Genomic DNA, 72,089 nt, shown 5'->3' with positions numbered 1-72,089 from the left:
ATGGGGAACCAGGAAGCTGAAGAGTATCGACAAGGCTAGTTGTTCGCAACATAAGCTGTTAGAGTAAATAATCTACCGGCATCTCTGACTATGTATATTTAAGGTGCAGAGTTTTGCTGTTAGTCAAGTGTTTCTAAAGTATTCATGTTGGAGACGTACAAGAGAGTTAAGTTCTTCAAAGGTCAATCGATCTACTTGTAGAACACGCACATAAATGCAACACTTCGGCAATGTGAGAGGGATGCATTTTGGCAGACACTTCGACATCTATTAAATAAGAATACTTTATGAATTGTGTCAAAGAGGAAGTACAGTAATTAGTTCATGAATAAATAAAACATTATGCATGCAAATACTTAAATATTACAATTTACTGGCGAACATACTTTTCTGGGTAAATATTGAATAGTTTCTACAGAAAAAAATTATTTATTATAAACTTAAAGTATTTTTGATTAATAATTGTTTATTAATACCGTTTTACAAATAAATATATATTAATTTAATGAGAATCAAGCATACTTAATATTGTCCAAATAATCACATCTGATTGTTACTAAGTCCGATTAAGTATTTGGAACCTGGTGTTGTCGAAAAAAGCTATTAGTGTGTCGTAATATTTAGATGAGGATTGGTACTTGATATTATCTGGATTATTCGGACAACTAATCTCATCTTAGATGACGTACACAAACTACTATTTGATATTTAAACTACTATTTAATATATTAGCACAATATTTCGGCCGATGTACCCTCGTGCCTTCTTCTGATATGTTTACTCGAACTCAGAAATTAGTACGGAATTTCGGAAGCAACGCTATATTTAAACTAGGGGAAAGCTTGCTAATTCAGAACGTAAGCGAGATGATGCAAATCCGTCCCATTTGAAATCTCTTGATGAGGTACATAAACCAATTGTTTTTATTTGAAATGGCTCCGTCCTTTCTGCTTTTCTGCAATCTTTTTTCTAATGGACGAACTGCTGCTTGCCTCCTTCTTTCTATAAATGCTATAAATGGACATGTGTTTCTTAGAATTGTTTGTGCCATATACTATGTTTATTTTTCCGCGTTTGACTTGTTGGTCTAGTGCTCTTTCTCAATTCGCTGTTTTAGTATCTCATTGTAATATTGTTTTCTATCCAGCCATGTATCTTCAACAAACGCAGCCTCGTGGAAGACTGTTGATTGAGCTGCTCTTATCTATAACTTAAGCCTCTCTTAGCCTAATGCAACTTGATATTTCCTCTTTACGATAAGCATATTTTGTTCTTGCTAGATTTTTACAGCAGGTAGTTTCATGATTTGTATGGATCGATGTTTATAATATTATGCTTACTTAAATTTAGTTTAAAGTGTAGATTCTAGTATGGATGAAATATAGATGATGACCGCATGCTTATAAATGTAGCAAGACAAGACACCAAACAATAGTGTTATAAGTGGCAAAGAATAAAAATGGATAAACACGTGAGTAATTATTTCACTATTCATCAATAAGAACCTGTGCCAAGATACAGTTGAAGAAGGTCGTAGATTGCATCAGGCGAAACTGTTTCCAGAATCACATCAAAGATGAAAACAGTAGTCCGAATAATTTAAATAAAACAAAAAAAACGTGAATGTTATGAGTGACTGAGAATCATGTGAATCAAATGTTAACTATTTAACAAGCATTCAATTGGCATAGTATTGTGAATGCCAAAGTGTAAACATAGTTAAAAAAAGAGCATATGTACAGTTATACAATAGATGCGAGAATATTTTCGGTGATTGTGCATTTGGAAAATTCTTAGAAATATGCATGTCTATCCATTCGTATGCTGTCTTCTAAATATCAGTCTATGTGCGAAGGAGGTCTGCTGCGTATCGGACCTTATTTCAATATGTGATCATGCGAATACTTCTGCTATTTTAGTTGAAACTTGAACCGAAGGAAATAAACTTAACACTTAACGCGTTAATGTTATTTTATCTGTCTTCATCGCTTTTGCCCGTTCGTTTGTCGTGTTGCTGATTTTATGCAAAATTGGTATTTCTCGTAGGAACTTTTACGTTTTAAACGAGAAGGAATCATATTAATTGGTTAAAATGAAATGATTACCACGTTTATGTGAATCATGTTTGTTTATTTACGGTCTTCTTAAGAGAAAGGGTAAAGAAACGAACAAAGGAAAGGAAATATCGTATGCAAACCCGTAAGCGGTTTTGTTGGTTCACCTCTACCTCTTTACATCCTTACAATTTTAAGGTATCTCGTTCAGGACATATTAACTATTTTCCGATTACTTAACACAAAAACATTATACATATAAGACGTTATAAATCAAAAAAATATCAGAAGTTCCATACATTATTTATGACATACGATTACATTTAGATAGTCATTATATCATTTGACATTTACAATAGAAATAAGCATGATGCAATTTATTTGTAAATGAGCCCGCATTCAATTGCCGTGAAACCAAATTACTCGCAGATGCTTTTATGCATTGCATTGACAAATTTTCCATTAAGACTTGTTAACAAGCATCCCCCCCTCTCTGGCTTTCTTACTCTTTCTATTTTCTCTCTCTGTGTCTCTATAAGAGAATAGAGAGGGAGAGAGGGAGAGAGAGAGGGGGAGAGAGAGAGAGGTGAGTAAACGTGGAGGTAGACACGTTTACCAGAACCAAAGGTCAGCTGACCAAATTACGTATGTGTGACGTGGTTGGCTAGATCTGTGAGATTTGATTTGAGCTTTGAAGAAGACGGACGTTTTCCGTGGTCTCCCCCTCTTAACTGGGAAGGGGGAGACGAACGCTGACGTGTGTGAAGAAGAACCACACAGGCAGATTTCACTTTACACCTGCTGCAGGACCTCTGGGAAAAGTGAAATAAAAAACTATAAAATACATTCATCGTCTTGGAGTGATAAATCTTCGTTAAACAGGTATCAAGTCTCCCTCCAGGATGAGAAATTTCCAGATGATCCGTTTTGCAGAAGCAGAGGTAGGTTCAGAAATTACATGTCACACACACGATTCCCTTTATGATAATCAAACACACAACCATTTATATTACAGACAATCACACGGAATCTTTCTTATGTTATATAGAAAACGTAAAATGTGCCCCTAAATGAAGAACTCTATATAACATATTCAAATGTAACGAAAGCTCAATTTGGTACCCCTCAAGGATAACCTCGATGATTGAATATATAACAGACTTCTAAATATCTAGGTTAAACAATCGTGCACGCTATAATGTTTGATCAATGGCTTCACTTTCTGTGTTTTATTTGCATATGCCTCTGCTGTCAAATTATCTGTTTCTGTAATACTTTTGAATCTACTTCGTAATTAATAGCTATACCTTGAGCGTATATTTAGACTACAGGATAGCGAAGTAAAAAAGATTTCGAACAATTTATTTCTACGTATATATACAATTGTTAGCATTACCAGGATTAAAATAAATTTCACTTCTTCATACGTGAGCCTAGCGCAAGGCGAAGTCCCTTCAATTTAGTTACTTTCCCAAATTTCCCACTCTATCCGCAAAACTGGATTCGGTATGATTACGTTGAATCACCGTTTCCTATTAGCTCACCGAAGTTTACCGACTTTAAGTCTGGGTAGTAATAAAATGCGTCAACCTTTGGGAATATCAGTGTTGTAAGTTTTCTGTTTATCCTGGAATTGTTTCCAATACACCTTGACATCAGAAGAAAACATATCAATTCAGCAGTGGGATTGCGCGATCTTTGCTTCACGGCATGCAGGCTTTCTTATCAAAGGCTCATATGTCCCAATCGAGATGGGATAGGGGATGAGGCCGGGTCGTTTTCAAATTCAATGTCACCAACCAACATGAACCATATCCGTAAGTAAACAAACCTTATCAATTCAATTAGTCAGTTTTAATCTTCACGTAAATAACATTTATCCTCGAGTAGTTATGACCTTGATAAACGGTGATATATTATTTGAGAAATTAAAGAGAGAGTTGTTGATAACAGCAACATTGTTAAAACAAGAAAACAAGAGAAAGGCAAGGCGTTTGCTTTGCTGTAAGCGATCAGCTGCAAAATGACGTAAACTGTCTAGCCAAGTCTTAGCTGAATGAAACTATAAACAACTTCGATTTCTGCAGGAACTACAACTACACACTAATGCCCCTTGCTATATTCACACATACAAAGCAAATCAATTGAAGCATTTAAAAAATATATGTGAGTTGTGTTGTATTGAATAAAATCAGACCATATCCTGCTCGCACTGAATTAACAGCGAAAAATATTACAAACAAAATCAGCATTTGCTACACATCTACACATCACACACGTGAACTATTTCTCAAATTGATGTTGCCTCGTATAAAAACAGTGTATACTCCACCAGACTGGGTTAATTCTTGTCTTGGAATCCATCAAGACACAACGACCGCAAGAAAAATATACTAAAACAGTTAACTAGTCACTTAGTGAAGAAAGAATTAATATCCAGATTTCAGAAGTAAAAAAAAGAACTTCATTGGAACATTAAGATATCTATGTATCTCATTGCCAGAAAAATGAGATCCTTGATTTTTGTGATTGAAGTAAAATAAATCAAAAGAAGACACAAACGTATGAACATATATATATATATATATATATATATATATATATATATATATATATAACGAGAAAGAAGTAAACCGTACCCGAATCTTTAAAAAAAATACATAAGTCGATTAAAGAAAATCACGAAGTGTAATACAACCCAAGAAATACAGTGAGCACTATTCCGGGTGTTATAAAATAAATGAGTCAATTAAGACAAAAACAAAAGAAAGAAAAATCACTAACTGTCAAAAGAAGGAAAACCCAAACGCTTTTCGTACAGACGGACTTTATCAAGGATATACGTCTGTAAAGAGGAATACATTTTTTTCTTGTAGAATTGTTTGTTGTTATTTTTTTTGTAGAATTGTTGGAAAAAAACATTAGTTGGAGTGTGTCCCGCGAATAGTTCCAATTGCCAGCGAAGGTTTCTCTGCTTACACAATGTAGGGGGGGGGCTGAAACTTATGGCAAGCGCCTCGAGGACAGACAGGTGGAACTTAGAGCGTCCTCTATGTAAAACACAAAAAAAAACAATTTTTGTTTTTCTGTTTAACACTCCGAATAGTGCTCACCTTTTGGGGGGTTGGATTTGTGTTAAAAAAAATTTTAATCGACTTATGTATTATTTTTAAACATTCGATTATGGTTCGGTTCTTTCCCGTTTCCCGTTATTTTAAAATTTTGCTATTCGAATAAAGCTATATATATATATATATATATATATATATATATATATATATATATATATATATATATTTTCACTCAAACATACATTAGCATCGTTATTTCCTGAGAATTTGGGAGAAATGTGGTTACTTAATATTATTAATATCCTATAACCTTTAAAATCGTAACAAGTCTTTACTGTGTTTCCATGCATGAGTTAATTCGTTTGATGTCACACGGAAGATCAACAACTCTGAGGGGATCACCTCCTTCGCATAGACCGGCTCATGTTCTACTGGTGTGAGGCAATAAAATAATATTTTTACGGAATGAAATGTAAATGGTACATATCAGTTGCTTAATAGCAGAACCGGTTCATGTGGTAGAAAAAAGGGAACAGAACCCTTTTAACAATGTCTTAATATTCAGTCAGATAAATGTCTGTTCACAATATTTTATTTACTGCTAAGTATTAAAGATATAAATGATTATCAGCTGTGAGTTTAAGAATATTGGATGTGCAAATATTATCAACGATATGAACTGCATTTAACCTATATATATATATATAATTATATATATATATATCTATATATATATATATATATATATATATATATATATATAAGCGAAAATATATGTGTTGTGTGTTTTTATATCCGCCAACACTTTCGACAGACAAAACCAAACTTGATAAATTTGAAATCATATTAAAGATCCAACATTCAGACGACAAATATCGAAAGTTTGACCCCAACGCTAAACTTTAAGTTGGTCATCTGGCCGGTTTTCTGCATATGTGGGGGTAAAAAAAGCGACATTTTCGTTTTTCCTATGTATGTTAATAGAATTCTAATATTATTCTATACGTATTTGAAAAAATGCTTAGTCATGTCACGCTTAGACATGTCACGCCTGGTCATGTCACCTGATGTGATGTCAGCAGGCTTTGATCGCGATGTTTGTATACTTTAAATAAGAGACTCTTTATGGGTAAGATGTCAGTATCGTACAGATTAAAATATTAACTTTCATGACAATGTGGGTTAAAACATGTAAAATGGTTATCGAATTAGTAACATATCCAAGAATTATGAAAAATGATAAAATGTGAGTTATTTGATTGGTGTGTTTGTAATGAAATAACCAGGCCAGACAATGCATCAAAGGTATTTTTCAGTAAGTGGTGGCCGATACACTGGGTTGAATCATAAAAAAACATATTGTCTAAATTAGTAACATATCCAAGAATTATGATAAATGATGAAATGTGACTTATTTACTTGGTGTTTGTAATGAAATAAACGACCCAGACAATGTGTCAAAGGTATTATTTTAATAAGAGGGGGGCGATAATGTATGTTAAATCATGAAAAATGATTGTACAAAATTAGTAACATATACAAGAATTATGAGATTCAACGAGATAGGTCCAAATATATACGTACAGATTACCCGGTATTGAATGAGATACATGCAAATATATGCAAGCAGAATTACCAGGCTCCTGGGATCGAATGAGATAGATGCAAATATATACTAGCAGAATACCTGGCGTTGCCTTGTATTGAATGAAATTGATTGACATATATACTAGCACAATACCTTTCGTCGGCCAGGATTTAATGAGACTGATGGAGATATATACCAGCAGTATACCCGGCGTTTCCCGGGATTGAATGAAATGAGAATGTATACTAGCAAAATACCTGGCGTCACTTAGGATTGAATTAGATAGGTGAAAATATATGTTAACAGAATACCCTGCATTGCCCCAGATTGAATGATATAGGGGAAATATATAGAAGGAGAACCCCACTTGTCGCCCGGAATTTAATAATGCAGGTGCAAATAAATAGTAACAGAATACCTAGCCGGGGATTGAATGAGATCGGTACAAATACAGAATAGACGAAACTGGATTGTATTAGATAGCTGCATATATACACTAGTAAAATACCCGGTGTGAGAAAATGTACAAGCATTAAATAAATAAAGGAGATCGATGGAAATATATATTAGCAGAGTTCCGGGCGTTGCCCGGGATTGAATAGGACAGGGGCAAATATATACAAGCCGAATAACCAGCGTCGCTCTGGATTAAATTAGAGTGGTAGAATATAAAGTTTGTACCGGAAATGGCTCAAACAATTTCCTATCTCAAAATTACTTTATTTTTTGAAGTCGATTCCGGATATGGTTTAAACAGTTTGCGATCTCAAAATTAGATTAATGCATTTATATTGTTGGTGTTCCATGAAAGTTTACTAGGCCAGTTTCTATAGGGGTGATCTATATTTTTAAATTTTTTATCTTATCAGCCGGGAATGATGTGATGGTTGTAGTGCTGGGTAGAAAGAAGTATGATTATGTTAATTTTAAACTTACTTTTGAGTTTTCTATTGGCAGTTGGGTTCGAGAGAGCAATGTCCATTTTGGGGTAAAAGAAGTATGTGAAATTGTTTCTTATTTATATTTGAATTACCCGTCTTAGTGTAGGTAAAATTTTCTTAAATATATGTTGTATATTACCTGTCCTTGCAAAGGTAAAATTACTTTATATATATGCTGTGAATTACCTACACTAGGTAAGATGCAATTATTTCATACGTGCAATAACCGTCCTAGTTAGATAAAATATTCTTTGGCTCCAAATAGCAAATGATACATAGACATTAAAAAATTATTCTCTCCTAAGAATAACAAATATATTCAAAATCAAATCCAATCTTCTCATTGTTTATACGATCTCGAGCAATGCCGGGTAGCCCCCTAAGTTTCTTATAAAGCGGTTTATGAAACACATTTGTTAGCATAAAACTGGAAATGGGTTTGTTGTAATCACTAATGAAGTAGTACGGCGGTAATATGTTTCGCAAACGGGAAACCTGTGCGTACAACTTTGTCCATAAAAATCTACCCGATGCTAAACACAGTAAGAAATGAATGTATTTTTTAAGTAAAGAGACCGGTTTTTCTTTGAATATTCAACAAAATATTATTATTTACTACGACCTTATTACGTGTAATAAAAAGTCAATAATATATTACATTACAATATATTAAGTAACAATGACAAAAATATAAAAGTGTGTTAAAGACATGTATATGGAAATGGCATGTAAATTGTTTCTATTACACTTATCAGATCTATTAGATTCGGTCAGACATAACGCCCTGTCTGGTCATATTCGGATGGTATAAAAACTATCGGGAACTGGTTTTGAATCAGAACCACTCGACAGGGATACAAGAATAACATTACCTGAACCACATAGAACAAAATAATACCAAAAGAAATAACTTTGGGTCATAAGAATGCATTTACACATATTATTACTGTGTAAATAAGCAGCATTGATGAGATTTAACTCTCCGGTATTTACTTTGCTAGTGACGCAAACCTTAGTGTACACGAGAAAGATAAGTGATAAAATATTTGAAGGCTATTTTCTACAAATCATTTTAAATGTGCAGCGGTTAAAAAGATAGAGTCGGTTTTTTCACTCTCATTCTCGCGAGGGCGGAGTTAGACATGGGGTCGATATTTAATGTTAAAATATTCAACTCCTTAAAGGCGGCACATTGAGTTACGACAGAAAATAAATATTGACTCATAATACACACACACACACACACATAAATATTGACTACTTCAGATTATGTCTTCATTAAGCAGGAGCAGAGAAGTTGAAGTGTAGTATTATAAATAGTACTAGCAACAATGTCACTGAGTGATAGACAGAATAATTTGAAGGTGAGGAACAATGCTGAAAATTGTACAAATAAGCGAGAAATATTCTTGTGAGAAATACGGCCTTGAAATAAAAAAGAATACACTTATAAAAGAATCCTGTATTTTGTCATATTGTATTATCTCTATAATAATTATTAGGGTTTTTAGTCATTCTGGAAGGAGGAAACTGCCTCTAGTTTCCTGCCTTTGTACTTTTTTTATGCATACCTAGTCGGATCAACATAGGACGCAGATAACTATCGGGGTCGTCTTTCTAACAGTGATTGACCTATATCTAAGATTTTTTTCTATTACTTGGGTGTTCATTCGGCTATTCTATATGTTTACCTGTTACCTGTATATTTTGATAGACGACCTGCCAATTAAGTCATTTTTTCCGTCCGTACAGTTGGAGGTCTTATTCGAGTTTTGTTTTTCTTTCTCGTATGATACCGACTATAATGCGCTTCATGTCGAATCGTGTCGATATTAGTTCTTCTACTATGGACTTTTGTAGCGCTTATTTGTCACAACTACAATTATGAATGAGCACGTGGTCTCCTGTGTAGCTTACTTGTTATAAATTTATGTTATGCTACTATTACTACTAAGCTGCATTTTCATATTGAGAATTGTAGACAGTAGTTATTGATGTTTTATCTTGTAAACACATGACACAAACCACGTAATACATTGTGTATTCTTTTAATATATATAAATATATATATGTATATATATAGATATATAGATAGATAGATTGGTAGATAGATATATAGATATATATACATGGGTCTTTCTCCCTCTCTCTCTCTCTATATATATATATATATACTTATATATATAGGTTTCTCTCTCGTTATATATATATATATATAAAAAGAGAGAGAAACCTATATATAAGTATATATATATAAAGAATATATATATATATATATATATATATATAGGATAGACATGTTAATTATTTTAACAATATTTACATTTAAATATTTGTATTAAATTTTTAATTTATTATTGCTATGAAGTTTTGTCTTACTGGTTCCTTATACTTACTGTATGCAGGGTATGTCTTTCTAATTTTGCTGTGTTGTGATGATTAATATATACATACTAGCTGTACCCGGCCACGCGTTGCTGTGGTTTAGTTTGTTAAAATGGAACACATTCCTCAAGAAAAATTACATTTTGTTCGTTTATTTACTTTTATTATTTTTTTCAATTTTTTAATCAATCAAAGTTATTATTCCCCCCCCCCCAAAAAAAGATTATTTTTTTACCATAAATTGTTAGGTGAAAGTTGTATTTTCAGGAAAACTTGCACTTTTTTTAAAAGAAATTTGTCAGTAAACGTTTCTCTTTGAAAACGGGATTTTTATTATAAAAAGAACAGATGAATGCTTTACATGAACACTGTAAATAGGTATGTGAAAGTAGAGAAAAATTGTATTCTTTTTTTCAAGAGAATGTACAAATTATGTTTTTTAACAGATGTTCAGAAAATAAACAGAAAAATACTTCCATCATTAATTATGCAAAAAAATAAATAAAATGTTGATTTAGTGTTTCAACATAATGCTTATAAATTACGATAAAACTTGCTGAGTATGCGCTGTTTTACGGTTGTTGTAAAAATGGAACGGAAACTTAAATTTCGCTTCGTTTTAATCTTTCTTAATTTTTTAATTGTGCCCCCCTCAAACGAATATAATCAAAACAGTAACATTCAACAAATGTACTTTCTGTATATAAAACACAAAATATTTATAAAAAAAAGTTAATAACGAAAGGGAAATAATTCAATTTTTAAACGAAAAAGTCAGTTGGTATACCTTTTTGTCATTTTTTACATAAGTCCAGCTTACCATTCACATTGTAAATGTCGACATTTATAGGTTGTAGGGTACGTTTACAACGAATAAACACTCCAATGTAGTAGATGTATCAGAATTTTTGACACCCTTATCACGAAACTGCGAATAAAATATAAAATCTCCTAATTTCTCTTTTAAAAGTGGGTTGTTTATTTTCATTATGGATTATACTTCCAAAATATACTAATAAAGTTATTTTAAAAGTAATAGAAATTTTTTTTTTTTTTTTTGAAAAAACTAATGAATTTTACGAACTCAATATTTTTCAATTTTTAAACTTTAAAAATCTATCAAAATTTTTTTATTGATTCTATGTTTACGATATTTTCAGGGTCAATGTGAAATTTTATGCCCTTTCCAATAAACCGAATATATTATTTTAGACAAACGTTTTTTTAATTCACGCCCCCCATTTTCAAGTGTCTATTAAAAGGTAAATAATTAATTTACTCACCAAAATTTTATATATCACAAATTGAAGAGAAAAGGTCAATAAGTAATATATTCAAATTTAAAACAAAAAAGTAGTGTTTTTTAGAAATTTACCTGTAAAGTTCGAAGTTTAAAACCTGTTTTTTAACCACTTTGTTTGTTTTTTCTTTTGTTTTTGTTTTTATTTTTTTATGAAACCTTGGTCCTTGCTCCTTTAATTGAAAAAGAATTAGGGCTTGAATTACATTTTTCGAGGAGTTATAAGCTTGGAAAGACAGGAGGTCGAATAATTTACGCCCCCCATTTTGAAATGTCTATTAAAAAGTAAATAATTTACTCACCAAAGTGTTATATATCACAAATTGAAGAGAAAAGGTCAATATATAATATATTCAAATTTAAAACAAAAAAGTAGTGTTTTTTTAGAAATTTACCTGTAAAGTCCGAAGTTTAAAACCTTTTTTTTTTTTTTAAAAACACGTTGTTTGTTTGTTTTTTTTGTTTTTTTTTTTAATGAAACCTTGGTCCTTGCTCCCTTAATTGAAAAAATTGGGGCTTGAGTTACATTTTCGAGGAGTTATAAGCTTGGAAAGACGGGGTGGAATTATTCACTTCTTTTCATTAAATTTCTGACACACCTACCAATCTACGCATGTTAAGAACGGCTTTCGGAATAGACACCCCTAACCTTGCCAAAAGCTATAAAAGTTGATGTGTCGAATGTGAATCATGAGTTGGACGTAATGTAAAAAAGTACCGAATTTAAATCGGAACGAAATTCAAATTTCCGTCCCATTTTTACAACAACCGTAAAGCAGAACATTCTATGGAAATTTTACATAACTTACTGTATTAATGCTATTTCTTAAGCAACAAAAATAGTTAGGTTTGGCTATAAATGCCTAAACTCATTTCACCCTTAATAATTTAGGTGACTGAAATAGGAATATAATTGAATCTTTAATTTCCTGAATAGTATGCGAAAATTCATTTTTCTTCGAGTTATATCGAATTCATTAACACGGACTTTAGGGGCTTTTTTCGTAATGTTACTGTAAAAATTATGTTTTATTGTTACAAATTACGATGCTTTATTTATATAAAAAAAAGCAAAAAAAAATTCTTCGTTTTTATTTACTACTGAAAACCATAACTTTAGTAAAGGTATTTTTTGTTTAAACAAAATAAAACATTTTCACTAAGAGTTAAGTAAAAATAATTAGTTCATTATACTCTGCGATCATTATTTGATAAATACTGCAATTTCCATTAAAGTTGGTTAATTTCCTGATTTTGGGTGAATTTTTAAGTAAAGGGAAGGGTCAAAATGTTTATACACTTTTAGCGTCGGCATTCATTTTGTCTGTACCTAACATTTTTCGATGAATATTTAATAGGAAAGCGACCACGTGTAGTTAATTCATCAATAATCATGTGATTAAACTCATTGAAAATTTACCGATATTGTAAGCACATTCTGTTTACATTAAGCCTGTAGTGTTTTTTTTTAGTGATGCAGTGTTGCCACCTGAGATTTAAAAAAAAACACGAGATCAGGAGAAAGTAATTCCAGAAAATCGCTAGATTTTTTACTTTTATCATCTGAAATTTTCAAAAATCGCTAATCCCTCCCACCACCACAAAAACTCCCTATTTTAACTTCCTATCATAAAAATTTTTGAAATATAGTATATTCAATATATAAAATATTCCGTGTTTTCTCACTATATGTTTCTGGAATTATATTGAAGCGGTTAGCTCCCGTATTTTATCAGCTAGTTTTACCTGTTGTTTCAGAGAGAGTATTTTTTTCAGGAAACAAATCATAAACTCAAACTTTTTATAATAAAAGTTAAATTGAAATCTACTGCAAATTAAACATCACAATAACGGTGCAACATTTTTTGAAATTAGAAAAATAAAAAACAAAAAAACTTTGTTTTAGCATGTTAAAAGTATTTAGGTCGGTACATAATTAAATCCTACTGTATTGATCTAATTTTTTTTCTGTTGTTTCTTGCTTTTTACAATTTTCGACTAAATACTTTTAAATTTCGTATTTTAAACTAAACTTCGAAGGTTGGAATGCCCACCCCCCACCTAAAATGTACTTGGAAAAATCGATTTTATAGCGAGATTTAAGAATGGTTAGCCGGAAAAAGGTGAAAAACAAAACAAATAATCAATAAATAATTGTTACCAAAGGCAATAAATGCTACTTTTTTTTACTTACATGAATGAATTTATTTAATGTTTTAAAGTATTTTCAAGTGCTTGCGGGTGTGTGGGTGCGAAATATCTCCAGATTTTCTAGAATTTCCCGCTAGATTGCAAACTAAATCTCCAGATCTAGCAGGAAAACCGCTAAATTAGAAACACTGGTCACGTGACAAGAAGCGGTAATAAATAATTGTCCCTAAATAAAAAAATGGCCTATCGGTACAAAGAAACCCACCTATTTATCATAGAAAAATTAAGTATAATGTTATAATTAAAAATATATATATAAAAACACACATGGATATAGTAAACATATTATACCAAAACGTGGAAGCCATCCGTCCAGTGGTTTTTTAGACTATTAATTTCGAACGAACCAAGAGTTACATTTATATATATATATATATATATATATATATATATATATATATATTAGCAGTTCAGCCCGACTTTGCTCGATCCCTATGTACTGTTAATAACCTTATGTGCATATGTATGTATTTATTAAAAGTGTGATACATACTCAGGTAACCTACATATACAATTTCATGTGCTTAGACCAAAAATTGGCGAAGGAATCAACTTAAACCTCTTGGCAGCAATATTCTTGCCCAAAATCTGATTTTAAAGCTTGCTGCCCGTCTGAATATCAAAGGTTTAGACCCAAAATTGTGGAATAGTTTGTTAGAGACCGCGTAGATAAGATCTTTTGAAGTTTGACCCCTTAGTAGTATAATTTCAGCCAAAAACATATTAAACACGTTGCACTATTTTTGAAGACACTTTATATAAAATTTCAAGTGTTTAGACCAAAAATTGGCTGAGTAATTTTATAGAGACCGAAGAGGTCTAATTTTTTCTAACTTGAACCCCAATTTTGATCTCTTAACTTTTATTGTTTTAAGCTCAAATCACATAAAATGGTTTTATCCATGTCTAAGGAACCTACATCTAAAATTTTAACTGTTTATACCCAAAATTAGTTGAGGACTTTGGTAGAGTTTTCAAAGGTCAGATCGCCGAACTCTGACCTCTTGATAGCAAAATTTCTGTTTGAAAACCGATTTAAATGAGTTTCCCAAATCTCAATACCTATTTTGAAAATATTTCGTCTGTTGATTTAAAACTTACAGAGTAATTTGGTAGGAAAATTTTCACGCATAGACAGACACACAGAGACTATTTCATATATATATATATATATATATATATATATATATATATATATATATATATATATATATATATATATATATATATATACGAGTGGCCTTCAATAAGTTTCTTATAGGTTCTTTTAATGATAGTACACACATGATACTCAAATGCCCTTCGAACTAATCTCATCCGGTTGCAATGGACTTGCTGTAGTGGTCCAAAAACTTCTGGTAGTCTCATAGAAATCCTTCTGTGTGCGTGTGTCAATGATCTTCCTCACAACCTATTTCATCTGCTCAATTCTCTTATAAAGACTGCTTCTAAGGTTTTTTTTCTTTAAGCTTACGGCATAATCAAAAATCAGAGAGATCAAGGGTGTGCACTATAGTGAAGAACTATCTTGATGCACATTTTGGTCAAATAGTGGGTGACAAGCATGGAATTGTTGGAATATTACTCCGTCTTCACTTTCTCGAGAAGAAGTAGGTTCACATTTCCCACAATGACATAAAACGGTGCACTTATTGTCTCTATAGACACATGATCGTTCGTATCCATAGAATTCTATCCCTCATAGACCCTGCTTTCCTTGGCTCTCTTATGCCATTCAAAGACTGAAACTGGATTTATGCAGTATGGCTTAGAAGCAGTCCAACTCATTCTATACGTTTCTCTGGCATTTATTCCAAGTTTAATATAGAAGGGTATTGCATATCCTTCTTCTGATATGTCATGACGTCCAGATTGAAGTTTTGAAATTAATCATATGTGATAATAGGGCTTTAGTAGAGTGTACTCCAATTTATGTTGTAGCTGTTCGTTTAAACCTGAAATAATGACAAATAGTAATCTCAAAAGATGTATAGCAATAACATAGTGAATTTTCAAGAGTCCCCGACAATTTTGAATGGCTGGAAAAAATGTCTGAACACTTTTGTAAGGAACCTCGTATATAACAATATTAGTAAAGATTTATTTGCACAACCGTAATGGTATTTAGCATTTTTACTTATTCCGTGTTTTCTCACTATACACGCATAGACGCAACCTCGAATTCACTACAAACTCACAAATTTTAACTTCTTTCATTTATATATATATATATATATATATATATATATAAAGGGTGACAGTTGTACGTACGTAAATACACGTAAACACCAGTACATTAGTTTTTAAATTGTATAAAACTGCAGAAACATCGTTCCCTGCAGACCTCATTATTAAAAGTAATTTAGACTCCAATGATGTTTTGCAACGAAACCACTCGAGGCAAACACGTTTCAATTGTTTTGAATTACTGTGTTTATGTCTGCAAATTGGCACAATTCCCTCTTCAACAACTTATAGACTCCGCATAACAGTTAATATATTAATGGCATTTTTAGTCACCTACAACATATGAAATTTCATGAATTAGAAGAATTACACACATGGTAAGTAATTCGAACATTACAAAATGCGACATCCTGAACTACTCTTATCATCCTGTTACACCTACACACATTCAATATATATATGCATATATATATATATATATATATATATATATATGTATATATGTATGTATGCATGTATGTATGTATGTATGTATGTGTGTGTGCATGCGTGTGTGTATAATTCAGAATAATCAGATAAACAGTTTAGAAACCAGTTAAATATGTAAATATGTTATTTAAAAAAAAATCATTCGATTCTTTTTATATACTTATAAAATAGATATTGTCTGACTTCTTAAGTAATTTACAACGCTAAACCAAATTTTAAGGTTATAACAAGAATAAAATAAAAATTGTCCCTGCCGAAGTTAAGATGAGAAGAAATCCAAGCCTCAGATAAATGGATTGCTTATCCTCACCCATACCAACCCCCACCCAAATTCTATAAGATTCTAATTTTTGTAGGCAATAAGAAAATGTTTTTGTATCTTGAGTTTCAGTTTTTGAGAGAAATTCTTGGCCTGAAGCCGAAATCTCCCCAAGAACGGGTGATTACAGAAACAGGTATGCACATATGTAGCCATCAATGTTTGTATAAATAAATTTAATATACCTGCTCACTGAACACTTTTTTGGTAGACACATGTTGTTTCAATGGATGTTCTTCTAGGAAACTAAACTCTACTGCGATATTATATATATATATATATATATATATATATATATGTATGTATGTATGTGTGTGTGCTCTCTCTCTCTCTCTCTCTCTCTCTCTCTCTTTCTGGGAAAGAAATTCACCAAAGTGCTAGATTACAAAGAAAAAAATTCAATATAAGGGCTTAACATGTATTTATAACTGTACAGAAAGTCATAAAAATATTAGTACCGTCGGTTTCATGCTTAACATAGGAAGGACCAGTTACTGGTAAATAATGTTAGGCCCTCGTCAGCCATATTGTTGTCTGGTTATCTTTCTGGGGAAAAATTAGGAACGCACATATTATCTCTTATAATGTTCATTTTTTATATAATTATAGCTTGGCTGTCCCTATTTCTATAAATATTTTTTATTAATATCAATTTTACAATTATTTATTTCATATATTGTAGTAAGTATATGTTTAACATATTTATTTTGCGCTATTCTGTTCTTAATTGACATAGCTTTCGGTCTTTATCGGTTATTTCTGACAGGCCTAAGGGAAGGAATTAATGTATCTTATTAATTATTTCAACGTTTTATCTTTTTTAAATCTTTATTAAAGAGGAGTAATTCATGAATCTTAGCTTTTTTATAATTTATTATATTTTTATATATTCCTTTATATATTTTTGTATTTTTTATACTTTTTTTTATTTTTATTAATTAAAATTAAATAGAAAAGTATTCCATATGCTATTATTTTATATATTTTTTTATGTTTGGTTACTATACATATAAATGGTATCAGGTTCTAAGTTACCTTATAGTCAGTGTATTCCTATATAAAATATTTTTATTTAATTTACTGAATTGTAATGCCTAGACTTTTTTATTTTTATTTTAAATAATTACACATCTATATAAATTCAATTACTCTAAAAATCCGTTTATATTTGAGTTCTTTCTATTTTGAGTTCATATATCTGAGTTTATATATTTGAGTTTATATGTAATATATTATACTTTCTTATATTGTTGTTAAATTTGGAAGATGCTATTCGTTTATCTTGCTCTTTGGTTAGAGCACGAACAATAAAGAATAAAGACAGCATTAGCGACCCGAGTATGACAATTAAACGACAACAGAACACCATTCAGCATTAAATCGAAGATTATAGAGAGAAGACCGGCAAACTCACCAGCCTCCAAACGCTGTCCTCTTTGTCATGCGGAGAAATACCACATTATAAACACTATAAATGATTCCCAAAAGATCTGTTTGGTTTCCGCAGCGAATGCCATAGGTGCTGTATACAGTTTTAAATAAATGAATGAGGGCTAAATCAAAGTATAATAACGAGTAAAAAAATAATTTGAAATAGAAATATGGCGGGGACACAAAAGAATGGCGAGAGAAAATGTAAACGGGTAAATAATAAAATAGAAATCATATTAAGTCGTAAAAGATTTTATTTTTGCTTACATAAAGAAGATCTAAAGAAGTTGATACGAATGTTCACAGTCCATATAAAGTCAATACTTAACAGGGAAGCACAAACACGGGTATTTATTAGCTGTTCACAGATTGCCGAACCGTATGTAATATTCAAAACTTTTGATGGTGAAAATATTGTTTGACGAAAAATAGCTTGATAGTGTTGTTTCACGCAGGCATCCAATCTCTGCGACGTGTGCCTAACGAATTGCGAACCGTAAATGCATTTAAAAACAAAATAGCGTTATTATTGTAGGGAGAATATACATATATGTATGTATGTATGTATGTATGTATGTATGAGAGAGAGAGGTATTGTCGATGAGTTTTATTCAATATAAACGCTATCAGCGTGTATAGTAGCTTCAATCAGGAGGAAATTTTACAGTTCCCTCTAGAAAACCGTCAAAATTAACTTGAATTCTCTCGATTAACTGGTCCTATGAATAATTGGCACGGTAATTGGTATCTTTTTGCAAAGAGCCTTTTACATAATTATCCATTGAGTTGATTTCACGGGAATTTGAAGGCTAAACATTGGGATTTGTATACTCGTAAAAATTGGCTCACAAAAGTGTGGCAAGGGGCCGAATCTTGCTGGCATATATACGGTCTATTATTTACTACCCTTGTAATACAGGGCTTAACTACAGTGGTTAGCAACCCCATGTAGGCATCTGAATTATACCTGATATCTTGTATGAAGGACGCCTGGGCATTAGAAATCTTTGTGTAGAGACGCATTCGGAAAACCATGACAGTTTGGGGAAATTTAGTTTGCATGACTCTAGGGGTGACATTACAGTTGTATGCAAGCAAACTGTTATTCTGTGATATGTTTTTAATCTTAGCATTTTTTTTTTCGTTTTTATTGGAAAAGAATGAAATGTTTATGGTTCCGCAGGATGTTTCACTTAGAAGTTTCTTACCCTTTATTAGATGATTTTCACGGGTATTTGCTCTGGTAATTTTACTTACATTTGTGTATGACTAATAACAAATGCCCTGATTGAATGCAAGCTTTATATTAGAGGGCGAAGCGTTTATTTCACAAAAGCTCAAATTCCTATGCAAGATTCCTCCGACTTTTCTCTCTGCAAATCCTCAGAGACTTTTTTCCAAACTAGAACAATCAGATCTCCTATTATGTTGCTTTCTTTTAACCACAGTTTTGTAGACTCCATGGAAATTGTCTAGTTTATGCCGGATTGTTTTACAATGTTCATGGAGCAGTGAGAAGTAACCATAGTTTCCTTACTAGGATGGCCGGCGAAAACAATCATGATGCAAGTTATGTTTTCTGTTGTGTTTGTATGAGAAGCTTTAAATTATAAATATTCAACATGCTAAAAACATTCTACACTTTAGACGCGAAATAGCAACCAACTTCAATTATAGATTAAACTTCATTTTAGCACAATAATTGAACATTACACGATAAATTACCGGTCTGATAAGCATATAATAGTTTTAAAAGCATAGGTGTAAGTAATATTTAATGGGTAAATGAGCATACTTACATATTAAACAAATTAATATGTTAAATCTGGAATATTATATTTGCTTCTAGACAAGACCTTTTATATATACAAACATTATTGGCTAAATATGTTCAGACAAATTTCAGCTGCAATTTTTTCAACATATAACTTCTCCAGGCCGTAAGTCTGAACTTTTCGACTACGGAATTTGAATTTTGTAAGAAATTGCAACTGAAACATGAATGCTCATACGTAGATAATTATGTGTGTATGTGTGTACATATATGAAATCTCAATAGAAGGTGTTATATAAAAACGACTGACAACCAGAAAATTCACGCATACGCCTGAAGAATCATAGAGTGGATTAAACGCGGAATATTCAGTGTAGCTTAATCGCCATATATATTTTTTTAACTTACCAACTAGATCTACCTACGTATTGAGCACTTTTGAAGTAAATACTTATTTACGTATATTAATTTTATGTGAGTAAATAAAGTAGTTATATATATATATATATATATATATATATATATATATACATACATACATATATATATATACTACACTACACTACCCGTGACCCGATGGGTCAGTATGTTATATTAGATATGGAATTAATGTATGAGCATGACACTTCTGGCGTAAAGAAAGTAGTTTTTGTGACATAACAGGCACATTTCTATGAAAGTATCTTAAAATGAAAAATAGAATATAGATAGACTTCTATGAGTCGTTCTGTTTATAATTGTTTATTTAAAAAAAAATTACAGCCATTAAATTATAAATGGTTTGCCTTACTTATAGGTGAATCTGCACTATTCAAATTTTGATATATCGCTTAATTTAAACGCGAAAAAAAACAATTGGGACGCTGAAAACGTACACAGTAAAACAATACTTTGTAAAATGCTCTTATGGTTGTCAAAGGTTAAAGTAGATTTATTTATAAGAAAATTGCGTTCAAATAACTTAAAAGGAATACGGAAATGAACGATGTAAAAATGCAGAAAGCATTAACAATTATTTAGATAATTAAAACGAGAAAAAAAAACAATTGGGACGCTGAAAACGTACACAGTAAAACAATACGTTTTCAACGGGTAAAAGTTGATTTATTTGTAAGAAAATTTCGACAGTATACTTGAAATACAGAATAGTTGCAAAAAATTCTCATCCTTCTCATATGAAATAATAATTTCGAAATAATAATGTTAATATTTCAGTGCGCAGGTCAAACTCTGCAAAAGAAGCGATTTGTGTTTATTTGTTTACGTTGTTATGGGTTAATGTCTATGCGCGAATGCGCAACGTGATGTCGTAAAACGGAAAGTGGGTTACATCACTCGTTACAAGGTAATTTGAGTTTTATAAATATATATATATATATACATATATATATATGCATACATAAATAGATAGGTTAAATCACAGATAAGATGATTAAATGAGTTATTGTCTCACTAAATATTACAGTGAGATAATAATTTCATGACAATGCTTATAAGATCATTGATTTGATCTTCAACTTAATATATCTATTTAATAAACTCCAGCATATATCTATCAATGAAATAATATATGTCTCTTTAATCTTGATTTCAAGCTTCTAATAACGCTCTCTTCATAGCTATGAAAATATGTATTGTTATATAGGTATGAATATATATATATATATATATATATATATATTGTTTTAAAATATAATATTCAATGACACGTGGTTCGTCGCCTACAACTCATCAGAGTGGCTGGATCTAGCGAGTTTCGAAATTTAGCGAGAATCATCAGTGGATAATTATATTTTAAAAACAATATATATGCCGCTCCCCATATGAGGGCACCGAATTGATTAAAGGGAAAATTATTCCCAACTCGCATTTTGGTAAAAAATGCACTTTCGTAAATAATTGAATTCATTCAAAACGTATCGGAAAACACACACACACACACAAACACACACACACACACACACACTCACACACATATATATATATATATGTGTGTGTGTGTGTATTATGCAGTCCGTAATATATATATATATATATATACATATGTGTGCATATATATATACATATGTGTGCATATATATATATATGTGTGTGTGTGTGTGTATACATTGATAGATGGGCATGTGAGTAATTCCCGTAAATATGCTTAATAGCTCCTAATTTCTATATTATCTCTGTAAACCTACTAGTGGAAATATTTTAATATAAGCCTTTATATCTCTATTACTTTATAATAATAATCCTCTAATGAAGTAAACTTGAACTTATGTTTAACACATACTTTCTGAGTCGATTAAGCTTACATTTTTATGTATTTTTTTTTAATTTTATCTCTCATTGACTAGCTTTAAATATAAGTTTGTCAACCATTCCACGCACCCATCTGTATTAAAAAGAACACAGAGTTTATATTATCCTCTTAAGTTTGACACGCAAAAAGGTTTTCTTAGGATACGTGTTTACTAGGAATAAACTCTGCCCTATTCTAACAATCACCCCTCTTAAAAAACTTGGCTTACACAATCGGCTTTGCGAGACTAGCCCTCTTCGATTCTTTCATTCTTTTTCTTTTCATGCTTTCTCTCTTTCTTCTCTTTTAATTAGTTTTCTTTCTATCCTCCTCATTACATAAGACTATCTTCTAAAAGCTAAAAGATTCCGTCATAATAAACCGATACTGTGAATAGAGAAGATTTTGTCTAAATGTTTACCAAATAAAGGCTTCATGAATTCGGAGATTTTCGTACTCTCAATATATATATATATATATATATATATATATATATATATATATATATATATATAAAGGTTTAATGACAGGGATAAATTATTAAATATTAAACAAGAAACTGCTATATCCTGCAAACATTTCAGAATACACGCACTTAAAGAACTCATAATTAGTAGACCAGAACAACTATGAGTACAACTAACCCCCATCAAATAACCCCCCAAATGAGGATAAGTGAGGTCGCAACTATGATCCTACCCGTATGGATTACATAAGTCGCTTAATATTCTACTTCATCAAGCAGTTATAATATTACTAACCTAAATAAATACTTGTATGAAGGTATATTTGAACCAAACGAGTAATAGATTGTTTTGGGTGAACCTCGTAATAATGTATGCATATGGGTATTTTTGGGTGTATGCATGCATGTATATATGGTCTTTATATACCTGGGTAGAAAAATTAATTAAAAATAAGAAAAGGATAAATGAATAAATAGATGAAAGAGAGTAAGGAATGAAGGGCGAATGAAAGAAAGGGGAATAAAGAAATTAGGGTGAATAAATAAAGATGAAGGTAAGTACTACAATATATAAACTTGTATACTCAGTTTGTATAACCTAAATACTCTGATTTCTGTCATATGTTATTATATACTATTATTGTATCGAAAGAGTGCTTGCTTAATATGAAGATAGGCCTATGAACTTCATGCTGAATTCACTATAAATTTTTACGTAGTATAAATATTTACGTAGTAAAAACACCTACAACTTAGGAAAATGTAACAAGCGGGTGGGGTCATGAAATATAACTATACGTGTGGAGTTTGATAGAAAAAGGGAACTTATGTAGTAAATGAATTCATGTCGGTTTCTACTTTAGATTTGGTGGCAGGGTACATATGTGTGTGTATATATATATATATATATATGTGTGTCTGTATTTTGTGTGAGTATGTATGTATGAGTATATTTATGTATGCATGTATGTTTGTATATATATAATATGTGTGTATCTATATACCTGTATGTATGTTTGTATATGGATGTATTTGTATATGTGCATGTATGTATGTATGTATGTATGTATGTATGTGCATATATATTTCTGAACTATTAAAATAGGCTGTCTCGTATATGATTATTGTAGCAATGTAGATTACAAGAATGTATGGGTGTCCGAATGTTGTTTGTCTGTATGTTATATATATATATATGTATATATATATATAGGTGTATATATATATATATATATATATATATACCCGTCTGGAGTGTAGTGGCATGCTATTTCATATATGAAGGGGTTACCACGCTACTGAAGTAAAAAAAAAATGCCATTATATGTTTATGTATGTCTGTATATCTGTGTTTATATATGCGCGGGTGTAGCAAACTGTAGGCGTTTATAAGTATATTAGTATATAAATATATATATGTACATGTGGGGTTTAGATAACTTTTGTGTTTTATGTTTATTCTTATTTTGTTTGTTTATTTGTTTTTTTTATTTTTATTTTTATTTATTTTTATATATTTTTTGATTTTGTTTTATTCACCTTATTTTAATTTATACTTATTGCCTAGTTTCAGTACGTGTGTGTGAGTAAAATACAACGAACAGCGTATATTCGCTTTTGAATATATGTATTAACGTGCGTGTGTGTGTGTGTGTGTGGGTGTGTGTGTGTTGTGTGTGTGTTGCACGTATGTGTGTGGATGGGTGCAGATTGAAAGACACCGGTCAGTACTTAGTGACCATAGCAAGTGTTCTTAATTTACAGACTCCAAGACAAAACAACTAAATTCTCAAGTACCTTATGCCATAACAACCAAAAGATGGGCTGGATAAGGGGAAAGGGAAATGAAAAAGATGTTTATTATCTTCAAATACCTCACTTGTCCTCTCATCGTTTTATGACTCCCACCCAGGTTACATTCTAACTTGACAAACGAAATAGGAAAATGTATTTGGTTGAAATATCAGTTTCGACGGTAATTCTTGGCCTGAAGACGTAATCCCCCAACGCGCGTTATTACAGAAACATGTATGCACATATGTAGCCATTAATGTTTGTATAAATAAATTTAATATACCTGCTCTGTTCACTCATTGAGCACTCTTTTGGTAGACACATGTTGTTTCATTGGATGTACTTCTAGGAAACTAAACTCTACTGGTTGTCATAGAAAAACAAAATGCAGCAACACTTTGATCTCGAATTTGCTGCAATATCTCCGCACCACCAAAGATTTAATCTAAACTTCAGCACCAGCGGATCTTTACATCGCCGACGAGATTTACCATTCCTTATATCACTGGAAATTACATCACGATATCTTCACGCATCCTGGATATTACATCCAATTTGGAGTTTATTTCAATTGTTACGAATTACTTTATTACATACAAAATTCACTTTGGATTACTATTCATCCGACCTGATATCTTGGAAATATTTGAACTTCTTTTAAACGTTGAGTTTCCTATGCTATATTATATCCTTTATCACTACAGAAACTTGAATAAACTTTTCAATATTGGCGCTTACAAGGAAAATGTGTGTTTAATAACTGATACTTTTGCTAATTAAATTTCATTTCCTTTGATGATATAGGCCATTGTTGAATATGCATGGATTAAGGAAATAAATATAATTCATTTCCAGATATTACTTGTCTGAAACTATAAATCCTCAATGTGAATATATTTCTATATATATATTAATCATCAGAATTTAATCTCACTTCTTAAATATAAATATATATATATATATGTGTATACATAACGCATAAGCTATATATATATATACATATAAGCATATATATATATATATATATATATATATATATACATAACGCATAAGCCTGAAGAGTCCTAGAGTGGATATATTGTGTGGAGCTTTATCGCCATATATATTTTATAACTTAGTAACACGCTCTACTTACGTATTAAGCACTTTTGAAGTAAATACTTAAAGTTTACGCATAAATTTATACTTTCGTATATTAATTTTATGTGGGTAAATGAAGTAGTTATATATATACATGTATATATATATATATATATATATATATATATATATATATATATATAAGAGCAAATAGTTAATAAAAGATGTTTAAAAACACTTTGAAAAAGAGTTTAAAAAATATTGAATCTGAAAAGGAAGCACTAAATAAGTGGATAGTCCTTAATCCGTGGAGTTTCGAAGAAATACTTTCCTTCTCAAAAGTGCGTAAGATTTAACAGAATGCGGGATCGGTTTTTGCTTGCAACCGTATTTGATAAAACTACAATAAGTCAAAGAGCTTACTTGATAACAAAAAGTGAAGCAGGGGCAATATGGTGATGAAAAAAGTGATTTCACGTGAATGGCTAGTCTGGTGAAATATAAAGTATCAAATGACAGTAAAATCCAAAAATGCAAATCCAAGAAAGTTAATTAAATTTCCATTCGCACAAGTAAAATCCAAGGGAATCGCGTAATTGGAAGATGGTCCAAAATAATCCAAAAGGCCGAAATCCGTGGAATAATTTACAAATAGGTACAAGGAAAAGGGGAAAAAATTCCAATAATATTATTAAAAGAAAAATAAGATATGCGTTAGAATCGGCTGCCAGGGCAAAGCGTGATTAAGAAAAATGAGTGAAAGTGAGAAAAAATTGAATGGTGATTGAATTAAATATAAAATATAAAAACCAATGTCAAAAGGACCCAGACAAGATGAGGTTAAAAGGCGCCAAAAATATAGGGCACAAAAGAAGTTTACTGGAATGTACAAGTTATAAATTAAGAAAATATCAGCAGGAGTTCTTAAGACAGCAAATGAAATGAAAAATTGGGGGGGAATGTATTATATATATATATATATATATATATATATATATATATATATGTGTGTGTGTTATTTATTTGTTTTTGTTTTTGCGATACGTTTTGAATGAATTCAATTATTTATACGAAAGTGCGTTTTTATCTAAATGCGAGTTGTTTTTTTTTACAAAGGCATCACCACATTATCAAGGCCCAGAGGCCACTCAAGGATAAGGGTTAAAGAGTGTACAGTAGAAATTGGTCAATATAGTAATCATTAGTAATGAAAATTTGGTAAATTTAATAACTTATATGGAACGGCTCATAAAGAACCTATTTACTTTAGGCTTGAACACAACCATATTGTAGTCAGCCGGAAAGCAGGAAAACGGAAGACAATTCCACAGGCGTGCAGTTCTAAGAAAGAAGCTTTGTTCATGGAATCTACGTTTAGGTTTAGGCACAGATAAAGAGTGGGGGAAATTATTGATAGTGTTTACAGCTAGACGAGTGTTTCTTGTTAAAGTTTGGCGAGGGGGGACCATAGATTGAAGCTCAGTTGAACACTTTCCATAAAAATAACGATACATCAGAGACAAACTCGCAACATCTCTTCTGTGAGATAGAGGTTGCAAGGAGGAGAAAAGGACATCTCCTACGAGGCTACGAAGTCTATTTTGAACTCTATCAAGGCAGGGCAAGTCCTTTCTAGCAGCTCCTGCCCAGATGTGGCAACAGTATTCCATCCTTGGACGTACCTGGCTCTTATATAGATAGAGAATAGCATCAGCAGTTGGGAATAATTTTTCATTTCATCAATGTGGTGCACCCAAATTGGGGAGCGGTATGTATATTGTTTTTAAAATATAATTATGCACTGTATTCATACATACACATATATATATATATATATATATATATATATATATATATATATATATATATATATATATAAAAATACTGATCCTCTTGTTATTGCACAATATTTGTAAACCACGGGTATTTAAGGAAACTGTGCCAATACAATTATTACGCCCTTACACACACACACACACACACACACACACACACACATATATATATATATATATATATATATATATATATATATATTAGTTTATTTTATTGAATTCCTGGACAGAAATATAGTGATGATATATAGGCTGAGGTAATGCAGATATAGTATATTTTATGCAAGTTATATGCCTGTTACTGTTGTCACGGAAAGTAAAACAAATTCCATATAAGATTGATACGTGAACAGCGCTCTGCGAACCAACTGCGAACTGAAGCAATTTCCGAAAGATGCTGAATGTAGGATGTATTTTGAAACGCTGTATATGCCATAACTTAACTTTCAAACGTGAATAATATTTCTAGTTATCTCACTTATCGTTAAAAGTCAAAGTGCATCGGATTTTATTTCCAGAGAATAACTGACACTAAACATGCAAGAATGTCAAGAACGGAAAAGTACATCCGGGGATTCTTGTAAGCCTATTGCAAGCGATTTGTTGAAATATAGCCGACGCCATTTTGTCCACCGTCATAATTCAAACTTATCATAGAAAATATGCACCGTGACAGAATCCTTACTTTAGAACTTCGGATTTAGTTTCGTTAAGTACGTTTCCTTTCTGTTCGAAAGCATTACAAGTATTTGCTAGCTGTTGCTTATGTAAATAATATACTACTTAAATGCTAATATGTCCAACTCACAAAATAAAAGTACGTTTAGTTATTATGTAAAATATTCTGCTATATATCGTGTTAGCTTGATTGTCATAATTGTTTTCTTTGAATCCCACATACATAAACCGTGTCAACAACTTGGAATTCATTTTCTTCATTGCTGTTTGCCTTCTGGTAGAAATTATGACTCCGAATTACGTAGTATATTTGTTATATTAATATTTTGAACACAGTTAAAAGAAATATGCAGTATATTATTCTTAAAACTGTTGATTTTACGTTGTTTTCCAGGTGACCTTAATGAATGGAACTCATCTGACTAGGCCTTACTTTAAACTATCTTTGTCATAACTAGTCTCTAATCTACGGAATATGCTGACCACTCGCAGTTTGGTACTCTCCCTTATTCTCTGACTGGTTGTCTCCGAGCAATTGAGGTTGTAATTTTTTTTTAAAGAATTGAAATTCAAATTTTATTTTTAAATTCCCCCAACTGAAATTAACAAAAAAAGAATACTTTTGTAATCCTTTGATAATCGAATTCAATTTGTAAAATCAGAGAATGAGATACATATATATCATTTTCAGAGAAATCTGTAGAAACAGACGAGTTAAATATAAAGTATGTCTATTGTTTGGGTAATTACAACAAAACCGAAATAGGGGGTCCGTTATTGTTCTGCATATAATTTATGGTTGCGGAATATAAAATAGTAAATTAGCAACCTGAATTTAATTAATATTACAAAACAAATCGTTTACAATAGGCAGTGTACGTTATCTTTTTTTTGTTAAAAATCGCCCCAGAAAAAGTATTAAGCTACTTGATGTAAAGAGTAAAAAATAATACTTGAATGGTCTTGTGGTGGCAACCACTTATTTACATATGCGAATAACATAACACTATAAATGGCAAGCCTAGGTTGGCCTTGGAGTGTCTTACTCAAATGCCACTGGAAGTGACGCCGAAGAGCGTATATGTCCTCCCACCAGGACTCTCTGACTCGACACCGTCATTTGTACATATTGTAAATATACCTTTTTCTTTAATACACTTATTATTGCGTTATCTTGTTGTTTGCGTCTTCATTGTATTTCCTTACTAATTATTGTTCAACCTTGCAACCACAACAGTTGGCGACGAGATATGAAGCGTCAAATATAACAGTTTGACGAAGAACTATTTTAAAAAAAAAGAAAAGTACAACGCAAAGGTTGACCATTTTTTTAAGGAATGCAAACTGTTGACGAGCAAACGGATTTTACGCTAAAGAGAAGTTTCAACTCAAGTGAAAAAAAAAACTCTAACGTGGCAAAAGCGACAATTTACGCCGTTTTCTGGGAATCCGACTTGCAAACGAATGTAAAAGTGAATTTTTGTTTGTCGCTTCACGACAAATCTTACTAAAGGACCAACTTGCAAACGAAAAGCGAACTTGTTCTGTCGCAAAAAAACGACGAGTCAGACCCGTATTACGAAAAGCAAGGAAGTAACCTACGAAAAAAGTTCACCAGTGGATTCTAATTACTGTTCTCCGTAAACAAAACAACAACTAAAGGACTTTTTAATTAATGTTTTGGTTGACGTCGGTACTAAAAGGAAATACCACAGCTAAAACTAAAATTCAAGGAAAGGATTTTTTTCTTGAAGTTGCCACTGAATAACGGATAATACAGTAAAACGTCACGGAAAAAAAGGTAATCTCAATTTAAGAGGTATTTTACTTACTAAAATACTAGAGAAAAAAAACTCAAAGAACGAAATATACTGCATACATTTATTCAATTGTGACTCGATTAAAAAAAAACCCAAACTTTTATTTTGTGGAAAGAGTTACTTATTAGTAAGTGCCTAAAAACGGAAAGTCAATTCCATTTCGTGATTCCAGATAAACCTGTTTTATTTTTTTTTTTTGCAGCGTGACTCGCAAAAAGAATATATTATTGCAAGCAGCGATATTATTATGGAAAACAGGAGCTTACAGCAATTTGCTTTTTTGTTGTAACCCAAACCGGTGTATATTGTACATGGTACAATATTTTTTTTAACTACACACTAAAAAAAACATAAAAATAAAAAAAATAAAAAACATGGAAGACTTATCAAAAATGTTCATGCAATTTTTACAAGCACAGGCTGAGCGGGATGAACGCAGACAAGCTACACAAAACGAGTTTTTGCAAACACAAATACAGGCACAGGCTGATCGCGAGGAAAAGAGAGAGGACAGATTATTGAAATGGCAGCAGGAACAAGAAGAAAAGCAGAAAATGGCACAATTAAAGCAGAAAAAACTGCAATTGGAACAGGAAGAAAGGCATAAGAAACTAGAATTGGAATATGAAGAAAGACAAGATGAACGTTTTGCTAAAACACTGGAACTACTAAAGAGTAATCGAGAAAATGTCGATAGTGTTAATTTCTCCCATACAACTATTTTTAATAGCATGGACACATTTCATTATGTGCCTGAGGAAGAGAAGAATTTTGAAGCATACTACACAAGATACGAGGATGTTTTTCAACTGGACTGTAAAAATTGGCCAAATAGTCAGAAAGTGAGCCTCTTACTCAGAAAATTGGGTACATCAGAACACAGCAAATTCGTAGATTACATATTACCTAAAAAAACTGCGGAATTAGAGTTCATGGAAGCTGTAAAATTACTAAAAGAATTATTTAATCCAAATATATCTCTTTTTCATAAAAGATAGCTGTGCATGAATCTAAGAAAGGTGGACAACCAAGATTATTTGACATACGCATCAGTTGTCAATAAAAACTGCGATAATTTTAAGCTTGCAGAACTAACGGTAGAAGATTTTAAATGTCTAATCTTCGCTCAAGGGTTAGTTTCCACGAAAAATGCAGAAATACGCAGACGAGTGTTGTCTAAGCTGGAATCTGAGCAAGATTTAACCCTCCAGAAACTAGCAGAGGACTGTGAAAAGGCCATTACACTAAAAAAGGATTAAAAAAATATAGAAGAATCCGGAGTGGCATATGTAAGAAAAGTTAGAAAACCATACGCACCAACCAAGAACTTTACAAAGAAAAGCAATGGAACGGGATATTTCAAAGATAATAACCATAAATATAGTACACAATATAACAAGCCTCTTCCTAGATATAACTGTAAGAGATGTGCAGAAAAGCATTGGGAATCAGATTGTCCTTATAAGAAGAAAAAATGCTACATTTGTAAGAAGGTGGGACACAAAAGCGATTGCTGCAGATATAAAGATTACACCAGAAAGAGAGTGCAGCAAACAAAATCAAATACAAAATTAGACAAAGATCGGCGAAAATACGTAAAAGTGGAAATATTTAAAACATCAATAAAGTTACAACTCGACTCCGGCTCCGATTATAGAAATAATAAACCTGAATAGGTGGAAAAAGTTGGGAAAACCGGCCATGATGAAAACTAGTAAAGCAGACCGGACGGTAACTGGTGGTGGTATAAAATTTGAAGGAAAAGTTGTCCTCCCGATAAAATTGAAAGGGATTTCGAAGAAATTAAAAATATTCGTACTAAAAAATAGTGAAAATCTGTTTGGAATAGATTTAATTGAGAAATTCGGGCTATGGGATAAGCCAATCAATACATTCTGTAAAAAATTAGAATGTTCTTCTCCAACAACAGTAAATATAAAAGACGATTTAAAAGAATTATTTCCTGAGGCATTCACGACTAACTTAGGTTGCTGCAATAAATTCAAGGCCTCGTTTGAACTTAAAGAAAACGCCAGCCCAATTTTTAGAAAAAAGCGAAATGTTCCGTTCGCTGGGTTGGAAAAGATTGATAAAGAATTAAATAGATTGGAACAGACGGGAATTCTATCAAAAATAGAACACAGCGAGTGGGCAGCCCCCACCGTATACGTAAAGAAAAAGAATGACGAAGTTAGAGTGTGCGCAGACTTTTCGACCGGGATCAACTCCCTATTAAAAGATCACCATTACCCCCTACCAAGCCCAGAGGAAATATTCACGAAGTTGAATGGGGGTAATATCTTCTCCAAGATAGACTTGAGCGACGCGTATTTGCAAATACCGGTCGAGGAGAATTGCTCAAAAATACTATGCATCAATACGCATAAGGGATTATACAAATACAACCGATTGCCTTTTGGCATCAAAATAGCGCCTGCCATCTTTCATCATGCTAAGTGGTATTGAGTGCGCATGTGCATACCTGGACGAGATTGTTGTCAGGAGCAAATCCCTAGAAGAACATAAGGAACATTTGAAACAAGTATTTACTTGAATACAAGAATTCGGTTTTAAAGTAAAAGAAAGTAAATGTGACTTTTGTCTGAGCGAGATTAAGTATCTTGGACACATAATAAACAAACATGGACGACGTCCAGACCCAGACAGATCTGCGGCAATAAAAAATATGCCAGTACCCGATAATGTAACAACCTTGCAGAGTTTCTTAGGACTCGCAAATTATTACCAATCTTTTATTGAAGGAATGCATAACTTGCGAGCCCCCTTAAATAATCTGCTTAAAAAGGATACACCGTGGAACTGGACGCAAGAATGTCAAACCGCTTTTGACAAAAAAAATGCGCACTAACATCCGAATTATTCTTAACGCACTTTGACACAAACTTAAAAATAGTCGTCGCTAGTGACGCTAGCTCCTACGGCTTAGGAGCATGCATTCAACATATTATGCCGGATGGGTCTAGAAAACCAATAGCGCACGCTTCGAGAACGCTGATACCAGCCGAAAGGGCATATTCACAAATCGAAAAAGAAGCGCTGAGCATAATCTTTGCCGTGACTAAATTTCATCGATATTTATATGGTAGACAATTCATACTTGAAACCGACCATAAACCGTTAGGCACGATCTATGGATCAAAAAAAGGATTGCCGGTATACACCGCAAATAGATTGCTGCGCTGGGGTACAATACTACTTAATTACGATTTCCAGCTACAACATATAGCATCAAAAAAGATTGGCCATGCGGATGGACTGTCAAGACTGATACCACAGAAACACAATCTCGAAGAATCAGTCATTGCAGCAATTCGGACAAATGTTGAAGTAAAAAATATGGTAGCAAACATAATTAAGGAACTACCCGTAACTTTGTCGGACATTAAAAGGGAAGCCGAGAAAGACGAATATATAAAGGACATAAAAGATAAAATTATAACGGACACAAAGGTGCAGGAAGTTTTCTCCATATGTGACGATATGTTACTGTACAGCGAGAGAGTGGTAATACCCAAAACATTGCAGAATAGGATGTTAAGAGATTTCCACACAGGACATCCGGGGATAAATCGAAGGAAGTCGTTAATGAGAAGCTACGTGTTTTAGCGTAACATGGACACTGACATAGCGACAACAATTGATAAATGTAAAGGATGCCAGTTAGCGGCAAAATCTCCACCTATAGTACACAAACCTTGCCCGAAAACCGACCAACCATGGTCGAGAATCCACATGGACTTCGCTGGTCCAGTAGGTGAAAACTATTATTTAATTGTAGTGGATAGTTTCACAAAATGGCCGGAGGTAATGCGTTGCAGGAATCCAACAACAAACAACTCAATAGGGTTCCTACACGAGTTGTTTGCAAGATTCGGTGTACCAGACACACTGGTCACTGACAACGGAACGCAGTTCACATCCGCAGAGTTTAAGGAATTTTGCGACACGTTCCGAGTGAAGCACATCACGCCTCCGCCGTATCATCCAAGGTAGAACGGCCTCGCGGAAAGGTTCGTGGACACGCTAAAACGAGCGTTAAAGAAATCCATTGGAACACCAACAGAAAAAGCTTTGCAACAATTCTTGCAAGTATATAGGATTACACCACATCCTAGTACACCATCAAACATATCACCAGCTGATCTAATGTTTGCCAGAAAGGTAAAATCAGCGTTTGACAAACTATTGCCAAGGCAGGCAATTATCTGAAACACTACACACACGAGAAGAAAGAAATATAACTCGGGAGATCGAGTATATTTTAAGTGCTACAGAAATAACACATCTTACTGGGAATGTGGAGTAGTGGATAAACGCATTGGTGATTGTACATACATGATTAAAGGTCCACAGAATATACATAAAAGGCACCTAAATCAGGTAAAAAAAACGTCATATCCAAGATGATGATGATACGACAACAGTCGAAGAGGAGGACACCATAGATATCATATACGAATCTTTTAATTTGGAACCGCCTCAAAATGCACCTGAACCCCGAAGATCAGGTAGGAAAAAAAAAGTGAATGAACCATTAATGGTAAACCCAAAAAGAAAAAGATATTGAAATCTGTGTGACTTCAAATCTTGGGAGGGGGTGTTGTGGTGGCAACCACTTATTTGCATATGCGAATAACATAACACTATAAATGGCAAGCCTAGGTTGGCCTTGGGGTGTCTTACTCAAATGCCACCGGAAGTGACGCCGAAGAGCGTACATGTCCTCCCACCAAGACTCTCTGACTCGACACCGTCATTTGTATATATTGTAAATATACCTTTTCTTTAATACACTTATTATTGCGTTATCTTGTTGTTTGCGTCTTCATTGTATTTCCTTACTAATTATTGTTCAACCTTGCAACCACAACGAATGGTAAAAACGCAGCCAAAATAATTGCTAGAATGATAGATCCAAACACAGAATACAATAATATTCCTACTCCTGTCAGAAACATCGTTCATGGAATGCGAGGAATAACGGACAAATAAGGGAATGAGACTTACGATGCTACCAAAAATAAACTAAGTATCTACTTTTTTGTCTACCTTAGCATCAAATTACCCGCATATGATAATATGCACAGACAAATCAAACCAAACACAACCAGACCATATAGCTACACATCACGCTTAGCACTCTTACAAAAACGGCGTTTATATGAATTGTTAAATCTGCGCTAATAGAATCACATTAAATAAAAAGGATAGCTTCAATTCGCCATCGTGTAGGTTACTTTGTATTATTCTTTATATTTCTTAAATTTTGGCTGAATCATTTTAACCTATCCTCAATAAAGTCTACAACATCTTTCAGAACACAATCGATGTAGTTGCGGATGTAATGCGTTTTGTCGCCGTTGTACATACAACGGACAGACCAAGGGCAGATGGCTCCTCCAAACGTTCATTTCATCAAAGAAACAACGATTATATCTGATGTAAAAGAAAAATATATCATATGTAAGAAAAATGTTCGAACGATATCGTATTAAGAAAAAAATGAAACAAAACAATACTTATTAAATATTGAACTTTTATTTAAAATGCTTATAATTGAGTGCATTTTATTGGGTTAACATTTCTTAGTTCGTTAAGCCTTTTGGCGTAATATATTTGAAACATAGCATCGTCAAATATGCGCTCTTTATTAAGTAACAATCGTATGTTGTCATAAAATTGGCGTTCCCCTTGTTTATGAAGCTACACAACCACGCACACGCATACGCACACGCACACACACACACACATATATATGTATGTATATATATATATATATATACATGGATTGTTTTTTAACAGTATTCTACTTGAGTAATTAAAATAAATTATAGAATGAGTCCATGAATGTTTATAGCAGCTGTACCTGTCTTTTGACTCGCATGGCTACTTGTGAAATGGCTTTGGTAGACGCAAATCAAGGGTTAGCCAGGGTCTCTAACCTCATAACTGACTATTGTCTGAAAGGGCACTACGGGAACGTTGATCAGAGATTGATTATCTTTGATCTAGTCGGCATGGTGAAGAGAGCACGGTTGAAGGCTGGGAGCTCTTTAGTGATTCGCACGGCACATCATTGACAACATTTTCTACCGACACACTATGGTGTGTACATTTGAACATATATAGATAGATATAGGCATGAGTATATATATATATATATATATATATATATATGTGTGTGTGTGTGTTGGGTGGGTAGATAAGCGTCTTTACATATATATAAGTGTGTATATGATGTATATGTGACTGTGAATGTTTACATATTTTAAGTGTGAGCAAACATTGTTAAATATAACATTTATATTTTCTCAATTATTCTAATGATATTTTCTGAGTCCAACAAAAAATAATAATGTAAATTCATATATATCTATATATCTATAAAAGTGAAAGTCTGTCAGTGTATCTGTGTGTATGTGTGTATACATTTCCCTACGCAATAACTCTCTCAATTTTAAGTCTACAGACTCGTAATTTGATATACAGGGTTCTGAGATTTGGGAAAATCGACGTGATCGGTTTTCGGCCAGGAATTTGGCGATTAAAAGGCCAAAGTTCAACGATTTGACCTTTGAGAACTCTACCAAACTCCATCGACAATTTTCGCTCTAAACGCTCGAAATTTTAGATAGAGGTTCATTGGACATGGATCTAACTTAATAACTCAATTTGAGCCCAAAACAATAAATTTTAAGGCGTCATAATAGGGGTCAAATTTAAAATATTTTAATTCCTCGTTGAAGTATATAGGGGTTACATTTAACATGTTTTAATTCCTCGTTCAAGTAACTTCAAGTGACAAAACAAATGGACAAAGAATTTGAAAAAAAAAGTGAATTAGAAAAAAAAACACTGCGAGAACGCGAATGCTAGATCACTTGTACATCGAAAAACCAAACCGGCGCAATTTTAGCCGAAAAGTTAGCATTAGAATTCATGACTTCAGAATTAGCGTCACATGATAAAATTGGATTGTGTTAAACATTTTAAAATATCTTTATTACATTTGATGGCCCCGACATAATTAGCGATTAAGTTTGTGAGAATATTTAAAACGGACACATCAGTACATGTCAGAATAATCTAGCTACAAAAGGAGTTATGTGGCGTTATTTGACGTACAGGCAAATGTCAAACTCCTTAAACAAAACACGAAGTCTAACGATCACGATATGAGATACCGTCACGTTTTGTGATCGAGATAAACAAAAAGGGTTATAAATCAATTCTCCCCGGACAGCCATGCAATGCAGTCGAGAAATGTCTAACAATGTAACTAATCTCAGCTGCTATCAGTTGCGAAGCCGATTTTATAAATGCTAGTTAAAAAAAAAAAAATAAAAAGTAAATAATTTAGCTACGAACTATCTCACTCAATAAAACTCCGTAGAAATTGCGGCAAAGTTTTCTTGTACATTTTATGCAGGAGAAGTTTATTCATGTTAGTTAAACAGAAGATCGGAAATCACTAGACTAAACTGTCACTTATTGAAACGTAACTAGGATGAATGTGTCGGTCAAGAGAATATAACAAACCCATCAACAGTCCGTGCACGTATATATATTAAATTATTTTATTGGTTTTCCTGGTCGCTCGTGGATGAGTACATAACACGTACGATCTCTCATGCATGAAAATGTTACAGGTGCGATCTCTCGTTGATTAAAACATAACAATTTTACTTACAGTTTCAAACGTAATATTAGTTAATACAGTTTTCTGTCTTTTAAAAATAGTCTAAATTTTTTAATTGGTGTAAGAGAGTATTATTATCGTGTTTTTAAGTAAGATGCGTCTTAACTAGCGTAATGTATTTTCTTTTTTATATTTATAAATTGAGAAAGAGATTACAAGGTTACTATTGAAGCAGTAAGGACAACGTTCGAAATGTGTATGGGATCTACATTATTTTATTTTATATTTTGATACTAAAATAATCATTAGAATTTGTTTTAAATAGCACAACGCGTAATTTAACCCGTGAAGTCTGCATATTTAATAAATGGTATGAAGTAGTACTGCATAAATACCCCTTAAATCTGTAAATATAAATGCATGTTGTTTAAGCTATCACCACAACATCTAACATGATTAGTATATACAACTAATTAGATATTTCTGCATTTTTGCTTAAATGTAGGCAAGTTTCTAATATACTAAGAGCTGCATGTAATATACAATAATAAATCAAGAGACTATATAGAAAAGGTTAGTGAATTAAGTTAACAACAAGAATGATAAAACGTATAATAGAGATTGTAGCTAATGCCTCAACTGTTCTATTCCTGTGAAAGAAAATATTTTAAATTTTTTTATTCAACGTTTTACAAATAGTCCAGTGGATATATTTACACATTCCATAATGCTCTATTGTATAGTAGCCGCCTAATAGCAGAACATTACAACTAAATATTAGGTGCGCACACTCTCTACTTCTGTGTAGTAGAACCTTCAATTGTTTACTTGCTGAGGTCACTCATATTCTTAAAAGCATTAATCATCAACCGTTTATCTTGCGAACTATTATAATTTTACTATGCTCATAGTATAGTGTCGCTCTTTTAAACCAGTCACTAGAGCCTCATTTGTCTATCTAGTCCTTGGTTAGTGCTTGCAGAAAATACTTATCGCAGTGTTGGTTGATCCATTCTTCCAGTTTTTGCAATGGAAGTTTTTGGTGTATTTCATGAATTGAAATTCATGTTTAATTTCAGAAGAGTTTACGGTGGGTTGTTATTGGATTAAAGTCCCGGAGATGAAGAATTATCGGTGGCTTTTCAGTACAGATTCTGGATTTCATAAATTTTATTTTTTTTACAAGGAAGTCAACAATTATCAAGGCCCGGAGTCCACTCGGGGATAAGAGTTCTTGCATGTACAGTAATTAGTGGGATAATATCGTAGTAATCGCTAGTAATGGAGATCTGATAAAGTGTCTTACTTAAGGGAGCGGTTCAACAGGAACTTGTTTATGTTAGACTTGAAGACATCCAATTAGGAGTCAGGTTAGAAACAGGCAAACAGAAGAGAGTTCCACAGGCGTGCACTTCTAAGAAAGAAGCTTTGTTCATTGACTCTACGTTTTGATTTAGGCACAGATAAAGAGTGGGGATAATTACTGACAGTGTTTTCAGCTAGACGGGTGTTTTTCGTGAAAGATTGGCGAGGGGGCCCAAATATAGGAGCTCAGACGAGCACTTCCCATGGAAATAACGATAAAACAACGACAGGCTCGTAACATCCCTTCTGTTGGGGAGAGGTTGCAGGGAAGAGAAAAGGGATTCCCTCACTAGGCTACGAAGTCTATTTTGTACGCTGTCAAGGCAGGATGGGCTATTTTAGAAGCTCCTGTCCAGATATTGCAGCAGTACTCCATCCTTGGACGTACTTGGCTTTTATATTGATAGAGAATTGCATCAGTAGTGCGATATATACTGGAGTAGTAGAAGGGTCCCACCTTTTTTCCAGCGACCTGGACAACAGATTTGATGGTACAGAGAATCAGAGAGAACTTTGTCATTTACGGCCTTTGATGTGCTGCCATATATGGTCGTGTCATCAGCATAGATGTCAATGAGATATAACCGTTAGCACATATGTGTTAGATCTAGCAGAACGGAAGCATTATTGCATGTCACTAAAAATGTTATTTGCAACTAAAAACGAAAAGATCCTTCTTGTGACTATTTTAACATTTATATGGGCTTGAGAAACTTTATTTATAATCAAATCCCGACAAGGTTGGAGGTGAAACGTTTCAATTTTATTTTTGTCGCCGGTTTTGTAAATATGTCGACGATATTTTGTTCTGATGCTATGTAATTTACAATAATGGCTTCTTTTTTACTTCATTTCTAATGAAGTTATATTTAATATATGTATGCTTAGAACTTTGGTGAATTGATGTGTTCTGCGCTAAGACAATGCTGGCTTGATTATCACAATTAATTACGACTGTTGGTTTAGCTAATTCTGGTTCTAAAACAGTCTTTAGAATAGCTTTTAAATATAGTGTTTCTTTCGCAGTATGTTTGAATGCAATGAATTCCGCCCTACACGTAGAGGGAGATAAAATATGTTGCTTTTTAGATTCCTCTGAATAATAGGCTATTTTTTGATAGTCAGAAACAAAATGCAGATATACTTGTTCGATCTTCATCTTCTCCCCAGCATAAATCTGAAATCCCTTTTAATTTTAGGGGACTTGTTGGTTTACATACTAAATGCGGTTCCTTAGTTCCTCTTAAATAACGAGAGACTTGTTTAGCTTTGCTTAAATTCTTCATTGTCGGTCTTGATAATTTTTGTGACAGTGTTGTTACTGTGTAACATATACCAGGTCTCGTAGCACTCATTAAGTATATAAGATTTCCTATTATTTCTCAGTATAGTTTGGCAATTATGCCAGATTCTTAGTTTATATTTTTATTGATATGATTTTCGACCGGCGGAGAGCGTTTCTTGCATTCCAAACTTTAATAGGATGTTATCAATGTATCTCGATTAATTCATTTTAATAATTCCTATTTCATGAGTAAATTGTCTGTATATATATTTTGCCAGTATCCATCATTCAGAATTTTTTATTTACTAGCATGTGTGCACGGCGTTGCCCGGGTGTTTGAAGGTGTGTGTTGAGCAAAAGCAAGTTCTAGTAGGAAGGCAGGCTCGAACCCGCACTGCGAAGGAGGAAAAGAACGTGAAAAATACGCGACGTTTTTGCTTATACGACTACCGCCAAACCGGAATTGACGTAGGTTTAAATTAAGGTTAGACAATCGAAAAGATGGGATGACTTTCGAAAATATCGGCGAAAAAAGCAACCCCGCCTTGTAAAAAAGTGCCCAGTTGAGGGTGAAGAAATTAATGTTTTTAGCCCATTTCTCGGTATTTGTCGTCTGAAGAGATAAGCTTCAAAACGATACTGATCTTGTGAAAATCAGTCGCATCTGTCGAAAGTTTTAAGCAGACATGCAAACATAAATACATAGATTTATTTATAGCTCAATTTTTTCCCCAAACCTATTAAAAAGCTTACCCTATCTCTGAATACACTTTATGTAAAATTTCAAATGTTTAGACCAGAAGTTGTCTGAGTAATTTGGTAGAGACTACAGAGGTCAAATTTGTTTTAACATTGACTCCTATTATGACCCATAAACATTTATTGTGTTGAGGTCAAATCACATTATTAAGTTAGATCCATGTCAAAGGAATCTATATCTAAAATTCCAATTGTTTATACCGAAAATTGGCGGAGAAGGTTGGTAGAGATCTCAAAAGTCAAATCGTCGAACTTTAACACCTTAAGAGCCTAATTTCTGGCAGAAAACTAATTACAAAGATATTCCAAAATCGCACTACCCTGTATATCAAAATTCGAGTCTGTAGACTGAAAGTTGATAGAGTTATTTTGTAGTGAAATGTACACAGACAGACAGAGTGATAGGCAGACACTATAACATTTATAGATATATCGATAGATTATGTACTAAACATTGGTTAACATAATGCCACAATTTGATGCGATTAAAATGTCATCAACCCATAAAACTAAAATTAGTATTTTCTTGACTTTATTTGAGATTTACAAACAGGGATCAACTAGGCATTATTTGAATTGTTGTTTAATCACATAATCATAAAAACTGATTTCCAGCATCGACTGCTATGCCTCAAACTGTACAGTAGTTTGTTAAGTCTCCACGCGCAACTTTGATTGTTCATTATGAATCCATCTGGAAGGATAATATAAGTCCACAGTCTATTTGGCATGTAAATAAGTATTTTTACACCCATTTAATTGATGTTAAGTTTATATTGCAATGCGATGTTCAATAAAACTCTGATTTTCGTTAGGTTTGTAGTCGGGGAAAACGTAGAAATATATTCTATAACGTAAATTTGAGTCTCCTTTAACAACAAATTAACCTTTTTACTGTTCAATGCCTGACGCTGTAATCTTTTTTGTAAAGACCTTTGTTGAAGAAATGACATGTTTATCCTTTTGGAGAGGCACTACCAAATAGGTATTATATCCTGTTAAACCATCTATTTCGTTTTTCATTGCTATTTTCCATTGCTAACAATGTTTCGAATAAATAGGTTCGTTAAAGCGTTTTGGCGTATTTTCCATGGAATAGCAATAGTGGATTTGATTATCTTCTAAATTGCTGACAACGAAAACATCGGGTTGTTTCTGCTTCTTTTAGGATAATTTTTTGATGATTTCTTTTACTTTAATATCAGTATCATTTCGCTCATCATTATTAATACTGTTGTCTTCGTAAACGGCAATTTTATTATCTTCATTTGTTTTATCAATTTGAGGAAATATTAATTTGTTCTCTTAAAATGATGGATTTTTGTCTTTGATATCATTTTACACATTGGATTCTTTTTCTTTTATTTTTCTCTGGAACAATACTAAGTAAGCTGGACTGTTTTTATCGTACAACAGAAATATACCGCGACCGGTCTTGATATTTAATTTGCTTTTCTCATCTATAAATGCGATACAATTGAACCAAATATATGCATTCTGCTTGAATTTGGCTTTCTACCGCAAAAACTTCATCTGGGCTTTTGTTAAAGGGCCGGTTACTTATATATGCAGCAGCCATAAGTGCATACGTCTAGAAGTTTGGAAGGAGTTTGGATTCAATGAGTAGACATATCGCTATTCTAAAAGTGTTCGCCATGATCTTTCAGCAGTTCCGTTTTGCTGAGGTGTATAAGGGGCCGATTTTTCACGTTTGATATGATGGCTTAATCAATAAAACTTCAAAGCTTTTACTAGTGTATTCTATACTATTGTCAGAGCTAACACACTTTACTGAAACGTAGGAGGGCATGTCAGCTAAATATTTTTATTTGCTAGCAAGGTATCAGATTTTTTCTTTAAGAAATAGACCATTATTATCGTCTACAAAATTGAATACCTCAACTTTTCGCTGATAATTGGTTCCACGGGATCGTCTAAGTTACAATGTTTCACTGATAGGATTTCTGTAGCCTTCTTGTTTTCGAATTTTGTTTTCGAATTTTGTTTTCGAATTTTGTTTTCGAATTTTGTTTTCGAATTTTGCCATTTTTCTTGTGTACAAACATCACAGTTTGTCGAGTCTTTTGAAGTTTTTTTATTTTCATTTCGTCAACCACACTCTGAAACGTTTTGATATCTGGAATATTGCAGTGCCAAAGAATTTTATTCCATGTTTATAAATCATGGCAGGCAGTCTTTGGTGGGGCTACGCTTATAAATAATATAGTCTTCCATTTTCTTTAAAATGAAATACTGTTCATTTCGAGTACTCCAGTTTTCATTTATTTAGGGAGAAGGTTTATATTTACACCTTGTTTTATGGCGGCGGGTAAAGAAAATATATTTTGTTTTAATTGCGGGATTCGAAGAGCGTTTTCCCGAACACAAAAGCAAAGTTCACATTTATTGTTCCTTAGCCAGATATTAGCATTGCCTCTCTTCAAACGATATCGTTTACTCGACTACTGTCGGCTTGCTCTACAAAGTGACTCGGAGGGTTAAAGTTGAGATTGAAATTTATATAATCCGATAATTTCGTAATGACATGTGTCGTTGCACCACAATCGACAAATAAGTAGTTACTATTTGTTGAAGAGTCAAGTGTACATGAAAATCAAAATGTATTTTCTTTAACGGAGCTCTCCATATTTTGATGGATTCATCTTTGAAATTCGTGTACCTACATTAGCATCCTGGCAAGTTTTAATAAACAACTAGACAAGAGTGCCTCGTCTTTAGGGAAGTTTGATTGGCACCCCACTTTCCCGATCTTGTGTCACACCATGCTGTGGTAGGCAGCAATCAACTGTCAACCCACATGATAAATGGTGGCGATGAGTTTCCTTGCTGCTTCAGTTGCTTGGAAACTGGATAGAAAATACTAGTCAAGAATCCGTTCTTGACAATCAGCTGACAGGTGCGGGCCAGGAACTGGCCCAGTATCTGTCGGTCTGAGGCACGCCGTCTGGGTATCACCCAGGAGTTCAACCCTACCAGGCCTTGCCACACGGTTTTTGGGCGGAGTAAGCTCATTGCTTACTGCTTGATGCGCTTATACCGGGGAATGCCGACGGGAGGCTCAGTTAATTCTTACTGGGCAAGAGTGCTCTAACATTTAGGGGAGTTTGCTTGACATACTACTTTCTAGATCCTTGTGTAACACAATGCTGTGGTGCACAGCATTCAAACATCTTCCTTCCTAATTTCAATAAAAAAATATTGCACTTTATGACACTTTTCGGCTCTTCCCGTAGCAGACTTTTTTTTTATTCTGCCATATTTTTAAGACAGATTTTTTCCAAAATGTTTAGTCACTTTCGTGATGGAGGTTGTTCTCTTTATTTACGGCATGACTGACTACGTAAGGTGGGAAAAATGATACCATCTACCTTCCTGAGATGGTAAAAATATTGACAGTGGAGAACTGTAAGAAGTATGACATCTAAAAAAAGCAGCAATATCTTAGACAAAAATGTCATCCTAAGCAGATCTGGAACATAATTACTAAAAATCTCTATTTGATTCATATTTTAGCCAATAGCGACCTGCATATTTCTGACTTAAATATCGACCAGGAAAAGTTCGGCAATTTCGAAATTTTGAACGAATTTCAACTTTGGATTTTTTTTTCAAAATTCAATTATCTGATGCTCTTAGACAACAATAACACGCATGTAAAAATTCAGTCTGATTAAATAAGTATATTTTAAATTATCAACGTTCAATGACATAACTTGGACAAGATTTCATAGAATATCTAAAAGATAATTCTTTGGATTATCTTAATGTTGTCTGATGAAGATATACCGTCTCACACAGTTCATCTTACGTATGTATTCATGTATATCTGACAAAGTAGAGGTAATGATTGAAAATTATTATTCCATATGAAATCAACACACAGAAATTAGGGAAACTTTAATGTTCATTCTTAGATCAGTTATGTTTATCTAACAAGTGTGATAAATAGGTTCGAAAATAGTTACGCCATCAGCGTCTTTTTCTGGTAAATATTCTGAATAATAGTAATAATGCGCTGAAATATATCAGCAAGTTAAAGTCTCTTTGCTCAAAAACATCGTGAATAAATAACAAGAATGTTTCAACCACGTAAAAATAAGGGAAATGAAACCACTTAAAATATGGCGACTATCGGATGAAGCCAAACACCAACTGTCGCCAATTCTCATATTTATTTAATCAGGAAGCATTTGCTGTCATATTTCCCTCAAGAATTTTCACACTTGTTGACATTCTGCATAATATAAATATTCAGCGAAAACAAATTGCGCTTCACTTTTTCTTTTAATTTTAATCACGGTTTTTATGTGAAGTATTTTGTGCATTTAAAAATGATTAACAAAATGTGATGTACCCCGGAAAAATTAGGTTAAGATTCTTTCGCCTCTTTCGAAAAAAAATGCGCATACTCTTCATAAAATAAATAATTTTAACGCAATCTTTTAACTTGGTTTTAAAATATATTTAGTGAGATTTAGAAGATGCGTCCTTGAAGCTATTAAAACTCATTGTGCAGGAGACCTACTTTAAAATTGTTGATTTTCCAAACTAGGGGTTTCAAATAACAATAAAAACAACCTTTTTACTATCGTGGTTGTCAAGGCTAAGAACAATTGGAGGATGACGGCCAATGAAACAAGGATGAATGTTTTCTGGTCATGAAACTTCTGTTTACTTGCTCCTCAGACTATCTAACAAAAAACATGAAATATGGCTTATTTAACCTTGCAAATTCAAAGGGCAATTAATAAATATTCTGTTTCTAAAATCCTTATTCACTTACTGGCTATACGTTATAATATTCGTACTAGCAATTCGACGTCAGTCTTCCCAAGGTTATGATTATTGAATTTGAGAGCGAAGACGCTTATAAGCTTAAGATATTATCATCATTGAGTAGTTTAATTAACCACAACCGTTTAAACATCGGCCAATTATACGTGTCAATCATACACATCATCAACACTAATACAATTACACAACACATGTACTCATAGCCTGTTTACCCATGTGTCGGCCCGACGTATATTATTTCATGTGCAAATGTGTAGGCAATAATCTCATATATATGACTGAGAATTACAAAAATAAGAATTAAGCTATAATTACTGCTATGGCACAATGAATAAATATCTAGATAGTATCTTACCTTGAAATTACATTAAATTTGGGTGATTGGCTACAATGTTATACTATTAAAAATAATTAGAGAACATATATAATAAATGGATATAGGATTACAATAGAATAGATAGGATCACGAAAATATAACCAGACAAATAATATGAATGCATTAGAAATTATACTAAAAACAAAAATCAGATGCAAATTAGGGTGGTAGAATAAGGTAACAATTAGTAAATAAATGGTAAAAATAAAAGTGAAATTACAAGAGTAAAACGTAATAAAAATCTGATAACCATTATTGCAAACAGTATAAATGAAGAACAGAGATTACGAGAAAAATACACCTAGGAGTAGCACTTTGCTTAAACAGTGATGAAGTATTATATTAAAACATCACATTAGTATATCATTATCAACGTCGGTAATTTTTAACCGCGGCATATATGAGAGAAAAAAACAGTGTGGTAGCTGTACGCATGGATTGCATTTGTATACGAGTTATAAACGAGAAAACTGCAAAAATAATATAAGTTATAAATGAAAATACTGTGCAAAACTAATATAAGCAATATGTTAGTGATGATGATGTATTTGAATTACTTGAATCTAATGATAACCACACATAGTTAAACTAAAAATCAAGATAACCAAATGATTAACGTATATTATAAGCGCGTTTTCAATAAAACCAATAATAATGTGTACTAGGGGAAGAAAGGCAAACAACACTGGTTATGGAGTAAACAACAGGGTTACTTTCCTTCGGGGACAGAGAGAATCCTGGCACCAAAAAGAAATGCATGATGCTTTTAGCCCTCGTGTAAACGATGCCCACTTTAATCAGAGTAAGACTCTAGAATAAATGATATTATCTACCTCTCACAGTAGAGCAACCAAGAAAGTGAATACTGCTTTATTGTGTTGTTCAGTATTGTAGTGTTGCTGTTTTCATTCACGTTTATCGATATTGTAATAAATATGTATTCATGTACGTGGGCCTTATCTACCCAGTCATTGTATGTTATTTATGCTTGCAAGTATTTTCTATTGCAGGTTAATTCAATTAACAAGGCTCTAATACTTACAACATTGGCGACCAAAACTAACAACTCAGAACACGCTTATGAATATTTAAATCTATATAAATAAAACAGTAGATGTATGTGTGTGTAAATATCGAGCAGGTAAAATCTTAAACTACTGGTTACATAACACTGAAATTTTCAAAGAAATAATATTCATGCACCTAGGATGGTTTATAGCGGGTAATATCTTTTTTTTACGTGCATGTATATCGCATACAGTCGTCAGCAAATTTACATACAAATTTACATTTATGTTTTATGCGCATGCGCATATTCGTTTCATTCGTTAAAATTATTTAGAAAACAACACCACGCTGGAACGCTAGATGGTAAACAACATCAGGCTGGAAGGCTAGATGTTTTGATTTTAGTTCTAGCTTATGACAGCAACTCATGTTTCATGTCTTTGTGTTAATAAATAAAAAATGAAAGAATACGTAAATTTTACTCGCGCTTTTGAATTTGTAAATACGAAGAATATATATATATATATATATATATATATTCTCTCTCTCTCTATCTCTCTCTCTCTCTCTCTCTCTCTATATATATATATATATATATATATATATATATATATATATATATATAAATGGGCGGGCGGGTTTCGATCTTGGCGTGAGGCAGTTGCCTGTCTAGCCGCACTGATGCGCTAGACAGGCGCTGTGAAACAACGAAACAGTGCTTTATGTGGATGAATATATATATATATATATATATATATATATATATATATATATTATACATCTATCGATTAGACAACCAAATATTACTTTCAAATCAAAAATTCCAACGCTTCCGAATGCGTGCGCCTTTTTTATGTTTATATAAATAAGCATTGCAGGCATTAATTCAGATATAGGACGACATACTTATATATCTTTTTTTATTTTATTCTTTGACCAATTAGATTAACAATTATTAATTTCAAATAAACATTCGGCGGTTTTGCAGTGTACCCACCGTGTTACTATTCAGATAGGATTCCAAAGTGAAATTAAATTTATATGGTATTTTTCGTTTTTATTAAATTTTTAGGTGAAAGTGCAGAACAGTTTAAAAGCCTCTCTCCCATGTTAAGAATAGCTTTCCAAATAATAACGTTATTCTTTCAGCATAATTCCTACAGTTCACAAGTACTAAATATCCGAACGTTTCGAATGCGTGCATTTTTCAGATTTTACATTTACAAAAACATGCATATATATTTTTCTGGTAAAGCTTTCTTACATAAGACATTATGACAACACAAAATACAGGTTTATTTCTATGATAAAAATCTCGTTACAAATTTTCGCATGTGTGTTCGTGATTCTGTTTTGTTGCATGTTTTAGACAATTTTCCTGAAACATTTACTGCATTCAAATAATTTTGAGACAATTATAACACAAAATAGACGTTTATTTTCATACAAAATAGAATTTTTCTTAACTAATAAATAAAAAATAATCATTAGATTTCGAAGTAATAAGAGTAAAAATCTATTTATTTAAAATTTATTTTCGTTTAAAAATATATTCCTGACACGGATCCGTAATTAAAATAGTTTAAACTAAAAGAAAGTTTGAAGTACGAAACAAGTAAATGTATAGAAAACTGGTTACGTATTTTGACAAACTTTATTTTAGAAATGCGATATTTCTCTTTTACCGATATACATGTTTTTTCTCGGTAGAATAACTTTTAAATATGTCCGGCCGCTTTCTTCCCCAATTCACTCTTGGTGACTGCCTCCTGATTGGGTGATGTAAACGGCTACATCATACTCTGTATACCCCATTTCCCCAAGTATCAGTAACTGAAGTACTATTACTGCTACTACATAGTGTGCGAACTCGGCCAGCTACTTCTTGCTGTAGATAAATAAAACATAATCATAAACAAATTTGTAATTGCGTGGCGAACATTCAGTTTAAACCCGACGGATGTACGAAACGACTCAGCCTTGTTTTCGCGTAGCTACATTTATATTTTATGCAGAAAACAATTATCAGAAAGATAATTTTTGCAACGTGGCAGCTATCCTAAATCAGGACATTATCGCCGATGTAAAGAAATTAATCATATCCTATCCAACGGAGAAACCATATGACATCCTTCACGAAAGAGTTACAACAGCTGTGACAATTTTCACGCACAGGCGGATCTTACAGTCATTAGAATAGTAACACTGAGGGACAGCACGCCGTCACAGTTCTTTAAATTCCTGCAGAAGAGTGCTGAGGGGACAATTGATAAAAACATCGTCAAGAATATCTTACTTCAACTCAGGCCAACAGAATATAAGGTGGCAATTGGTGCAAAGGATGAGCCAACACCAGTTGAACGGTTGGCCGAGATAGCCGACTGCATATGACAGAATAGATTGGAATCTCGCATGAATAAAATGGGTGACTTACTTTAAAAGAGAAGGAAAGGCGTGGTGGTACCCACAGCGCTTCCAGATATCGAGGGCAGGATGGGACTAAATGCTAGAAGCACAAGAGATTTGGGAAGAAAGCAAATTCCTGTAACTCACCTTGTAGCTATGACAGTGTGGGAAAAGCCTAAACCAACCTAAAACTGAGGCATCAACTGTCGTAGCATCTCGCTCTGTAAGTTCACACTACGAACCGTAAATGATTCGTTAATACACATATATGGGAAGATGTGTATTGACCTCAATTTGGGATTGCATAGAGTATATACCCACATGTTTATAGTGGCTGATGTAGACAGTACTCTCTTAGACACCGATTTATTGCAGGTATACGGATTCGTTGTTGATATAACAGGTCAGTATTCAAGAGAACTAGACACATATCATACAGCATGTGGTTTATTCATGTCTGGTACTCTATTATGTCCAGCAGTGGTGCATAAAAACCAGGACAATTTCCTAGGTCTATTGAAAGAAAGAGTCTTCAATTTCCGTACCCAGCTTTCATAAGGAAGTTTTGCCACACTCAACTACACAGTATATCGAAACGAAATATCTACTTGTTTATAACAAAGCTGGACGCTTAGCACCAGAACAGATAGCAGCTTCTAAGGCTGAATTCAAACAACTGATGAAGTTAGGCATGGTTCGTCCTTCTTAGAACGAATAGGCTTTATCTAGTCAGCAAAAGCCCTTACACATAGCGTGCATGTGGGGACTATATAGCACTAAATGCTGTTACTGAATCGGATAGGTACCTTGTACGACATATTTAAAACATAACAGTAGTGGCTCAAAATACTCGTGTTTGTTTTCATGAAATTGGACTTAACCGAGTATATAACCAAATACAGGTAGAGCCCGAACACATTCCTAAAATAGCTATTAGCCCACCATTCCGAATGTTTGAGTTTTGCGAGTTCATTTTGAGCTTTTTTTTTTTACAAAAACAGCACAAACATTGTAACGGTTCGCAGACCATGTATTGTCGGATTTGCCATTCTTCTGTGCATATACAAACAATGTACTCATTGCTAGCCAAAATAGGTGGAAGCACATTGATAATGTGCAACAAGTATTCAAACGCCTGAATCAATATGGGGTAGCTCTAAACCCATTACAATGTGTTTTTTTATCAATCTGAACCCACATTTAAGAGTACCATATCTTAGTGGAGGGAATTTCCTCGTTACCAGAAACAGTAAAGTCCATTCAGGATCTTCCTATTCTTGCTACTATGAAACACGTGCGCTAATTCTTATGGCTGGTAAACTTTTGCTGTAGGTTCCTCCCCCACTGTGCACAAGTATTTTTTCTATTGACAAAATCATTGATAAATGTTAAGAACCGTGACATTGTACTTTCAAAGCATGCAGTAGGAGCGTTTAACGAGATCAAGTCTATGCTGCAGGAGGTCGTTAAATTTTCACACATCCAACCAAACGATGAACTGTGCCTTTTAGTGAATGCATCTGCAGTTGGTTTTGGAGCGGTCTTACAACAAAAATATTATATGGACTAGTAAAGCATTTCCTTTTTCTCCAGGAAATTAACGGAAACAGAAAAACGCTACAGTATGTGTTCCAGAGAGTTGTTAGCAATACGCAATTATCGTCAACGCTTGGAAAGTCAGCGGTTCCATATCTTCATGGATCTCAACCCTCTGTTAGGCGCCTTTCAGTTTTCCCCAGGCAAATATTCTACCAAAGAGATTCGCCAGCAGGGGCATATCCGCCAATTTACATCGGATTCCACATGTTAAGTGAGAAGAAAACATCCCAATGTACACCTTATCGCAAGGAATTGGTTCCTTCCTGTTGGAACTTTCCATTGATGTAAACATCTTATCTGATTGACAGCAGAAAGATGAGCACCTGCAAAATCATCTACAGAACAATGCAACTTCAGTGCATCTGGTGACGATTACCAATCCTACCCGCAACAAAACGCCGTGTGTTACACAATCTAAAAAAAAATAATGCGTCCATACATTCCAATATCTTTACGGAAAGATATATTCAGTGCAGTACCATGGTCTATCACATCCAGAAGAAACTGCATCGATAATGCTACTAACCTACCGATACATCTGGCCGCGGATAAAAGCAGATATAAAAACATGAGCGAAAACGTGTGTGAAGTGCCAAAAAGCCAAGGTCGGTCGTCAGATTCGAGGTTCTTTTCAGCACGTCCCCGATTCCAGATTACAGATTCAAGCACACATACATCGATATCACCAGGCCAATTTCTACAGATGAAGGTCAGTGCTATCTGCTGACATATATCGACAGATTCTATCGATGGGTCGAACCGTTACATATGCCATAAATGACGACATACACAGCAGTCAGGGAATCGTCTGTCGGCTGGGTTGCGAAATTCGGTGTTCCAGAAAACGTAACGACAGACAGAGGTTGGCAGTTTGAATCAGACTTATTCAATAAACGATCAAAACTTTTGACCACCAGGAACATCTATACTACGGATTATCATCCCCATGCAAATGGTATCGTCGGGCGATTATATCGCGGTTTAAAAGCCTCCTTACTAACGATGCAAAGTGGTAATAAAACATCCCACTACTAATGTTAGGGCTACGCAGTATAGTAAAAAGGGATATGGAGTGCTCAGCAGCAGAAGCCATGAATGGAACCACATTGCGGTAACCAACTTTTTAAGGACTAGAGAAGGTTTTGGATATGACAGTGTTTGTCGACCGACTGACAACAAAAATGGCCAAGATGGCATATTCTCCGTCAGGGTTAAATAAAAACATAGACAAGGGTTACGGACTTGCACTCCCATCTTAATCCATGACACGGTTAGGATGCATTCTCTCTAACCACCGTATCTTATACCTTTGAAGTTATCAAAAGAGACAAGAAGTTCTTCAGCGTTCTTATTAAGAACGAAGAGAATAACGCTTCGGTAGACAGGTAAACACCTGCAACACTAGAGGAAAAAAGTTAGAAATAGCATTCCCAAACACCGTGCCAGCAGATTTGATATTTGAGAAATGTATCCGGGAAAAAGACACGGTCAGGTAGACATGACAGATAACCGTCTTATTTCAAGAACTTTGTTTTTGTATCAATAAAATTTTTAAAAAACTGTTCATTATTCAGGTATTCCGTATTTGGGGGAAGTGCTGTAGGGAACTAAGGGCGTGCAATACTGGTTCTGAAGAAGACCGGAGAGTTATTTTCTTTGAGGGACAGAGTGAGTCCTTGCACTAGAGGGAAATGCATGTTTTATCCACTCTTAAGAACGATACCTACTTGAATCAGGGTAAGACTGAAGACTGAACGATATCATCTACCGCTCACGATAGAACCACCACGATAGTTTGTACCAATTTATTGTATTGTTCTGTATTCTAATGTTGCTGTTTTCATTCACGGTGGTCGATATAGTAATAAATATGTACTTATATACTTGGACTTAGTCTGCTCAGTCATTGCCTATTATTTATGCTTCTAAGTATTTTCTACTGCAGGTTAATTAAATTGACAATAATACTCTAATATTTACAACACTAATAATAAACAATAAAGGTAAATATATTTTAACAAATAAGTAATAATATATGCAGTATGTACTCATAATAAATCTAGCTTCAGTTGCATATAAACTGTGCAATAATAAACCCGGAAATTTTAAACTACCGTAGATGTAAACAAATCCGTATATAGCTATTATAAACAATTTTCTGATTTAGTAGTGTTTTACCGCTGGCTGAAAATTTCTCTCACGCTTTTAATTAAATAGCACGCTTTAAAAACGACATTAACAAATATTATATATATATATATATATATATATATATATATATATATATATATATACATATATATAATATTTGTTAATGTCGTATATATATATATATACATCTGAAGAAAGGATTTTAATAATGATAAGAGTATCTACAAATTAAAACAATAATAATATGTACTTAATGACTAATTCTTTACCAATATGCGAAGAATACGGCTATTATTTTTTTCGGAAAATACCAACAATAACATCTTTCAAGTAATATATAGACGAATGTTAGATAAATATAGTTAAACATATAATATCAAATTGCTTTTCAAAAACGAAATTAGCAGCTATTAACATTTCGCAATACGTATTTTATTAATCAACGGGGAAGATATTTACAGAAATTAAACGCGTTACTACCAGGGTGTCCGTCTACTCTATCTCCTCGTTTGCGTCGTTCAAATAATTTTCTACTCATGGAACATATGGGATCTTCCGACTAGAGCAGTGTTAATGCAAAGACATCATTTCGACATATCGTGAAAAAAGCCGTTAATGTTGGCACCGGTGGATTAAGAGCTATCTGTTGAACATTTGAAGCTGTAAAGTAAACGCGTTGTATATTTTCTAAATGTGCTGATAAGTGAACAATAGCTGGACTTCGTTCATGTATGGGAAATGAAAGGATTCGCCATACAGCTTTATTACTGCTTATGTATCTTCCAGTTTGAAACTCTGCAATTTGATCGATATGTATGCTTGCATTCCTATCATTTCCTTGAGTTTTCAAACCAAAAGATGCCATATCGCTGTCTTTATTCACATACTTGCAAATGTATTTGATGGAATTAACTGAGTTACAGTATTCCACATTAATGTATGATTTTTAGGCTTTTGATAGCAAATGTGAATATGGAAAAACAAACCGGTAATCGACTTCAATGTCACCATTTCGCATGTGTATGATTGCTAATTAACCGTCATTCTCTACTGATCGTCTTTTGCATAAACTATATCCATCATTTCCTGTAACGGTGCCTGATAGTACGTGGATATCGCTTAGAGCATTTTCCATCTTTCATGCATGATGAATTTGAATTTAATATACTACAAGTTTTATGTATCATACGCCGTGCCACAACTTCATGCAAATCCTTATCGAATTCAGCATCAGGTATTTCAGCATGTTATAGAGCCAGATTAGTATGGGTGAGAGTGGTAATCCTCTCTTTTGCCATTCCACCGAATACATCCAGCAGCACAAAGACCCAAATACTTTATGTTTAACAATGAAATCTATTAGCGATTTCAGCTTTAGTCTGAAAACACGTGCTGTAATATCATGCCTATCCACTGATGATTTTCCAGGAAGTCATAGTTGCTGTATATCATACCAAGCAGGGTTGCATGCGAATGTAACGAACAGGTCAGGGCGGCCATACTGACTGATATATGCAAAAGCATTTTGAGTGCACTCATGCATATGACGTGGACTACCTTATATGAAGATGGCAAAATCTTAGTCCTCCAACCTTGCTTGTATTACCATGAATTTCAACTGCATCTCGCAAATGAACATATTCTTTAGAGCGAAGCTAGGACTGATTACGTTCAGATTCAATTTTTTCATACAATTCTACGATGTTTTATGGAACAATTGGCGGCATTTCAGAATGTGATTCGTTTCATTTTCCCGAATCATTAATCGGTATGAATAATACTTCATTGCGCTACATTTTTTATTTTTTTCTTCACCACTAACTGTATTTATCATGTTAACATTGAAATGATATCCATCAGCACCATCCCAGAAAATGATTGGATATTGCAGATCATCGTAGCATCGATGAGTTTCAACAATGTTTATCAATTGATCATTTCTCCAATGAAGGACAATATGCATAGGTTGAAAACGATCTCCAACTATAACAATTGCCACTTCATCTATAGTTGGGGTATTGAATCTTCGCACGTGTTCTCCAGTAGGAGCTTTGTCAGCAGGAATAACAATCTTGTGTGTATCAGATGGCATCATTTCAATTGCAATTTTGAATAAATGCAATAAGTTGTTTTTATTATGAAGCAGCTCTTGCAGTTGGGAAACAATGGGCCTTCTTGTGCCAGTCGAAATTCAACAGCGTGCATTCGGTTCATCATTGTTATCACCGATCAAATACATTTGTAGGAATTTACGATGGTCGTCTGGGAAAGGAAGCAGAGATCCAACTTTATGGTGAATGTGTCCTTTTACATTAAAAGTTGGCATGAATTGGGCTGCAATGATTTCTGCACCAAACGACGTCATTTGGAAGCATGTGTTGTATTTCCTGATGTTCGATAGAAAATTCTTTGATTCAGCAGTATATCTAGCAAGCACAGTTTTTAATGGTTCTGGTGGTTCTTCAAGTTGAGGTAATTTAATTTGACCGTTGGCACAACACAATCCTCTAGTTCTCCCTTAAATTTCAGAGCCTTGCAATAGGGGCACACTTCAGTCATAGAGCCGATGTAAATATGGCGACTCAAACTATAATGATCATTAGGGCTGTAGTGGAATGCGAGCCAATCCCAATCCTGGGATTGTTGAGCATGGAGTCGTGTTTGACGCTGATCTGCAGTGTCTCGTTGACGTCTTTCCACATGTCTCAGCCTCTCACGTTCATTCCGTCGAGATGGAAGTAGATCTGTATTACGGGATTGTTGTACCAGTAATTGTGCCTCCTCAAGTCTGGAAGCACGTCGCTCTGCTGCTTCATTGGTACGTATCTGAATCATTCTTTTTCTGCTCCACTCGTTTGCTGATGCTCGTAAGTCAGGATTTTGACTGGCAGCTAATCGTCACCTTAATTAGGCACCGCGGGTAAGACTACTTATGTGTGATCTGCGGTGGATCATTCTATAAATGGGGAAAACTTTAATAGGAAACAGAATAATTGTGTTAATAGATCAAAAGAACATCAAAAATGGAAAAAACAAATTTAGCTGTGTAAGCGAAGAAAGTAATAAGAAAGTAATGAATATATGTTGTCCTAAACAGTAAGATGAAAAGTTGTTAATGTAATAATCGACGGAAAGAAAGAATATCTACGGGGTTTTTTTTTTTTCTTAAATCGGAAACAATTTTGCACGAATAAAAAAAGGAAATGATTAACAAAATAAAGTCGGTATAAACCGGAAGTTCCTTTGCGTATTTTTTTTATTTTAATTTTTTTAATTTTTTTAAGCGAAGAAAATAAGGAATGTAAAATAAGATTTTTGTGAAACTGGAAACAGTAAGGTGCCTGGATTTTTAGAAAAACAGATATAAAGAATGAGAAATAAAAGTTGGAAGTAAAACAACAAATTTATTCAGTTTATTTTTATTAAAGCAAAAAAAAACCCAAAACATATTGAAAATTATTAGTGACGCCACAAAAACCCAATAAAAACAAGATGTACAATATAGAGAAAAGTAACAAAACAAATGAAAAAATAACAAAATAGTAAACAGTGAGATGCGTGTATAATTCCAAAACAGATATAAAGAATGTAAAAGTATTTGGAAGGAAAAAAAGCGAGCAACGATACATCGGCGACACGGGTGTGTAAATATAATAAAACAATAAGTCAATTATACACCGATAATGGTAAAAAAAAAATATGTAAATAAAAAGCAGGAAGGAAAATAAAAAAATAATGCAATTTCTTCTATAAAAAAAACAGGATAAATAATATACTTATCGATATGAAATGTCACTGTATCGGTCTGAATAATAAAAGCAGATTCAATATAAAGCGGAAGTATTTCCGCTAATTAGACTCCGCTGAAATCGGAACGGAAAGAAACCATGTAGATTTTTTTTAATATGGTAATATTTTTTACTTTTAAATATTTAAAAACACAGGTGGATTAGATACAATCACTATCGCAAAATATGACGAAAAACGGGCCTGTAGTTTTCTAGTTTATTTACGCCAAACAAACCAGACGTTTATATATTTATATATATATATATATATATATATATATATATATATATATATATATATGTATATATATGTGTGTGTATATATATGTATATATATATATGTGTGTGTGTGTGCGCGCACGCGCGTATGTGTGCGTGTATTGTAATATACTAAAATCGTATTGCTTGGGCGTTGAAAGCGTTCATCCGCTTCCGGTTTATGATCTACGGTTTAAGAGTTTCTGTTTTAAAAAAATCTGCGTATGAGTTAATAAATGAAAACAAAGCCATAAAACAGTGTTATATCGAAATTTACAGCTTGTCTTCTTTCTTTAAAAAAAGATGCGACACGGAATGCAAGATTACTAATAGACTCTGAAATAGATTTTGTTTGTCAAAACATAAATAAAAAATCGGGTCTAAAAAGGGTTGCATTATATTTGTCGTTAGATGCATTATAGCAAAACGAGATGACTTTTAAAATGTTATTTAACCAGATATAAATAAAAACATTTTACAATTTTTTAAAAAGGAATTTTGAACAAAAAATACTTGAAAATAAAAGAGATACCTGTTTTTTTTTCAAAAAATAGAACTCTTGCGGGAGTTTCCTCCAATCATTGACTAGGCTCAACCGAGAATTACCGGATTAAGTCGAGCCCTGTTCAAATGTCGAAACTCTAAACGTGGAAACCCTCCTTCCAATAATAACCAAATATAATCTGACCCTTGGAAGGCCTATAAATAAATTGGGGGAAAGTATTCTATCATCATATAATGATTCATAGTCCACATTTTGTAAACACCTGCGACGAGGGCAAAAACAATCACGTCGATAGAATGTGGAAGGAAGCCAAAATGCAAAACAAGAAAGAATGCGGAACCAACCCTTAGCTTCTAAGTACATATCTAATTGAATTTATGTGGAGACAAAACATTTGTAACAAAAAAAGAAGAAAATTTGCAAGTTTTCATGAAAATAAAAACTTTACTTTCACCTAACAATTTCCAGTTTTCATAAAAATCATTCATATTATTAAAAAAAGCAACATCTGGCGATAGTAAAAACGTTTAATGCAAATTTAAAACAAATGTAAGTTTTCTTGAAAAAACTGTACTTTCACTTAACAATTAACTGTTAAGAACCAAACAGACATTCAGCTTTTCTTGAAATAAAAAACAAATTGTTGAATAAAAAAATTGCAAAATACAATAAAATTTAATAAATACAAAATGCAACTTTTCTTGAAAAAAATATATATTCAATAAATTTACAGTATTTTTTGTTATTTTTTATTTATTGTATTTGAGTTTTTTTTTCGGTTCAAACTCTCGTCCTCTTGGAAGTAATCTGCTCCTGCTGCAATGTACTTGTTGTGCAGTTCCAACAACTTCTGGAAGGCTCCATGGAAATTCGCATATGTAGGCATGTCAAGGAACCTCGTCACAGCTTATTGCGATACGATAAAGTGGCACTGGGGTAGATTTGAGCAACTAAGTGCTGAGAGGTGGGAAACAGACAAAGGAAGAGGAAATAGCTTAGAATAAACAAAGAAATCGGAAATATCCTACAATCGATAGGAAATAGCAAGCAATAACAATAGAACTCTACTGATAAAACAGGGAAGGGCAGCTTCCGGTTGTCAGGGCGGGGTGGGCGACGTGAGAGACGAAGACAGAGGAGACAGTTAGTTGACATCTAGATGCGCTAGATGGTTGATGAAAGTTGGACAGAGTTGACAACAAGATACCCTTGACGTGGGATGGGAGTTGATAACGACTACAGTTGAACATTTATAAAGTTGACTGTGAAATAGAGATGTGGACAATTTAAGAGTTGACTGGGAAACAGAGATAGACGAATGTGACATCAATAGAACGGGGAGAAGGCACACACACACTCACACGTCCAACAGTCAATTTATATGTGAACATTGACGTTTGTGGTTTTCTTTTCTTTGTTCATATTTCTATTTTGTGAACCGCGTGTGTTCTCATCGACAGTCGCCAACGGGAAGGGACGATCCAGCCATGAGAGGAATAAAGGAAAAGTCGAACGAAAAATCCACGGTACACGACGTTGGGAGTCGGCGATCTGTCGTGGGGCGTACGTCGGGTTACATTATTCCGTCTCTTGAATGTTCTCAGAACGATAGCCTCTAAGTTTTTCCTTGAGCTGATGGAATGATTAAAAGTCAAAGGGATCTAGATCTTAATTATAGGGAGGGCAAGGAAATGTCTTAATGGCCACATTAGGAAAATAGTCTGTGTCAAGGAAGGAGATGTTGACTGAACCTGTGGGACAAACTTCGCGAAAACCTTCCGCATCTTCGGTTCCCCGCGATTAATTATGTGTAGAGTTCTATCACTTACCTCAAACTGTGCACTCATTGTCACTTTAGGAACATGACGGTCCTTTTCCATTTAAGGCACCTTGTATATATATATATATATATATATATATATATATATATATATATATATATATATAAACTGTGTCAATCGCTTTATTTCAGATTAGTAGAATATCAATATTTCACTAAATATGCGTCATACATAAACGAAAATTGTATCATCAAATGGCTGCTTCAAGGTTAGTTTTATCCCCCAAATGTTATTCAAATCCTTTCAATATTCAGGAAGTTATGACATTTTACTTATTATCAAGTAATGTATGCTGTCCATCACTTTATTGCAGGTCTTTTAAAATGCCAAAAAAGGGCGATTGACGTTTATCGAAAAGAAAATTGTTGTTGCTGGACTCGCAGAAGGATTATTCATCACGTATTTAGCTATGGAGCTTGAAAGGGATCCAATAACTTTGGCTTCATTCGTGAACAACCCCAAAACTAAATTCAGAAAGGATAAGGGAACAATGAGAAACCGTTCACATCGTGATATTCGGAAAATTCGTTGGGAAGTCAGCCGAAACCCAAACAGTACCAGTGCTTCCATTTTTCCAAGATTTGGAATCGCTTTCAAATTCAGACAGGTCCGATGTAATGTGTTGAATGAAAGTGCAAGGAACATCAAAACTATACCCAGGTATCCATTGAACATACAACACAGGACAAAACGAATGGCTTGGAACACAATTACATGAAAATGGATTTTCCGCGTGTCCTATTTACAGATTAGACCTGTGCTACTTTTGACGGTCCGGATGGATAGGCAAAAGTTTGGAACTCGAACCTCTTACAGAGTTCCTCGCCAACGTAGAAGGGGAGTGATCATGTTTTGGGCGGGAATCATTAGGGATAAGTTATTTGGACCATTCGAGTAAAAGAGGGTGTAAAACTTATGACCTACCATATTTATGCCGCTTTCAGATTATGTTTATGCATGACAATGCACCATCCCATTCTGTTAGGATGACTGCAGCCTTCCTTGAATCTATGGGTTCTTTGGTGAAACTCTCATGACCTGGTCGCCGTGTTCTCCAGACATTAACTCCATTAAATATCGCAGGTCAATATTAAAAAGAGGAGTTTATGAGGGGAAGAAAAATATACTTCAAAGGATGCCTTGTGGAGCATATAGTTGATATTGCTAGAGCCATAACTCCTTTTTAAAACCAAATAATTCACTTCCCTGGGGGACAAAAGGCTGTTTTAAATTATTTAAACAAATCGTGGATATATCGATGTATAATTCATTTAATTGAGGCTTAGCACTTTATGTATATGTTTTTGACAACAAATGGGGGTATGAGATGAATGGATTGGCCAATCATTTTTATAACAACCGGCTGTGCTAAACAACCAATGAAAACGTTTCAAAATTATTATAAAAACTGTCGAATTTTGGATTTAATCAATTCGCCGTTAGCTACGCCACGGACCGCATTTGATTCTTGGCCGCAATCTTGGTTCAACACAATGTCTCAAAACTTAACAGGTTATGCGCTCAGCCATTGTCTTTTCTTTGACGGATCGGAATCTAAATTCGGATTGTGGCAGGTAAAATTTCTGGGATATCTACGGATTCGTAACCTACACAAAGTCATACAATCTCCAACAGAGAATCCAAACGACCCCGAATTTCTCGAAAAGAACGCGACTGTTTTGCAGAACTGATTCAATGTTTAGACGATAGAAGTCTATCTCTGATTATAAGAGACATATTGCATGATGGACGGAAAGCATTGAACATATTAAGAGAACATTATTTATCAAAAGGGAAACCGAAAATTATATCACTATATACAGAACTGACGTCTCTGAAACGTAACGAGGATGAAACAATTACCGACCACGTTATAAGGGGCAGGAACAACCGCCAATGCCTTAAAACTCTAAGGTGAAATAATAAGCGATAGCTTGTTGATACCAATGACTCTCAAGGCACTTCCAGCCGATGTAAAACCATTTACAACTGTTATAACTCAGAAAGACAACCCCATACATTTCAGCGAATTTACAGTGGCATTGCGCAGTTACGAAGAGACTAATCGTATGCTCGTGGACAATAATAACTCCAGCAATATTATGTATTTCAAAAATGCTTCTCGAAAGCAGACACCACCATATAACACTCCTCACCGCAACTTTTTCTCCAAAATTAATTTTTCCAAAAAAAGGAATAAAATTATCTGCTATAATTGTGGACGACCCAACCACAAAAGTTTCCAATGTCGATATAAGCGCTTTAAAATGGACTCCGTAAAAAACGTTGAAAACTTTGAGGAAGGACATACATTTATATTCGCATGTAACTTTGACAATACCACAAACGGTAAAAATCTCCTTGTAGACTGTAGTGCTACAGCGCACGTTATCACCAAGGAATCTGATTTTATTAATTTTGAATCAAACTTGAATCCTCAAAGTCATTTTGTCGAACTTGTCGACGGTAGTCAAATAAATGATATAGTCTTGAAAAGAGGCGGTGCTAAAATATCCCTAAAATATACTAAAAGCGAAAAAGGTACGTTCGTAGGTTACGATAAAAATAGTTCGGCATATTTAATCTACTTTCCAACCAAAAATGCTATAAAAAGATTTAGATGTGTAAAATTCAATGATACATTAAATTTAAAAAATGTCGATCCAGTGGAGGAAAAACGTAAAATATTACCTAGCATCTTAATCGATCACAATGAAAATATTAATAACGACGGCAATTACAGTAGAACTTCTGACAAAAATATTAACCAGACACGTCGATACCAAATAAGGGAGCGAAAAAGGCCAGACTTCTTACAAATTTAAAAGATACAAGATTACGTCGTGGATTACTGTTATTCGTTGAACAGCGCACTGGGAAGTTTTAATGAGGAGATTAATTCAGAAAATCAACAAGAATGGAAACAAGCTATGGTATCCGAATTGAAAGCTTTATCTGAAAATAAGACATACGAAATAGTGGCAAAACCAACAGATAAAAACATAATTTCTTCACACTGTGATCTTGGACGACTGTCATAATTCCTCGGTATATAATTTGCATGTGAAAATGAAACTATAACTATGAACCAATCACGATACATTGAAAAAATCCTGCTCAAGTTCGGAATGCAAGATTGTAAGCCGCGTTCAACTCCCATCGAAATGGACATAAATAAAAATATAGGGACCGAAACAAAATCCATAGATAATCGAATATACAGGGAAATGGTAGGGAGCCTCATCTACTTGATGACCGCAACTAGGCCTGACATATGTTACACTGTAACAAAGATATCTCAAAACTTTTCTAAACCGACAATTAAAGACCTTAATCGTGCAAAACAAATCCTTCGTTATCTAAAAGGGACCAAGGAATAACCTTTAATATTTAAAAAATCTACATATCTTCTAAATTTAGAAGGATTTACAGATTCAGATTGGGGTAACACAGGATAGAAAAAGTATAGCGGGGTATTTTTTTAGACTGTCAAAAACTGGACCTATGATATCTTGGAAAACTAAATAGCAACAAATTGTTGCCTTTTCTACTTATGAAGCAGAATATGTGGCTCTTACTCATTCCGCGCAGGAGACAATTTTTCTGAACACCCTTCTAAAATCTATTTTAAAACCAGATCCAAGTAAAAAAAATCATAGTAATTCATTGTGATAATAAGAGCAGTATCTTAACAAATAATTATAGGACTCATCAAAGATCGAAGCATATTGATATCAGATATCATTTTATAAGGAATGAAAGAGGGAAAATCTATTACCCTTACTTATGTGACGTCTGAAAATAATATAGCCGACATTTTCACTAAATTTATAAAAAGAATAAAATTAAGACATTTTATAACCGAACTTTTTGGAATCTAATTATGAATGACCCCAAAAAGAGAAGCATGGACAGTCAAAATCACACACAAAAACAATATATATATATATATATATATATATATATATATATATATATATATATATATATATATATATATAAATTGTCCCGGGCACGACGTTAAACTGCGACCATTTTTACCGTATAAACCAAATTAACCAACTAATACCTAACATAATCTTTCCAGTTTTTGTTAAAAAAAAAAAAGTTACTTGTTAAAACCTTTTCTTTGTAAATTTTCTATTTGCCAAATAATTCTTTTTTGTATTTTTTTTTGCAAACATTTGTTAAAAAAATGTATATTTGTGAATGTTTGTGCATATGTTTATATGTATTATAAACGTATTCTATTTTTATGTTTGTATATATTTGAACGGTGTTTATTTTCATTTATCAAAAAAACTCAATGTCATACAAAATGGCTTCTTTTCGCACACATTATACAAACATATTAATAATTCTTTTCGACCAATGAGAATAAAGACAAATCCCCCCAAAACCAGAAGAAAGAAAAAAAAAACAATTATTTTAATGGTTTATTTTTCTTTGTTCATTTATTTGTTTATTTTTATTTAATTTTATTTCCTTTTCCCTAGTCAAACCAAAATTGAATCCAAAAGGATTTTTCCATTATATCAAAAAAGGGGGCGTGGAAAATGTTTTTGACTCCTAATGGGTGTAGTTATTTATTTGCCGCCCACCTCGGCAAAATGTGGCACAAGGCCGGAAAGTGGCGATCAAGCAGGCTCCCCTAAAGGAGGGGCACTCCTGTAATTGAAAAAATTTCCTGAGTAACCCCGTTAGGGGCGCCTCAGGCGGTAAGCAATGAACCGGAAAGCCCAGTAGCAAGGCCTGGGAGGGTGGACCTCCTAGGTATTACCCAGGCGGCGTACCTCAGTCCAACAGGTGCTGTGCTGGTTCCCGGCCCCTCACCTGTTGGGATGAGTGTCAAGTGCCGTATCCTTGACGAGTACTATTACACTGTCTCCATGCAGCCGAAAATCTAGGAGACCTTCCCCATCACGAGTAATGGGGGTAGATATTTATTTGCTGCCCACCTCAGCAAAATGTGGCACAAGGCCGGAAAGTGGGAACCCCGCAGGCTCCCCTAAAGGAGGGGCACTCCTGCAATTTTAAAAATGCCTGAGTAACCCCGTCGGCATTCCCCGGTCGGGGCGCCTCAGGCAGCAAGCAATAAACTTGCCCCACCAGAAAGCCCGGTGGCAAGGCCTGGGAGGGTGGACCTCCTAGGTATTACCCAGGCGGTGTACCTCAGTCCAACAGGTGCTGGGCCGGTTCCCGGCCCCTCACCTGTTGGGCTGAGTGTCAAGTGACGAATCCTTGACTGGTACTACCCTGTCTCCATGCAGCCGAAGCCGCGAGGACACCTTCCCCATCAGACGAGTAATGGGGGTAGATATTTATTTGCTGCCCACCTCAGCAAAATGTGGCACAAGGCCGGAAAGTGGGAACCCCGCAGGCTCCCCTAAAGGAGGGGCACTCCTGCAATTTTAAAAATTGCCTGAGTAACCTCGTCGGCATTCCCCGGTCGGGGCGCCTCAGGCAGCAAGCAATAAACTTGCCCCACCGGAAAGCCCGGTGGCAAGGCCTGGGAGGGTGGACCTCTTAGGTATTACCCAGGCGGTGTACCTCAGTCCAACAGGTGCTGGGCCGGTTCCCGGCCCCTCACCTGTTGGGCTGAGTGTCAAGTGACGAATCCTTGACATGTACTACCCTGTCTCCCTGCAGCCGAAGCCGCGAGGAGACCTTCCCCATCAGACGAGTAATGGGGGTAGATATTTATTTGCTGCCCACCTCAGCAAAATGTGGCACAAGGCCGGAAAGTGGGAACCCCGCAGGCTCCCCTAAAGGAGGGGCACTCCTGCAATTTTAAAAATTGCCTGAGTAACCCCGTTAGGGGCGCCTCAGGCGGTAAGCAATGAACCGGAAAGCCCAGTAGCAAGGCCTGGGAGGGTGGACCTCCTAGGTATTACCCAGGCGGCGTACCTCAGTCCAACAGGTGCTGGGCTGGTTCCCGGCCCCTCACCTGTTGGGCTGAGTGTCAAGTGACGAATCCTTGACTGGTACTACCCTGTCTCCATGCAGCCGAAGCCGCGAGGACACCTTCCCCATCAGACGAGTAATGGGGGTATGAGACGAATGGATTCGCCAATTATTTTTATAACAACCGGCTGTGCTAAACAACCAATGAAAACGTTTCAAATTTTTTATAAAAATTGTCGAATTTTGGATTCAATCAGTTCGCCATTAACTACACCACGGACCGCATTTGATTCTTGGCCGCCATCTTGGTTACTGATCTGAACTACGCCGCCATCTTTGTTCAACACAATGTCCCAAAACTTAACACCTAGGATGTGCTTTTTCTCATTATTCTTAGACAGGAAAATATAAAAAAAAATAAATTCGCATGATAAGATATTTTGGCCCTCAAACAACGTTTTAAGAGACATGCAATAAGGCGATGGACAGTCGAAATTCAACGGTAAATAATTAAATGTCATAAGTCCGTGAATATCGCATGAATTTGAATAAAATTTTGGGAAATAACTAAACTTAAAGCAGGCGTTTGATGATATAATTTTAATTTTATTATGACGTATATTTAGTGAAATATTGATATTTTACTAATCTGCAACAAAGCGATTGGCGCAGTTTATATATATACTAGCATCTCAGCCCGGCGTCGCCCGTGTATTTGGAGGTGTATGCTGAGCAAAAAAAAATGGGTTAATTTTTTTAAACTTTGACCCTTACTATTACCACTTAAAAGTTAGTGTTTCGGCCTCAAATCTATTAAAGTTATTAAGTTAGATCCATGTCCAAGGAATCTATATCTAAAATTTCAAGTGTTTAGACCAAAAATTGTCGGAGGAGTTTGGTAGGGTTCTCAAAGGACAAATCGTTGAACTTTAACCCCTTAACAGCGAAATTTCTGGCCGAAAACCGATCAATTCGATTTTCCCAAATCTCTGTATCCTGTATATAAAATGTCTAAAAATTGACATCGTTATCTGGTAGAGAAATGTACACAGACAGACACACACACAGACACATTTTTATATATATATATATATATATATATATATATATATATATATATATATATATATTAGCATTGGTGCTCGGCGTTTCCCGGGTGTTATCTGAGTAAAAACAAAAAAGGGTTATTTTTTTAACTTTGATCCCTATTATGACCTCTTAAAATTTATAGGTTTTGGCTCAAATCAAGTTATTAAGTTAGATCCATGTCCAAGGAAACTATATTTAAACTTTCAACTGTTTAGACCCAAAATTATCGGAGAAGTTTGGTAGAGTTCTCAAAGGTCAAACCGTTGTAGTTAGACCCCTTAACAGCCAAATTTCTGATCGAAAACCGATCACGTTGATTTTTCCAAATCTCAATACCCTGTATATAAAATTTCGAGTCTTTAGACTAAAAATTGTCAGTTATTGCGTAGGGAAATGTATACACACATACACACAGATACACAGATACACACAGACAGACAGACAGACAGACGCGTTTTCATTTATAGATATACTAGCATGGGTGCCCGGCGTTGCCCGGGTATTTGGTGGTGTATATTGAGCAAAAAAAAAGCGGTCATTTTTTTAAATTTTACTCCTATTATGACCCCTTAAAATTTATTGTTTTGGGCTCAAATCAACTTATTAAGTTAGATCCATGTCCAAGGACCTATATAAAAAATTTCAAGTGTGTAGACCCAAAATTGTCGGAGGAGTTTGGTAGAGTTCTACAAGGTAAAATCGTTTAACTTTGACCTCTTTATCGCCAAATTTCTGGCCGAAAACCGATCACGTGAATTTTTCCAATCTCAGTACCCTGTATATCAAATTTCGAGTCTGTAGACTTAAAATCAATAGAGTTATTGCGTATGGAAATGTACACACACAGACACACATATACACACAGACAGACAGACACTTTCACTTTTATAGATATATTGATATATATATATATATTGATATATATTGATATATATATATGCAATTCTATCCCAGATATAGAAATCAAATTATTCCTTTCGTAATACTACACTATATATATAAATATATATATATATGTGTGTGTGTGTGTGTGTGTGTGTGTGTGTGTGGGTGTGTGTGTGTCAGTACAAGATAAATGAATTAACTAATATATAAACAATAGAATTGCTGATATTGTTGTATTATCATATCAAGTAAGCTAAATTTAACCCTTCAATATTACAATATTATAACTCTTATTCAGTCCTAGTAGGGCATATTGAAACGTGCACTGGAGAAATCTATATAGGGACGTGAGTGAGTAGATATATGTTCGTATTATATTTTCAATGCTGCCTGTTAATACCGTTCGAGAAACAGGAACAAAAGAAAGAATATTCTCAACATGTACTAGTTGTAGACAGGAAACCGTGATAGTACAAACATTTCGGATGTTTTTACTTTAATTAACAGGTTATTTAAATGTACTAAGATCGAGGAGTACAATTATTAAATGGTCGTTGGGGCACATTCCATTGAAGTACTTGTAAAACAGACACAGTAATACAACATTGCCTCAGTTCGGCAGGAGTTAGCGTTTTATTGATAGTGCGGATCCTATTAACTTGGAAAATTTATATTGGATTCTGTATAACAGAGGAAAATTGAGATAGATGCAACGGACCAGATGTGATAAATACAATTTATGCATGATAGAATAATAGTTTTGTAGAGATACATAATACTGTCACGTGTGAGTAGTTTTCTAACACAGTAGAAGGCGCCCACCTTCTTTGCATTGACGTTCCCAATATATTCTATATATTTATTTCTATTCACGATGTAGGTGAATGTTAAGCCGATGAGTTTGAACGATGAACCCTCAGCTCGGGTGTTATTCGTCATGGTAGTTTGTGGTTGAGAAAGTTTCTTATAATTGTTAAAAGAAGGAGGTTTAATTTGAATATCATTATATGTTACCACAAATTAACGTACCAATTCTACTACACACTGAGGGTTATTTTCTAAGGTTTCATGCATTGCCTAAGATATAAATGCATTAGTGTTTTCTCATGTCTTTTATAGAACATGCAATCGGTTAGACAATAAAACTAGACATACAAAACGACGTTAACTAGTTGAGCAATAGCACTTTTTTCTAAACAACAAAATATTTAACTGACTCAAGAGAAATTCGTTTGGCTTTTAGTAGCAGTTTACTGTGTAAGCTAGAGTGAACTTTTCCCTATGTCAACTTTTATAAAAGACATTTTAATAGAAACTTCCTCGGAATTTGCAAGGCATCTAATCATATAGAGTAGAGATGAGTTTTTCCTGAATTTTATAATCTATCTCTTATCGCTGGATATTGTGCGATTGTCGCGTATCTGAATAAAATATACAATATTATTTGGATTCTTAAGACTACTGTTCTCATCTTGAGTGCCATTTTCACAACTTTTCGGTCGGTGTAAGTTCTGACCTTCTTCAGATGTAATTTGTCGTACTGTTCAATATTTTGATAAAGATAGTGCAGATTTGATACATTTAATATATATGATATTTTTCAGAAGGTTGAAATATCAATTGTGAGCGAATAAAAAATACAATTGCGAATTATTTAGGATCCGTAAGCAGTCATGCCTGACAGAACGAGAGCATGCTACCTCCGTGAAGTAAATAAAGCGTTACATTCTAAATTCGGTGCAGATTCCCGAATTCGACAGACACATTCTTGATACACCTAAAAAAAAAATTGGAAGTTACGTTGAGCGAAACATTGTAAAAATGACCTTCAGAACAATAGTCCGAAATCCGAATGATACGAATAACCAATCAATATCCCCAAAATTCAGAATACTATATTCCTTGTATTTGCAGATTGATATCGATCCTCAGTAATAAGTTAATTAGAACAGCATTTTTCATAAATCAGTCGGCATTCCCAATGGTCTCCAATCTAAGTACATGGTAACTATATAGGTATAGTCTATGACGAGTTAAAAATAACTGACAGTATCTCAGTCGCCGAATTAAATTATTAAACAGATTTTTAAATTGAAAATATATTCCCAGCATTATTTATTAAACTGTTTTTGCTCTTACTTTTATTTTTGTATATAAATTACTAAACAAGTGATGGTTTAACCCGAAGTGAAATATATGAACAAACAAAACCTTAATTTAGTCTATGTTCATTTTTCACATTATCGTTATCTTTGTTTCTAATCGCGCGGAATACATATTGTTTAGTGATATTTACCTAAATAGTAGAAACAATAAAAATCACCTTAATAAAAAGTTAATAATATACACATTAGTGTTAATATTCCTTCCATCAACAGACTAGTAAAGGAAAAAGAAAGGCACAACTTACCTGGGTGGCAGATTAATGGCTGGAAAATAAATATCACTATTGGAATGTATTGTAGGGCCTATGTGTTTATATATTAGTTTGTTTACTGTTTAAACTCTTGAAAATTACGCTTTTCTTATACCTGTCATGAGGAAAAGAAATAAATTAAAGCCAGACTATAAGTCTGCTAAATGGCTGTTGGAATTCATATGTTCGTCCAAAACCAACTTAAATATAGATAAAGAGCAAGGCATACAAGATTATTCTTCGTTAGTAAATTATACTTTCTTTTTCGATACTCTATCATTATATTTAAAGAAAAAAAAACAATATACCTTTTAAATCTAACCATGTCTGACTTCATAAGTAATACAAATGAACATTTGTTTCTTCTATTTGCGTCTGCATATATTACATATATTGAAACATGATTTCGCATTCACGCCGAAACCGGAACAAGAAAAAAAGAATGAGAATATATGTGTGATTGTACATTTTGTTTGTTACATTTTAAAATTATTTTCTTTACAATTTCACCGCTTGTTTTTTATTTATTTATTGTTTTTACGTTGTTTTTTACTCATCAATTTGTTGCAAAATCACATGAGAATTCATTATGTTATGGAAAACTATAACACTACTAAAGAAAAATATACTAAAAAAATAAAGAAATATTTTCTAAATCTTTAGATAATACACATTTATTTTTGCTTCCAAAAATGTCTGCCATTTTTAAAATTAGCTTCGTTGCTTTGTGTTGTCCCTTACGCTTTCTTTAATATTAAGTTCAGAATATTGAATAAATATAATATAATAAAGTATATCCCTGTCTCTTTGTTTGCTTGTTCACAATTTAATTAATATGTACGAAAGATACACCTATTCACAAATTAATTTTCATACAGAAAACCGACGTTTACACACCTTTAGCCCAGCATGTTTACTCAAAGGACATCTGCATTCAAGAAGTAACCTCATTTGCATATTACATTAAAGAAGATCCATATAATAACGAGCGGCATGCTATTAACTGTTTGTTTTAATAGAATTAAGTTGTTCAAGTATTATTTAAATTTGATTTATTAAATTCATTGTTAATTTTATTTATATTTGATTTTATTTCCTTTAAATTATTATAAGCAGACACCAGTAGCCTTTAACAACGGTATTATTCATTGAAACCGCGAGAGTTATTTCCCCCTTATGCTTTGAGAGTTATTTCTCGTTTTATTACAATAGACGAAAATGAATGTTTTATACTTACATACATTTCACTTATGGTGCACTTTCGGGAAAATCGTATGGATATACGGTGTGTCTTAAATATTGTTATTTTTTTTTACAAAGACAACTCGAGGGTAAAAGTTATAGAATGTACAGCATTCAATGGGATAATTTAATAGTAATCTTTAGTATTAGAAATTTGGTAAATTGGATTATTTAAGGGGACGGTTCATCAAGAATTTGTTTACGTTGGACTTGAAGACAACCAAATTGTAGTCAGCTTGAAAACAGACAAATAGAAGAGAGTTCTACAGGTGTGCAGTTCTGAGAAGGAAGCTTTTTTTCATGGAATCTACGTTTCAGTTTAGGCACAGATAACGAGTGGGGCAAATTATCGACAGTGGTTTCAGCTAGACGGGTGTTTTTTGTGAAAGTTTGGCGGAGGAGGCGGACCATAGATTGGAGCTCAGACGAACACTTGCCATGGAAATAATAAACCATGAATAGGCTCACAAAGTCTCTCCTTTGGGAAAGAGGTTGCAATGAAAAGAAATGGGCATCTCCCACAAAGCTACGAAGTTTACTTGAAATCTGTCAAGGCAGGATAAGCTGATTCCATTTGCTCCTGCCCAAACATGGCAACAGTTCTCCAGCATTGGACGTACTTGGCTTTTATATAGATAGAAATTACATTAGCAGTGAGATATCTACTGGAGCGGTAGAATGATTTCATCATTTTTCTAGCGACCTTGGTAACAGATTTGATGTATGTGCTCTATGTAAGACTAGGATTAAAGGTCAATCCCAGACACTTGTCGAAACATTGAGCCTCTCATAGCCGATTATGTGATTAGTATGTTTTAACCTTACAACAGCGGATATATGCAGCTAGTATTGAATAAAATAACGTACAGTAACGTCCAAAACTAAGGAGAACATTTTAAAACCTAATAATGTTGTCCATTAGTTTTGGACGCTACCGTATATATATATATATATATATATATATATATATATATATATATATATATATATATCCCAACAACTCGGTACTTGCTGCTATGGTTTC

Source organism: Euprymna scolopes, chromosome 11 (genome assembly GCF_053919585.1).
Source record: "Euprymna scolopes isolate OS-2025 chromosome 11, ASM5391958v1, whole genome shotgun sequence".
Classification (NCBI taxonomy): domain Eukaryota; kingdom Metazoa; phylum Mollusca; class Cephalopoda; order Sepiida; family Sepiolidae; genus Euprymna; species Euprymna scolopes.
This window is presented reverse-complemented; position numbering follows the sequence as displayed.